Genomic DNA, 72,089 nt, shown 5'->3' on the forward strand with positions numbered 1-72,089 from the left:
TAGAAAATAAAACTAAACCAATCAAAAAGATGAGATTGTGGGTTGTTCATTGTTGTGTGATGCATGTTGAATGTGCGTGAAATGCATGTGCGTGGGATTTTTTTTTTTTTCCTTGTGGGGATATGGTTGGCTACGTAATTAAAGAAAAAAATCTTTACATTTAAGTTTCTATAAAAATAAAAATCATCAGTCCTTGTCAATCTGGTCCTTAAGAGTATGTTTTCAGAACCAGACTGGATATTGAACCGAAAAAGTCAGCGGTTTATGGTTCACACGGTTCAACCAGTTGGACCAACCAACTGGTGACGTAATAATTAAATTTAAAAAATTATATATGTATATAATAATTTAAATATAAGAAATACATATGAAATTGCTATTTAACTTAAAAAAAATCAAATATTTTAAGTTTATCATGACTTAACAAACTACATGATACAACATAATATCAAATGATTAAAAAATTAGTCATTTTTTTAAAAAAATTTGATAAAAAATTTAAAAAAGTTTTTTTGGAATAGCCCGGTTTTTGAAAATCGGATCCGATTCCCAGCTTGATTCCGCTTCCCAGTCCGACTGCTGGTTTGAAACGGCTCAACTCAGCTCAACTCCTAAAATAATTTTTTCCCATGAACTAGACCGAAAACGTGGCCGGTCGACGATCCGACTGTCTGGTTTAGTTTTCAAAACAGTGCCTAAGATCCTAAAAGGTCTATTAACGGAAATCAGGCCTAAAAACCAGAGATTTTAAAGGAGTTTTTTTCAGCAGAAGATTTTAAAGAAGTTTTAATTGTGGGTTTGAATGGAGGATGAATTTTGTAACATCCCAATTTAAATTTTAATAGTTAATTTAGATTAATAGAAATTTTAAAAAATATTTAGAGGTGAGCAAATTAGTAGGAGATGATTATTAAATTTAAATATAATTCTAATTAAAATTAAAAAAAATTAATTAATTAATTAAAAAATATTAAATTATTATTATTATTATTATTATTATTAAAAAGAAAAGGTATGAGAAAAAAAAAGAAAGAAGAGAAGAGATGCTTTCGACTGCCATGATTACATATATATAAAAAAAAATAGGGAGGAGGACGCTTTCGTGTAATGTGTGTACATATATATAAAAAAAAGAAGAGAGAGAAAGAGGAAACAATAAAAAAAATATGTGGGACCTGCAGTATTTTTTTTATAAAACCACCCTCTTTTCTTCGTTTCTTTATTTCTTCCCTGTACGCGAGCTGAGACAGAGAGAGAGCGAGAGAGCGAGTGACGCTGATGGAGAGGCTGACTGATTTAGAAGGTGAAGTTCCATAATAGGATACTTTATATGAGATTTTAAGTATTTTAAAATTAGGTAAGTGTTCTAAACATTTTTCTTAGTCATCTTTTCTCTTTGGTTTCTGATTTGTAGTGGTAGAAAATTTAGGATTTGGAAGAGGGATGAATTTATGTTGAATAAATATGGTTTTGAGATTGTTAGTAGTGTAATAAATATTCTAGAGTATTATTTTATTGATAGAATTGGAATTTGAGGCATTTAAATTTATCCCTAAATTTCTATGGGTAGATTTTTGGTTAAATCTGAAAATATAAATTGATTTGTTGATATTTAGATGATTATTTGAGATGAGAAATAAATTATTATGGCTATAGAATAATAATTCTAGGCTTGAAATCAAGTTTATAATTTTTGGGTATTTTTATGTGTGAATTTTTGGAATAAAAAAAATTTTGATATTAAAAAATTATTGGATGAAATTATTGTGAAGGAGACTATTGAACCAAGTAGATAGGTTCAAATATATGAAATTAAATTTTAGAATTCAAGAGATTAAGACTAAATTCTTAAAAAAATGAAATAAAATAAAATAAATACTTAGGTATTAGAGTATGAGTGAAAATTGTGTTAATAATATTATTGACACATTGGGATATGATCAATTGTAGATTAATTTCTTTTTGACACCATTCAAGCTTTGGAAAGTTTTGGAAGTGTTGTAATTTGAGGGGTAACCTTTGACCTCTCAAAGGTTGAGGTAACCAGGAAAAATCTATTCTATACATTTATAGGTTAATTAAGTAATTATGTTAGTGAAACAAAAGAATATATATATATATATATATATCTAAATTTGAAATAGTTGTTTGTAATGCATGTGACTTTGTTGAAACTCTATGACTTGTGAGTAATGAGATTGATGGTTGATGATTATGTGTACACTCTTGGTTATAAGTTGTGCATTATGCACAGTGATGAAAGTTGATGAGCATGTGGGATAATTTTGAAATATATATATGAGTTTTTGAAATGTATTTTCTCATGAGCATGATCATATAACAGGAGTTTGCCTTAGTAAAGGAGTTAGCGGTTATGCAAAATCCATATGGTACTTGGCTATTAACCAATAATCCTAGGGGTTATAGCCGCTACTTACTTTGTAAGGTATTGTAGCATTATTTCTATTAAGGGACTTGACCCTATTGGCCTACCTGAAGTTTTAGGTAGAGCTAGTTTTGGATATGACACCCCATAATGTGTGATTTGGGGGAAACTGTGTTCATAAGTGAGTAAGGTAACCCTGGCTTGGTAGCCCCTCATGATATGATTAAGGCCTTGGGTAGTCTCACCACATGGACGATCCCTTTCGGTTGTTGGCTTACGGATTTCATGTCAGAGGAATAAAGGGGGATATAAGAAAGAGATCGATCATGCATATTATTATTATCATGCCATTTGAGTGATTAATGGCTATATTGAGAATATGATTATAATTGTAGAAATGAGAACATGTAGAAATTATGCGAATAATGTATATGTGGTTATTTGTACAAATTTTGTACTTGACTTTATTCTTGAAATTATTCACATGAGTTAAATGTTAATGTGATTAACATGTTATTAATGTGATTGTTTGAATGGTCACCTTAATTAATTTATTGGCCACTTGCATTCATGATTAATTATCATGCATTTGTATAACTTAGATGTACCTTGGTTATTGAGTGGTTGTACTCATCCCTCTCTTTCAACATATTACAGGAGCTAGCTCATCTGAGAAGAACAGAGGAAAGGAGCATTAGGCCAAGTGATAATAATCACTTCTGTAGGCCTCTCTCCTTTTATGTTGATATGTGTATTTAGTTTATGATATTGCCAATTAGGATAATATATTCTTGATCCACTTGCACTATGGGTTTTGTGTTGGATAGAAAGACATTTTGGGCTCTTGAGAATGTGTTTTGATGTTTGTGTTATAGTAATGGGCCAAAATATTTGTGCAAGTAAAAAGAGTTATTATCATGCTTCTGCATATGTTTAATTAAATGATATGAGTTCTTAAAATATTTTAAAGACTTAGGATCCCTTTATATTAAATAGTTTGTGAAAAATACATGTTAAGAATTCATTTAGGTTAATCTCGTAATGGACAATCCATTTGGGTTAGTTCTTGATTAACTATAGTTAGTATGATGATTAAGTCATAATTTAAGACGCCCTTTACAAATTGGTATCAGGTTCTTGAGTTTTGAGAACTGGACTGTGGTTTGTGTGTGACTTGTTATATGATTATGTACTATGTTGTACTTGCATTTGCATATAGAATTGGCAATTATCATTATACACATATTCTTTTCCTCTGTGAGCTAGCACTAACTGTTTTTCATTTGTGGTATTACTTCCATCCTTAGAAGGGGAGAATATGGTGCTAACTAGGAACACTGCCGCTAATAATTCGACAATTCCGCCAAGACTAGAGGATCAAATGGTGGTGGAAGATGAAACAGTATTGGCTTAAGTCCAACAAGGATAGGTAGTGCCAGAGTTACTAAACCCGACTGAGCAAGTTCAAGTCTTGACTCAAGCAGGACCTTTTACACAAGCTCCAGTTCAAGCTATTCCTGCGACTGGTAATAACAACAATGTAGCCCTCCTTACTTCAATATTGATGGACATCCAGAAGAGGATGGATGTTTATGACCAAGTTATATTAGGGAAGGCTGCTGAGGGAAATAGCAAAGTCATTGTGAACGCTACTGGTAACCCTGAGGAGAAGCAAGGGGAAGTGAATTTAGAAGCCAACAATCAACAAGAAGAGTCATTTAAAGTGACTCAACGGTACCAAATTCAGCCTGAACTACGCTAAGGTGGTAGTGGTTGCGGGATCAAATCTGAGAAGGTTCCAAAAGACCTCTTGAGTGAGGTGAGGAATAGGCACTGTACCACCAGTACTGAATGCCGGTTTGGGCCTCGTGAGGGGAACTGGCCCAGCATGGACAACAGACCTCGGGAAGGCGGGGTGAGTCTAGTCCAAAAGACCTCCGGTGGGGTGGGGTGAGGACGCAGTGCTGTTACAAATTTGCTACTGTTATTATTATTATTATCTTGGTGCCAAAAGTTTCTACGGCGTAGAGAAAATATTATTTGAATATTTGTTGGATTTAGGTTGGAATTTATCTATTTAAGTAATTATATAAGAATTTGAGTAATTTTAATCATCCATAAAAAAAATGTTAAGGTTTTTTCATTAGGAAGAATGATAAATAAATCTCTCTAAAATAAAAAAAACAATAAGATGGTCCTACAAAATATGAAAATGCCTTTCAAGTTTTAAAAAATTTAATTGCCGTTAAAATTTTTGATCAAATGATAAAAATACTTCTTAATTTAAAAAAGTAAAAAATGGTGAGAGAAAATCATGAATGCCACAATCAAAAAATCATTTATTAAACCAATCTTGTGAATTCCAAAACTAAAATTTTGAATGAAAAAAATTGTTGCAATTTTCTGATTGAAGAAAAATAATAAAAGAAAATTGTAAATACATAAATCACCTTAATCATTTATTAAACTAGAGTTGTGAATCCAAAGCAAAAGTTAGAAAAAAAAATTATTGCACTTTTTTAAATTAAGGGATATTTTTATCATTTGATCAAAAATTTTAATGACAAAGGTCCCTTGAGCCTTAAGAGGTATTATCATATTTTACTAGATTAAATTTTCATTTCTCTAATTTGGAGAGATTTATTCGCCCTCCTCCCTTTCTATTAAAAAGATAGCACTATAATAAAACGTATAAATTATTTTATTTTCATAAAATATATTGATTATTATTATCTTTTTAATTATTTGACACCGGTTTACATCCAAAATTCATTGACTGCCGCATGTGAAAAATAAAATTTAGCACCTTTTTTTTTTTTATACATAAGCAAAGAATAGGTTGAACGAGGCTCTGGTGACCATAAAAAATATTTTTCTTAAAATATTGAGAATAAAAAATAGATTTCTCTTATCTAAATTACTATGCATAGTAACTATAATTTGACAAATAAATTGGCACATTCTATCACGAGTCTTAAAAAGAATCAAATAATAATATAATATAATAAAATGAATGAAAATAATACTAAAATTTTAAATATAAAATATGATGCGATAATTGGGGTTTGGGACCACATCTTTTGATTGTTGGACCATTCTGTAATCTAACAATTTAGTTTTTGGTTTCTAAAGGCTAGCTAAGATTCACGACAAATCATTTAAGTCCCATATAAGTTGAATTAGATTTTTTTACATTTATGCACGTGAAAAAAGTGATAAAAAATTTAAAAGAGAGATTTCAGATGGAATTTATTTTTATTTTAATTATATAATTAATTAGTGAAAATTTCAACACATGATTCATTGAAGATAATGTAGAAAATGCAAAGAAAGATAAAGCACAATATTGTATACATTATTGAAAACCAAGATTGGAAAAATAACGTTGAAAGTTGATACCACGTGTTGAATCTGATATCTCAATTCACATATATAATAATAATATGATAGAATAAAGTAATTCATGTGTACCTGAAGAATTCATGAGTGCTAGAGAAATCTCGATTACCTCGAGTGCAGGCAGGTACACAACCCTCAAGTCCCCAGAGCCTTCAGAGAGTTCAGAGATAATGGAAGTAGAAGAAAATGAGTCGTGTGTTTGTGGTTACCGACTAATCGTCTTATATAGATCAGATCGGTAACCGTCTTATTAAAAAATTTAATAATTATATTATCTATTATCTCTGACTCAGTCAGTTAAGAGATAAGAAATAACTGACGGCTATTGGGTTGTGGGTTGGGCCTCTGCCCATTGGGCTCACTTGTGTGGTCCACCTATCACGGTCCACATAAGATTATAAGGACCAATTTATTGGGCTTATTAATTAATGCTAATTCATAAATAATATTCTAACACAAACTACTTGGCATACTTTAAGTTAACTGAAAAAAAAAAAATGAATGCCAATGGCAAGTTGTCTCAACAGTAATGCCACCTTATCTCCCTACGAGTGTGAGGACCTTCAAGCCCTGCTTTGACGTCTAGTATGAGTTGTGTGTATTTAATTTGATCCCTTCAAAAAAAAAAAAACATGCATTTGTAATGCTTCTTAATAGTATTGTGACAATCGAATGGGGCCAGTCAATTTGATCTATATGAGAATCAAACTACTTACCATATGAGTTGGTCCACATAAATTAGAAATAAAATAAGTTAGATTAAATTCAACCCATTTTCACAAGTTAAGAAAATTCCAATCTAACTCAAATTATGTGGATTAATAGGTTAAATGAGTCAACTTACTAATCCAATATAATTAAATTTTTCCTTTTGAAAAATTCAAAAAAAATTACACTTAAAAATATATGTCAATATTTCATACAATTTAAAATTCACATCATAACATAGTTATTTATGTTATAAGACAAAAATCAAAATATAACATAAACATGATTCTCAATTTGTCATCATAATTCATGATCCACTACATTATTCCCTCTAAAAAAAGCACACGAGTCATGTCATGCCTATAAAAATTGATAAGTTAGAGGTAAGTCATGGGGTCATTACTATCTCTCCAAAAAGCTAGAATGATATCAAAGCTGGACCTAAATTCACTCAATTATTGGGCCCTTTTGGTTGGCCATCCATGATTGGAAGTGTCATGGATTGATCATAAGAACTGTTACATCCCACATTAGAAGAATTTGAAGAAGGTCCTGAATATATAAATAGATGCATTGCACATATAATGAAGTTAGCTTTTTGAAAAGAAAGTAATGTCATATGATATCAAGTTGTCTTACATCAAGTTGTCTTATACTCTTATTAGAGGAAAAGAGAGCACAAAAGTCAAACACAAAAAGGATGAGGAGGTTGGATACAACTTAGAGATCTAGGTTGGGTTCTATTTTTGTATTCTTATTTTTCAATTTTTCTTTTTTAGTAAGTAATGTTAGAAACTTAAAATCTTTCCTCCTTCTCTATATAATTTTTTTAATATGGGTTAAGTAAGTCACTTCTAATTCACAATAGCTATCACATTTGGTTTTTAAAAAAATATTTTTAGTTGGGTCAATGTTTTTTCAACTCAACTCTAATTAACATACCAAGTTATTTAAGCGATGTCATATGACCTACTCATATACATTGTTCTACCTTCACCTTACTTACAGCTGTGAGGAATTCCCAAATTGAAAAGTATATATATAATTTCTAGAGTGATCTTAATTTGAAGAAGTAGAATGAATCTAATGACCATATATAAAATTTGAAGGAAAACACCTGATATATATATTGATCATGACAGGAGAATATTAAGGATCCACAGTAAAGATAAACTTAGAAACACACCCACAACACACAAGCCATACATGCATGTACTAGCACAGATCACTTATAAGCATGTGGCAACAACCTAGGGCTAACCATAGCAGAAAGAGGCACAGCCTTATGAACAGTAATACCAAAGACCTCTTCCATGTTCAACCCATCTTCTTCTTCATCAGGCAATTTCCAATCAAAAGAGTGAACCAGAGTTCCCAGAATCAGCTGAACCACCACCATAGCCATTCTATACCCAGCACACACCCTCCTGCCTCCTCCAAAAGGAATCAACTCAAAATCAACTGTACCACTTAGGCTCATTTTCATCTTTTCATTAATCTTCCCATCAGAACTCATCATAAACCTCTCTGGTTTGAATTCCAATGGATCGTCCCACACATTAGGGTCTCGTCCTATAGCATATATGTTCACACTGAGCCATGTGTTCTTGGGGATGTAATAGCCATTGATCTCACAGGCTTGAGTTGAGATTCTAGGAATACTTAGTGGTGTTGATGGGTGTAATCTGTATGTTTCCTTGCAAATTGCTTGCAGGTATGGAAGGTTTTGAAGGTCAGATTCAAGAACAAGTCTTTCCTTGCCTACCACTTGGTCAATCTCTCTCTGTGCCTTCTTGAGGATGTTAGGGTTTTTCAACATTTCTGTTAGCGCCCAAATTATTGTACTTGATGATGAATGTGTCCCTGCAGTGAAAAAATTCTGGAAAACATATACACACACTTGTGGTTAGATTAGGATTTAGGTAAAATTGCTTTGAATATAAAATTTTGATGATAATGATGATGATAAAGTTGAACATCGACATTTTGTTTAATTCGAGTCCATATAGAATTTCGAACATAAGTATATAGGCCTAAGCCACTACTATGCTCCTGTGCATAGTTATTATCTATCATATTAATCTTAACGACATTGATGTGGAAGTTAATTTAGTTAATTCAATTCTAATATTAAAAAAGGCAAGTGAGCAAATTATGCTTTGGATTTTAGGTTTAATAACATTATGGACCTTAAACTCGTTTATTGTGCAAATTGTTTCATCAACTTTTAAAAAAGATATAATATGACTCATACTATTAACAAAAATTGATTTTGACCATTAATTGATAAAAAAGGATCAATTTTTTTTTATTCTTTAATTTTTCTGTAATTTTGTGGGATCCTTAGTTGTCTGTAATTTATGGGTCTTTTATTGTAATTTTTTGTCATTTTCTATCATTTTTAAGATCTTTTTTTATCATTTTTTATTTAACTAAATTAAAGTTAAATTTTGTTAATGACTATATTACATTATTTTTAAAAGTTGAGAATAATTTATACAATAAATGAATTTAGGATCTATAGTGTTATTGGACCTAAAGTTCAAGAAGTAATTTATTCATATACTCTATTAGAAATCAAGTTAATTTAATTAGTTTTAATCATAACTCAGTCCAAGAAAAATTATATTGGTCAAGAGTTATAAATTAAACAAATACATCAAGACAAATTAAATCGACAAACTTGACATTTCTCTCACGTGAAGCCGTGTAGAATACTGCCTCCGATTCTAAATATAAGAACTTGTGCAGAGATTTGTTTTAATCATAAAAATAATATCTCAATCTACTTTATATTTTAAATTTATATTCTTTCTCCAAACATTAACAGTACATACTTCTTTACAAATAATTGAAGTAACTAATTTTTTTTATGAGAAAATATAACTTTAAATTCCTACACTTTACTTGCGTTTTGTCATAGGTCCCCATATTTTTTTTTTGATATTTTAAGTCCCTACATTTTAATTTTTTGCTGTTTTAGGTCTCTAAATGAACAAAATGTAGGGACCATAGAGGGACCTAGGACACCAAAAAATAAAAGTATAGAAATTTAAAATACTGAAAAAAGTGTATGGACCTATAGAAAAATGTAAATAAAGTGCAAAAATTCAAAGCAAAATGCAAGTAAAGTATATAGGGATCCAAAATTATATTTTCCCCTTTTTTATTAGTCTTGTAATTTAATTATCTATCTCTTATGTTATACCTCCCTTCGTTTTTTATTGTTAGAGAAACTACCACTTTTAACCTGTATTTTTTTATAAACAAAATCACTCATTTCAATAAGTATTTATTACACATTTTTTAAATCACCCCTCATAATTTACATTAGTAAAAAATAATTAATGTATACTTATATTGATTAACACAAGGTATTTTAGTCCACTTGTTATTTTATTTTCAGACATAATTATTATAGTTAACTGATTTTTTTAAACTATGTGATATAATTTTTTTTATATATAAAAATGAAGGAAGTACTTAAGACTAGAGAGAGCAACGTACAGAAACACAAGTCTAGCCTTCCTAAATCATTTTGGGGCTATAAGTTATCTGAGAAAACTTGACGTAATTAGGAATGAATTCCAATAGCAATCAATTTGGCATTGACTAATTATTGAGTCATTATATCTTTTACTGACCAATTAGTTTGTTAGATTATTCAAATGTTTTAGTGACTAGTGTGAGAGGCTTGAACCTGAGTGCATCAAAGAAGTTTGCCACCCCACCAGTTATGTGATTAAAATTAACCTGCACGCAACTCATTCCTATTGCTTGTTTCTACCATCACTTTTGAAATTCATGGAATGCATCAAATTAAAGCTATTCATCTAGTTTTTTATATGATATCTACCTAAACAAACAAAATATTGACCCGTAACATCTTTTCTAATATCAGCAATTAATAATAAAGACTCTGGATACAAAAAGAAATTAAATCTGAAATAATTCAATTTTGTACAACCCAAGTCCATTATTTTTCGGAAAAAGAGATGACAATGATTAATACATCTTCCTTTATTTTTATAAGACATCTTTTTAAAGTTATTATTACATATTTATGTGACAATACTTTGTAAAATCTAGGCAACAATTAATATTTTTTTCAAAATGCTCCTTAAAAATGATACTTTTAATTTAAGAGAGAAAGAGAGGGAATGAGAGGAAAAAATATATATGAAAAATATTTGTTCAAAGATGAAATAATTTTAGAGTTATAATTTAAAATATAGTAGTTAAATCTGTCTCATAAAAAAATCAAGGGAGCATCAATACTCCACATGATTTAGTTTTATATAAGTGGAATTGAAATAGCTATAAACATATATGACCCCATAAATGCAAGGTTTTAAATTCTTGTCAAAGTAAATAATGGTTAAAAAAAAAAAACAAGTGAGCGAGTATCTTTAAAGCAAGTCAAACATAACAAGTTGGGAATAGAAACGGATCATACCAAGAGTATAGCCTTGATATTGGTGAAGTTGAGCCCTCCTTCTTCATCAGAGGCCTCTTCTCTATTTGCCATCAAAATATCCAGAAAATCTGCTTTCTTATTACCTTCATAATCAAGCGTCGTTTCATGATCCTCCACCATCTTCTTCAATAAAGCATCAAACCTCTCATGCAAACGCTTCATCTTTCTCACCAAACCCTTCAAGTCGATCCAATTATTAACCCTCGGCATAAAATCTCCGATGTTCATCCCAGAAAGCACCATGAACTCCACCACCATGTCCTTAAACTCCTTACACTCCGAAACCTCGTTTTGAAACATACGACGGCTAAGTATTGCTTGACTCAGAATATTTGTGATCACATAACTCAACAATTCTCTCACTTTCACTGCCTCATTTTTTCTGCTAAACTCACACAACACACCTACCATGTGCTTCACCTCATTTCCCCTCACATCAGACCAATCATCAAGAGCCTTTTTCCCAAGTATGTGCAGATTGCTTAGCTTCCTCATCAGCTTCCATTTTGGTCCATATTCATGAAACACGAGGTCGTCTGTGTTGTACCGAAGGTAGGTTGACCCTGCAATTACAGGACGGTTTGAGAAGTTAAGGTCGAGGGTTTTGAGGAATGCCCTGGCAGCGTCTGAGGTTGAGGCAACCACTGTGTGACAGGGACCCATCTTAAGGTACATGATGGGACCATATTTCTTGGCCATGTTTGTGAAGGTTACATGAGGCTTGGGTCCTAGGAGAGGAATGGCGCCAAGAACTGGCCATCCTTTGGGACCTGGAGGCAGTTTCTTAGTGTCATGACGATGATGATGGTGGAGATTGAGAAGGAAGCGAATAGAGAAGCGTGTGATGATGAATATGAGAATGGCTACACCAAGTTCTCGGAGAAGAAGTGCATCGACAGTGATCGCCATCTTGTAAGATGAGTGATTTAGTGTACCTACTAAGAAAGTGAGAAGCTTGTTAGTGTATTGAGGAATGAGGAGCTTGTACTCTATTTATAGAGAGATATATGATTGATTAAGTTGAATATAGTTGGATTTGAATTTGATGAGTGACACAAATTCACTCATTCAATAGTATTGCACGTAATATGATAATAATCATTTAATTTCATGACATGATTGTGAGAAACTCAAAATTATATTAGAGGGGGCAATGTATGTGAGGAATGTTCTGATCGTAAAAATTAATTGATTTGATTTTTTTTTAAGAAAAATGAATTTTTATAATTTTTGAATATTGATAAAATTCAATTATTATAATTAGGATACTCATTATATGAGTAGATTTAGGAATTTATAGGATTCAAATCCGTTTGTTAGGTTTAGTCACGTGCACCAGCTACTCATCAAGTCATTTCTCTTTTTATTATAAACTTCACGGTATTTAATATCATGTATGACCATTAATTTAAATTTAAACATTGTTAGATTTACATGGATGACTTATTTTATTATTAAATTTACGGTAATTAATATTATATGATCCAACTCATTTCTAGAAGCATTGATTACTTGTTTCCCTTAATGCTCTTTAGCATGCATGTATAGAAAGACAATAATAAATCAAGTTCCCGTTTGGTTACTATAGATAAATAGAAAACAATGAAATAAATTAAAACATAAATTAAAAATAAAAATAAAATATGAAAATGTGAAGATGAATAAGTAAACTATATTCATAAGATAGAATAATAATTTAAAAATACTCAATAATAAGCACTACAGGATAAAGTGTTTTTTTTTTTAATATGCATAAAAGTTGCTGAATATCTCTTTTAAAATAGTAGACCGGAGGCTAAGAAATAATGCAAGTTGTCGTTTCTCAAAATCTCTTGATCTCGTTTTGCTTCTTTTTCTTCCGTGATGTTGAAATTATTGAAGCCTTGTTTGTCCTTTCCTAAATTTTCTTTCTTGGACCTTTCTTTTATTGGGTATGCTTTGTATTTAGTATTCAAGTAGTGATAATTGTGTGCAACTCTTTCAATGACTTTAGCACTCAATCATAGAACAATTACGTGTACTAATTTGGCTTTACCTTAGTTATTTTAATTATTTTCAGGTAAAAAAGTTACTTTATTTATACTAATTAGTACAAACTTAAACAATGAAGATCAGAGTAAGAATTTTCATTTACATATAATCAAATACAATTTTAAACTATAAAAAATAACAAACAAAATTGAATAAAATCATTTCTATATGATAAAACTATATTATCAAGCACGAACATCATATGAAAAGCGAGAGAGAGAGAGAGAGAGGGGGGGATACTAATGACTTGTACATTTTTTGTTTTTAAAAGTATTTTGTATTTTTGAAAACAGAAAAACTTTAAAACTTATTTGAATAAATATTTTTTATATAATTATTTTTAAAACTTTTTATTTTTTGTTTTTAAAAACAAGAATTAAAGCCAACTTTAAATTGTTTTCATTTTATTTTTTTATTTTTAAAATACACTATATTTAATTATTGAAAATTATAATTATCTTAATCAATTTTTATTATTACTTATCACTATTAACTGTCTACAACCATCACTATCACTCCATATTTTATTTTAAAACTATCTTTTAATTGACATAATCAAACGAGTTTTTATTTTATTTTGTTTTAAAAAACAATTTTAAAAACTGTACTACAAAATAATTTTTAAAACTAAAAAATGAGAATAAAAACTAAACCGTAATATACTCTAGTTTACAATTACTTTCACAGGGCACATGCTGATGCTTGTTCAACATGTCACATTCTTGCCCCCAAAAAAAAAAAAAAAAAAAAATCTCTCCTTGATTGTGCCTATAAAATTTGAATTGACAACTTTCAGATTACAAATTAATCATGCTTGATCTCATTACAAGTTCAGAAACTCAGTTACAAAATAAAATTCCCAAGTAACCCTAAGAATAACATCAATAATATTTTTCTATATTTACTGCAGAGAGAGGGCCCAACAGAGAACTGGAATTTGTGAGACTGTTCCCTGCAGAAGAGAAACATATAAAAGAACTACATTAAAGAGAACACATTAATTACAAGTAAAATCCAATATAGTACCATGAAAAGAAAGCAGATTTCACTTTACATACAAAAGTAAATGAAGCCAAAGGTTAAATCTGAAGATTGATGAGGTTGTTTTCTGAAGCACTTACTTTTGTAGCGATGAAAGTAAGCCACAGTATATCGCATTTTCAGGTGAAGAAGCTTCTTCCTTTTTCATCTCAGGGTCCACAATTTGAACATAAACTTCTTGGCCAAGATACCAAGAGTTGAGATTGTCGGCACGAAGGTTCCAAATTCCAGGATTGTCAAGATATACTAAAATGGCTGTCCAAGCCCCTGGAAAGACCTACAGACATGTTACGAACAAATTATTACACGCTACACTTAAGCCAAACAAGCCAAGTCAAATTCATCTCCCATTTTGCTTGACATTTCGGGTTAAAATCTTGTTTGGTATGCAGAAGAAAAATAGAATGGAATGAAATAAAATAGTTTTGTGAATGGGAAATGTCTATCATGTCTTTGAGAAAAATGCAACCAACGAGACATAATTATTTCTGAGATGGCTAACAGGAAAGCTGTTGCAGCAGCAAAAGGGAATAAAGAAAAGGAACAAAGTTCTCAAAACTCAGTTCAAAGCAATTTTTCAATTTTCATTGATCAAGGTTTAACAAGAAAACGGAAGCCAAAGCTCAAAAGGCTCTCTTTAAGCTCCTAGTTAATTCCTAGTTTATTCCAACTGTCTCAAATTTTGAATAATTAATTCCCAAATGAAAATTACCTTGTTACATAATAAAGCAGGTCAAAATACATAATATGAGGAAACAATCTAATATCATTTTGTTGACGGTTTAATGTTGAAGAGAAGAAAATAATGCCAAGTATATATCCACAACAAAGTGACTCTGCTATTACCGTATAATAGAATTTTTCTTCTTTCCCCCCTGTAACTGTCCTTTACTGGATTTTAAACAGTAGCCTAATTATAAGGATTATAGTTTCATAGGAAGTAGAGCAATAAATAAAGCAACACGATGATTTGATGGGAAATCTACAACCAACCTGTCGTTTTCTTGTCATCATACCATTTTCTTGTTAAAAAGGAAAGTGTTCAAGTTGTTCACAGCCGTGAGATAGTTTCCTAAACAAACAAGGAATACCTGTGTAGTGCAGCGAGCCACACCGTCCCACTTGTTATACGTGCTTCTGCTATTTTCTGTCCATATTCCAAAGTCCATACTGCAGTTGAAATAAGAAACTAACTCTTATTCCAATATTTAAACTCAGAGAAGATTTAGAACAAAAAAGGACAAAGCTGAGGTTCGGCTTTTAGCTGTTTGTTATCAGGTTCTTCAATTAACTTGACAGATTTATCTTTTTTCCAATCAAGGTTGAACCTTTTGAAAACTTTTCCCCCCATGCCATGTTTAGATTGAAGAACCGTGATAGGAAACACCTGAAGAACTTAACCTTAAGTCTTCTCCTAAAAACATGTTTCATGATAGATAGTTCTAAAGCCAAAAATCTCACCCAACAACAAAGAATGCATAGCCATCCAAATGATAGGTCTGGACTGTGGTGTCGTTGTTTTGGAAGATTATTTCAATAAAAGCTTTGTATGTAGCATTGATCAGAGAGGTATCAACTTTTGGAGGTCTGTTCATCAATTTATTTGGAAAATCAACCTTGTACACCCCAAGAATTTTAAATTGCTGGGCTAGTGTCAGAGGTGTTGAAGGTGGTAAATATGACAGACCATTGAGGGTAGTACGCCACTTCCCATTTATAAGCTCCGGAGGTCTGTTGAGAATAACATAAACATCTGTGACAGTAATATCACCATATCTGAAAGATCCCTGTGGGTTTGGGCGTGCAGCACCGGCTGATACGTTCCACCTAAAACATGCCAACATCAAATGGGAAACTGAATGGTCTGAATCCATATGAAAATAAAATACTCCAATACCTAAACTCAAACTGAAATGAACTAGCAATCCTAAAATGGGAAAAGAAGACAGGTCCGGAATAAAAACCTTATTGATCGAGCTTGATTCATTGAGAAAGAAGGATTATCTTGATCAGAAAGACTAGGAAGAGGACCTGAAGCAGGTCCCTGGGAATTAGAGTAATGCAAAATGGCAACTCCAGTAGCTCTAGCCCAAGAAGAATTAACAAATCGAGGACTTGCAACAATATAGTAATCAGTGCTGGCATTTTGATCCATTGTAACCAAGAATGAATATGACTGACCCACATGAATATCCATGTTATCATAGTTTTGCTGAACTGTATACGATCCCTCAGTCTCCACCAGAAGCAAGTTGTGATTTTGTATCCTAAAATTCAAGCTCGTTGAAATACCAACATTGTGCACTCGGAGCCGATATGTTTTCCCTGTTTCAGACAGAATGATAAACAACAAGCATGTTAAAAATGAATTGAATATGCATTTTGTCAGATTAATTCTAAATTTAAATGCATCATTAGATCACAGTTTAAATTACACATTCAAAATATTTTTTATTTTGCAGAACAAAATATAAATCCTCTTGCTTTCATATTAGCTGAAGAGATAGAGGTCAACATCTTTTTTTTTTTTCAAAAAAAAAAAGGACATGCCCCAGAAACATTTATTCTTTAAAGTAAATAAATGTGATGGAGATAAATAAACATCCGGCTGTTTTTAAAGGCAAAAGGCAATCTATGAACAAAACATTGACAACTATCTTAGACACTGTTTGACATAGAATGTGGGCAACCAGCAATGGACATTTATGATCCCCAAATATGAATATAAACACAAATCTAGTAAGAAATGAAAGTGACTAACAATTTATAGTAAAAAAGGCACGTGCCCATTTCTAGCCTCTCCAAGCTAAAATCTCAGCAGACAAAAGAAAAAGAATAATATTCCAATGAAATGAATTTAAACGGGCTTGTATGGGTATTTTGGACCCCACCCATAAAAGCCTAGCCAGTTATTCCTAGCAACTGCTAACACAAATTTCTCATCAGTTGCATCTTGCATAAGCTAAATACTTTCTTGAGCCCCAAATTTTCTGCTCCTAGTTGACAATGTTATAGGTGGCTGCCTTTGGCTGCACCAAATACGTTTGTATCTAGTTGATAAATGGTAGTCAGAATTTTCAGAACCATGTTCCATAATATATTTTGTGATTTTCTTGAAATCTCAACAGGGGGAAATGCCTTGAATTGACAGAACCATTTAGAAAATTCGCTTTGAATTTTATCTGAATTATTTTGCTTTGTACAGAAAAGGCTTTTTCCTAGCAAAGGCTGGAAACTATTCAGCAGTAACTCCTACGGTTTTGCGATAAGAGACCAATAATCACAAATATCACAAATATTCCAAGTGCTTTGACTCAGTTATGCCAACAAGGTGTCCTCCTTCTGTGATATGTGATTAGTGGTCTGCCATCCTTTTATCAGGTTCTGCAATGTATCTTTATCAGGTTCTGCAATCTATCTTTAATCAGTTTTGAATTCTGCTTGAATCGTTTATCTTTTCTTAAAAGGTTTTTCCTCAGAATTGTCCTAATTCATCCAAATAAAATATGGGTTGTTCCTTTCAAAGCATACGTAGGATAGGGATAAGGCTGCTACCTGCTGATCCTGTTTTTAAAAGCTTCAGAATTTCTTGAATCTCATACCAGATGAATCATTGAAGGGTAATGCTTTAATTGCTTCAGTGACAGGCAGAGGATTATAGGAAATAAAATACAAGGTCAAAGGCATATACAAGATGGGTGGGGAATTCAAACAAAGGGGTAAGGAAAGTGCAGAGTGTTATCATATAAACACATAAATGTTAAGTATGTCCTGAATTCTTACCTGGTTCAACATTTATTATCTGAAAAGTAATGCCACCTGGGACAAGTGTGTTATCATAGCGGTAAGGACCTAGACCATTAATAAGCACACCATCAGGGATTCCAAGGTCACGTCCGTCTTCCACATCTTTCCTGAGGTCCTGAATGACCACAAGCATTGTCAACACCTCTAAATGAACTGACATGATTACAAAAATTAAAAACAGAAAGCAGTGAGACCTCGTGACTCTTAGTGTACCAATCACTCAGAAGTATTGTAATATCACCATCCGGTAATCCAAAAGGAACAGGAATAACATCTCGGTTGTTTATGATAATTCCACCACATCCGCCTGCAGCTCTTTGAAAGTTTAGGGAAGGGAAGTAGAAAAAGCTCCCTATCTGATCTTTGACTTGAAACTCATAGGTCCAATTCCAACCAGCAGGGATTGGACAGTTAGTTCCAGAAACTCCATCTTGCCATGAGTTTTTCCTGTGTTGTAAGCCATTCCTGCATTTAACTATTCAACAGAATCATTATCATCATCTTTATTAATTATCATCATCATTCTTGACAACATAAATTTGTGCTACCATGTCATGAGTAATGGCTCATCAAGGTCATTCTTGACATTGACAACAACATTCCAGTTTGTGGTGACATTCACAATTGGTCCTGGAAACTGCCCATTGATCCCGATTACCTGAAATTATGATCTCACATTAGAACTAGAGAATTGACAGCTTACAACTTCTTGCGAGCAAAAAAAGCCCTCAAAATTCAAACCTTTTAAAGAACTCATAATAGCACTGCACAGAAGTGAATTATACAACTTGGAAACCCACAAAGCAATTGTGAGAGCTCCATGTAGTAAATCTTGTGACAATATCTCATTATACAACTTGGAAACCCCATAAGAGTGTTCCTTCAAGTCAGTTATGTAATACATTCCCATTATCAGACATGAATCTGTTGATTAAATCATTATAGAATCCAAGTAGTAGACTCAACACTATCTTCCATAATCACAACTAAAAGCAAATTGAACTGAGAAACTTGTAATTCATTACACTGAATTTGTCAGTTTGGTTAAAATACTGAGCTCGCCTAAACCGATTCGAATCAACCAAGCCAAAATTCAGCAAGCAGGAATAAGTGTCAATTTTGCTTAAAAGCATAGAATTTGAGGATCAAAAATAAAAGAGAAACTACACCATACTTGCAAGAGTAACTATGAGAATTGCCAAGAGACGCGGAATGAGAAGAAAATTAAAGATAGGAAAACAAACCTTTTGTTTAACTCCCAGTGGGGAGGCTGCAACGTAGGACACAGTCCAATCGTAGAAAACAAACGGGTCGCCAGCAAAAGCAACGTCTAATAAACACAGAAGGGTTGTGAAAAACCAAGAAGATTGTGATGATAATGGCATCGGATTTCTTGGTGAATATATGTCTGGTATCCTTTTCTCAAGTTTCTGTCCAGAGAGAGAGAGAGAGAGAGAGATCCCGAGTTGAAGCAAACAAATTTGGCAGTGTGAAAACTGAAGCGCACATGGGCTAGAGTGTTCTCTTCCTCGAATGGCTTCTGCTTCTCTGTTCAGTGATGGGCCCCTCTGATCTTCCACTCCCGCCGAGGATGGAGGGCCTCGTTTTGTCTTAACAATAATATTGCAGATTATTGCTAAAGCTCCTTGCTTTATTATCTCCGTCTTGTTTCGCCCATAAGTACACTAAATATATTAAACAATAATTATTCTAGATTATATATATTCAAACACAGACCCGGCTCACACACACAGGTGAAAGTTCAGGTGATAAAAGAGATGTCTTTTCCTAAATTACTACAGCAACATGTTCTTTAGACCAAGCTAAGTACGCTGTTACAATCACTAAGATGAAATAGAAATATAAAAATTCGTTACAAATCTTAAAATTTAATACTTACAACTGTTATTTGCATTTGTGTGTGTGTAAAATCTATGTTTTCTAGGATGAGATTACGAACGTTATCATCTGATCATTGACCACTTGTTCGTTTTGCAATTTTTTCTGGCGGGGGTGTCCCCACTCGTTTTCAGTGAACTGTTCAAAACTTTAATTGCTTCTTTAAAAGAACTCCGATTGCTTCCTTAGTCAAAAAAGAAACTTCAGGAGAGAAAAAAAGGGGGGGTGGTTTAAGGTAAAGTGGATATGTTCCGGCCATTCAACTCGCATCCAGCACATTCTTCAAATAAAGAATTGAGTGAATTATAAAGTCATGTATAAGCAATCTTCTAAATGTTTAAAACTTCAATTAGCAACTAATTATGGTTGGATACATTAAAAAAAAAGAAGAAGCTCTGAACCAATGCTCGAATGCCTATAAAAAAAACATGCCTTAGTTTAGTGTATGTTTGGTTTTTCATTAATAAAAAATTAATTTAGTAAAAATCAAGTAACAAAATTTATATTTTAATATGTTTTTTCAAAGTCAATTTAGTAAATTAAAAATTATTTAAATACACACTTATTTCTTGTAATTAATTATCTAACTTATATTCTCCATTTCAAAAGGCTTAGAGTTGCCAAAATTCATTTTTAGACGCTTGTTGAAAATTTAATTAGAGAATATTTTTACACCTCTTATAAGTATTCAAATAACATTTGAGATTTGAAAAGTGAAGAAACACTTTTGAAATGTCGGATATGAAAAATCTAAGCAAATCTCTTAATATCTAAGTATATTTTGAACATGATATCATCTAATAAGAGAATCTCTATGTCATTGAAAATAAAGCTTAAATTAGCATCCCAGCCCTAATACAAAATAAGCTTGTTAGTGCTTTTTGCATAATATAGGCCTCTTATTTCTTGCTGTGGTCCATTGACTCATTTCACATTTTCGATGGATAGAGAAAATATAACTCCGGTTAATAACCCTAAAGTTGAAATGGGGAGGGACTCCATTGCAACGAGATTGAGATATATGATGGCAAGAAAAGAATTAGTGATGGTTTGAACTTTGTAATCAAAACATGAATTTTAATTTTGATTGTGGACTACAAATTCTAAAATTTCAGGAAAGGATATCCTTATATAATTTGGTATTGATATTAACAAGAAATTCTAAAATTAAACATTAATATTTCAAATTTTGACAACAATATTCCAAAGTTATATATTATTATCAAAATTTGTAATATCAATGTCAAAATTTTAAAATATTTGTGTGAATTTATTTAATGACCTTTGATTTTTTATTGAAAATAATAATATCAAATTTTCACAAAAGCTTTTAGTGTGAAATTTTGGAATAGTAACTAGTAATGTCAAATTATGAAATATCAGACCATCAATGTCAAATTACTTAATGACTTTTACTCTCTTACTAAAATTTTAGAATCTTTTGATCTTGAACTGTAATTATTTATTTCCCATTGTTTGTAAGGCAACACTTTTTTTTTTTAAATGACTATTTGACAAGGTTAAATTTAAGCATTATTAGGTTCAATTGGGGGTAGCTTTTTTAAAACATTTTTCTAATTTTCATGATTTTGAATTTGAAATTTCATACTTATTGGTGAATCGTTATTTAGACTTAGTGGTTAGTGCTCTATGTGTGTGTGTATATATATATATATATATTTGTAGAGCAAGATCGCATGATCATTGGCTAACAAACAAGGGTGTTCATACTTGTGTATAATCAATTCGACTTTATTCTGATTATGTTGGGACTAATCTATTTTGACATGAAAAAATAAGACGAGACTTTATAAAATGAAAAAAAAATGATTCAGGATGGGTGGGACACAGGACTATCTTCGAAATGTCATGTCCTGTTCTGACTATAATATACAGATTATTACTTTTTTCCTTTTATTACTATGTAATAGTTTATTTATTTAATGTATATATTTTTTATTAAGAGGAATAATGCATTACTTCATTTGTGTTTGACTAATTTATTAAAGTTGAGAAACTCTAATTTTGTTGTCATTATATTTGTAGACTAGAGGTTATTTGTCATTGTCGTGTATTTGATTATTGTATCTTTTACTTTAAATTGTAATTTAATAATTAAATTTATATATTCATATTGTTTTGATTTTGGACTCAATGAATAATGTAATTTAATAAATGTTATTATTTATGCTTCTGTTCCACATCTCCTCTATTTACTGGAATGTCTCTTTTCAATCCCAAATGACATGTGACGATTTTCAAAATGAAACACGACATGAATCATAAATGCAGTCTCATTCATTTTTCCAAAAAGGATAGGAGTGTTTAAACTGCTTGCTTCAAAGATTGGAGTCATTTGAGCAATTGGATTGGGTTGAGCTGTGATCAAGTTTATAATATAAGTTTGGGCTCGATTTTCCTATTTTCCTACATGAAAAAAAAAAGAAAAATTATGTATAGATCTTATAGGGTGGACTTATTAACAAATAAATATCACAAAATTTAAAAATTAGAGCTAATTTTTTTGGAATCTGATGATAAATTGAAATTGAGCTACAAAGATAATAATATTCATTATTAAAAATATATTACATTAATTGAATAATTAATGACTACTTCATTAGTAAGTTACAACAATTTTAATTTTTTATAATTATAATTTTATATATTCAATATTTAAATTGATCATACATTATAATATAAGTTTAATACTAATTATATGTAACTATCTCATCAGTGATTTAAATTGTAATATAATTTCAAATTACACTTTAGTCTTAAGAAACTTAATTGTAATTTTTGAATTTTATGAAAATTATTTATAAATAAGTTTATTTCATTAGATCTATATTAAATTTAAAAAAAATATAATTTTAAATTCTTGCACTTTATTCACGTTTTGCTATTGATCCTTGAATTTTTTTAATATTTTAAATTCCTACATTTTTATTTTTTAATATTTTAAATTTCTTCAAAGTTTTTATACTTTGTTCATGAAGGATTTAAAATAATTAAAAATAAAAGTGCAGGAACTTTAAAGATTAAACAAATATAGTAATTAATAATAAAATGTGCGTAAAGTATAAGGATTTAAAATTATATTTTTTTTAATATTTTTTAAAAAGCAGAAAAAACAAAAACAAAAACTATCATCCTTCTGAGTTCGGCTTCAGCATCCCACCCCTTCTCAATTCTCACCTCTCTCCTTCGATTCTTGTTAAGTTCTAAACTGGCGTCCCAATTTTGCATTCCGCAGTTTGGCTCTTCGCAACTTCGCCTCCCTACATCAATTCTCTCTCCTTCTTCGTCTTTGTCTGTGGCAGCAATTACCAAAGGGGCTATCCAAACAGTACCGTGCTGTACGTTTCTTTATTCTCCTTTAACTTGAGATTTAATTTTTGATTTCTTATTCTGGAATTTTATAATTCTTCAAGTACAAGTTCGAACTTTGGTTAATACTTAATAGCAATCCCGTGCCCTGCTCTCCTACTAGGTTACTCGCACTATTTGTCCCCTCCATTCCCAATCTCTGTATTCCTAAGCTCAATGCAATTCTTTATAAGCATAATTTGAGCTTGTTTCCTCGCTCTTCTTGTTTGATCCGTATTAGGGAAACTGAAATTGCTTGATGTTAAGATTATTCTAAGCTGCATATAGCTTCTAAAATTTTCGTTGCCGTTCAATAGTTTTAAGACGTGATGATTTTGCATTTAGGAAGCAGCAAGCTGCTCCTTATATATACACGTTATTTATATATACAGTATACATATTGATATGAAAGAACATTTGGCCCAAAAGAACTTAATTAAAACAAGTGCAGCCTCACTGCCGGGGAAAAAATGCAGCTCTGCTCCACTTCTCGCACTGCCGTCAATCTTCACCGCCACCAGTCACCAGGAACCACCGCGGCGGCCAGATCGGTTTGTGTTTTTCCAAAAACCGGTTGGGTTTTTTACTATTTCGTTGCCTCTTGCGTAAGATTTGTTGCCCCCGAAGTGGAAGAGTTTCGTGGCTGCTACTTTCTCCGTTCTTCAACTCATTGATTTGAGATTTGTGGTTAATAGGATTTGTTCTAATCGATTATCTTAGATTAGTTAGAAGCCAGCATTTTATGCCTTTGTGATTGGGTGGGGATGCACAATAATTAGCTTCATTTTTTACGGGGATCAAAATAAATTACGTAGCTCTAAAGCCAAAATTACTTCCCTCTGTTTATTTGATAAAATGCCTGTACGAAATTTGAATTCTTTTTAATGGGCAGAACTTGTGTACATTTTTTTATAGGTTTATGAAAAAGGAAATATTTTTTCGAAGCTCTACGGAAATATATCATGATTGGATGTTTGAAAGAATTCTCTATGTCTTGTGCTTATTGAAGGACATCTAATACTTAAGAAATTGATCCTTCTTTTGTAGGAGGTAGCACTTAGCAGTAGAATTTTAGTGGCTTTGAAAGTATAGTTCACGGGTGCTTTATGAAAATATGTGAATTAGACATTCATCATCACTGTCGAATAATTGGAAAGTTGGTCTATGAGTGAGGAAAATGCAAGAACTATAGGCATGGACTAATCCTTCTGGCCAATGTTATGCTTTTCTGTCTTTTATTTTTGTTACCTTAAAATTTAACAGCCATGTAGCTCTTTAGCTAATCTTAATTTCATAATTGATTATCATCTTTAATTGAACTGTTCAGAAGCATTTATTGTGTGAATGGATTGAGGAGAATGAATGGGAAAGGAAGTATAGAATTTGTTTTATTGAAATATAAATCTGCAAAAACGTTTGAATAAAAATATGTTCTTTCCTTCCCTTATCATCTATTACCCTCCATCCAAACATAACTTACCCTCTCTCTGGGGTTTACAAGTTTATTGGTTAAAAGCCCAAACACAAAGGTTCTCTATTTCTTATTCTTGTCAAATCCCTGCTGCTAGGCTTAGTTCTGTTTCTGGTTTTCAGTTTTTGAAAGTAATTTCGTAGACCCATTTGCAGGATTTAAGGGGAGGTAGTAAAATGGCCAGCTATCTTTGGAGGAAATATGCAGACTATTTGTACACAAAGTGGGAGAGAACCATTCTCTGGGACATGATTGAACCGTACAGAAGACCCAAATCCTTCACTCCTTTGGTAACCATTTATATTGCTGCTTTCTACACTGGAGTCATTGGGGCTGCTATCACTGAGCAACGCTACAAGGTTCTGTTCTTTTTACATTATTATTTTGGCCAAAGGTTTTCTTCCCCTAATTTACTTCGTTTCTAGTTTAGTTTTTTGGCTCAGCAATGTTGTGGTTTTATTAATGTTTTGGTGATCACAAGCAAAATAATAGTAAAGTTTGGCTTGTACCAAGAATTATTTGAAATAACAAGTTTTAGTGTTTAAATATCCTGGTCATCAGAAGTTAAAGTCATTGTTAAAACCATCACTTCCATGGATTCTAACACCTTCAAGTCTTCAACAATCTTTCTTCTAGTGTAGATTGCTTTGAATTCCATTCTTATAGCATGAGCTGCATATTGCTTTGGTTTGCCTGTTATTATCAGTTTCTTTTTATCTTTACTCTTTGATGAAAAATATGTATGTTTTCAAAACCCTTGTATCCGTCTTCTCCATGGTTCTAGCTCAAGGGAAGATGGTTTGGTCTGTCTATTAGAAAGAAAATAAAGCTGTGACAGTGTGCTATTTTTGCTGGATTATGGTGTTTATCAGAACAGAATGTGAGAAAGTAAATAAAGCTGTGACAGTGCGCTATTTTTGCTGGATTATGGTGTTTATTAGAACAGAGTGCATGTTTTTCGTTTAAATCAGAATGCAAATTTTTATTAGAAGTTTCTTTTGCCACGTCTTTGGGAGAGCGTTGGTTTCTTTTCTTACTTTGGGCTTCCTCAAATGGCTTTTGTTTTTTTGTTTTTGGTTGGGGAAGGGAGGGGGGTTGTTATTTCCTTGTGGCTTATATGGGAATTGGCAAAGTTCTTTTGACCTGATGAGTTTAGAATTTTTCTGATTTGTGGTTGTCCTCTGATCTCCATTAATGTATTGATTTCCTTTATCATTAGTAAATTCTTGTGACAAAACCTGTTTTGTTGTATGGCCGCGGATAACATGTCTGGTGTTTTCACCTCTTTGCAAAATTCACTTATGCATTCACAAGAAAAATGAGGCAATAGCCAATAATTTACTGTGGATGAAAAATCATGATGCTTGGATTAGCCTTTGCATATTGTTTAATGATTGTTATTATGTCATGAGAACTTACTTTATTAACTTTGGAACTCTATTTAGAATCTATTTTTTAATTACTGAATTAAGAAGTGATGTTGCAATGTCACAGGAAAAATACTGGGAAGAGCACCCTGGGGAAGCTGTACCTCTCATGAAACCACAGTTTTATGGTGGTCCGTGGAGGATAATGAGAGGAGAGGTTCCTCCAACTGGCTGAAAAGCTCTGGAGGCTTATTTCTTACTTTCTTCCTATCTACCTCATGTTGCTACTGTTATACAAAATCAATCATGCTTTGCTGTTTTCTAGATATCGTTAAGGGAAAATTAATCTTTTAGTCCTCCAACTTTTAACTCACTTGTAACTCAGTCCCTCAACTATGACTCATTGCGACCCAGTCCTTCAACTATAACCCGTTGTAACTCAGTCTCTCAACTTTTGATTCCCTTATAATTCGGTCCTTATTTTTTAATATTTTTTTAAATTTCCTTATCAAATAAGAAAGATAAAATAAATGTTTATATATTATTCTAAAATACCTTCCTTTTGTTCTTTGATGTGAAAAAAAAGTGAAATAAAAAAAGTTGAGAGACTAAATTATAAGTGATTCAAAAGTTGAGGGACTGAGTCATAAGTGAGTCATAGTTGAGGGACTGAGTCACAGTGAGTCATAGTTGAGGGATTGAGTTATAAATGGATTAAAAGTTGAAGAACTAAAAGATTAATTTTCCCTATTGTTAAAAAGGACCCTTCAGAGTAGTATATCAAAATAAAGTTCATGAGCCATTTACTAGTTATTACTGGACCTTTGCAATAACAATGATGTATAACGTGACTTCTATGATAGAACCAACCATATATTATTGAAATATATTTTTTTAAAAAAGTTAATAGGTTTTGTTTTTATGAAGGAACTGATACGTGGGAAATGCCACAATTTTATATATTAATGTATTGATACTGATATATTGATCACTCACTCACATCTATTCTACAGCTTTCTTGCCCCTCATTTACATGCTGTCAGGGATGCACCTTAATTAAAAAACTTCTTGATTGTGTTTATTCACTAACAATTTGTGGAAGCAACTTTGCAAGGAGCCAATTAATCTAGCAAAATGTGACCAAGGAGATCCAATCTTTGATTTACAAGTACTCCTTCCGTCCTTATATATAAAATATCGTTTAAAATTTTTTTTTGGTCCTTAAATAGAAGAGATTGTTAGCATATTTGTTAATGAATGAACTATTATGTCCTGATTAAATTAGAAAGAGAAAAAGATAAGTGGTTTTATTAATTTATTTTGAAAAAAGAGATTTATTTTTTAGTTACAATAATTAAGGGAAAAATTGAAATGTTGCTTTATTTTTAATTATATAATTAATTTTTATTAATTTATATGATTTGATTAAAAATATTTTATATATAAAAATGGGGTTAGTAAGTGAGAAGATTTCCTGATTTCCAATAACACGGTTGCAGCAACTTATGCCCGTGCCTATATGAAAAGGACTAGTTGGAAATAAGAGCTCTTCTAGTACTGACATTTCCACATTAATACCGTTGTCTTACTTCCTTTTCTGCAACTTCAGCATTGCATCTTCTGATTCTGATCTGCAAGATTATCTGACTCTTAAGATGCATAACTAGACTCTGACGCCTTCATGGGTTTGCCATTCCACCCTGATATGAGGTTCTCTTGTAAGCGGAAATGCACTACAGCAACTGATAAAATCCTCAAATGACAAATCAGTAATTCTCAAACTTAAATTTGGAGCCTAATCAAGCAAGTAAAGAAAACATGGATGTGTTTGGTTTTGTTTTCTGTTTTTATATTCTCAAAACAATTAATAGTTTTTCAAAACAAGTTTTAGATATTAAAAAAGAAAAAAAAATAGTTTGAATCATTATTTTAAAATACATGTCTAAATTGGTGAATTAAACTGAGAAAGAATAATTTATTTTATTAACATAATTATTACTAATAAAAGTATGATATTTTTTACTTTTTGTTCTCCCTAAGTTTTGCAGAACAAAAAGTAACATTTAAAAAATATTCTAATTTTTTAGTTTTGCAGAATAATTTTTAAGATAAAAGTACAAATTTAATTAAGAATTATTTTTTAAGAATCATCAAATAATTTAAATTATGAGATGACGTAAAATAAACATCAAATATTAAAAATGTAACAATTATAACCTTTCGTCAATATTAAAAATAGGCCCAGATTTTCTAGTTATTTTTATCTTGGCAGAAGACAACTGTATCAATTCTCATTGTTGAGTTGTTTCAACACGATTGCTCATCTATTTGGGCAATTTTTGTTTAATTTTTGCTTTTATTTTCCTGATTAAATTCTTGTATTGCCCCCATTTTCTATCACGCTCTTTTTTTTTCCCCCAACAAGATTAGAAATAAAATTGAACCCGTAATCTCCTACTCATGAAATAATTTGCATACCACCAAGCTATAATTTTTAGACGCAGAGCACTGAGGGTAATCACCCCAACAGTTGCTGGGGTATGTTAATATGTAAAAAAGGTTATTTTATGTGCATTGAAATTATACTGTTCAAGCATTTTAAATAGTTTTCCGAACACCAGGAAGGAAGAATCTAATTCAAGATTTTGTTGAAGTGATTTGATATTATTTTGATTTAATAAACTCTATTTTTGTTAACTGTCGTCTGTCCCAGCATTGCGGGCACCATTCACAATCGAACAAAATTAAACCAATAACACAACTTTCAGAAATAAAAAATCAAAAGAATTTTAAACACAATGGAGACAGTTTATTTAGCAATATTTACAAAACTGCCATAAATGAAAGCATTTGCTCTTTGCAACAGCCTCTTCCCTTTTTGTTAAAAGATAAACAAAACTGAAAAAGTTGATTTGATTTTAAGAACACATATTTATCAACTTGTTTTTCAGAATAGATCACCAAAAACATATTATCAAACACTTGTTCTGAAAAATTATTGTCAAAACAAAAAATCAAGCAGGACCATTACTGAACCAAAAAGAAACAGAAAATACAAGAACATGACGACATCAAAAACGGGGGGAAAAAGGCTTATCAATTTGAAAGAGACACTCAGATGAAGGTGCTCAGAGAGCAGTTGAATGGAAGAGAAAGTTTATCCACACCATAAAGATCAGATTAACGAGATTATTTACTCTCATCATCATCGCACCTTCAACGACTTCAACAAGAACAACACATACTGCAGAGAAAGAACTTGAAGCAGAAGAAGATTGAAATAAAATCATAAATCCATCCTGATTAGGTTTCGGCTGCCTTCTGGCTTTGTTCTCAGACCCACATTTATAGCCATAGGATCCTTATTGGGCTTCATGGGCTTCTCAGGCTGCCTTCAACTTAAAAAAAATGCTAAACCAAAAAAAGTTGAAAGAAACTGTAGAAACTCGAAATAAAGAAATTACAGATTTTGTCAATAAAAAAAAAGAAATTACAGATTTTTTTATTTTTAAATTTTGAATAAAAAAATTTAATAAAATAAAATTATTTTATAATAGATTTAAATATTTTAATTAAAATAATATCAGATTTTTTATTTTTAATTTAACCAATATATACTTAAATCTATAAAAAAAAGGTTGAAACACTTCAAATAAAAAAATTGTAAGAACTTGTTCGAAATATTTATTTTATTCCATTTCATATTACACTGTCGAATAGGACCTAAATTTTATTTAATGTGCTATTTATTTATATATATATATATAGTATTATTGTAAAAAAATAATATAAAAATGCATAGCCATATTAAAATAATTTTATAATATGAAAATATTAATATAACAACTATTTATTTAAGAATATTAGCTGTGTTGTGTGACATTTCAAGGGTATATTTGTACTTTAACCCTATTTTATATTTAATATACTGGTTTTCAAGATAAATATAGAAAAAATAAAAAGTTTATATTTTTGGCATACTTTTATATTAAATAAAGTATTAATAATAATTGATGATTATATGTCTGTATTAATAATATTTGCCCAACTCCATGATGCTAGCTTGTGTGTCTCAAGTTAGGGCATGTTTAAAATATTGTTAATGTTAATGTTAATAATTGCTTAGTTGGTTAGTTATGTTGATGAGTTGAAAATATAAAAATATTAATATATTCTCTTCTTTTAATATTATAAGATATTTTTTAAAAATATAAGTTATTTTAAGTTTTTTAAAGTGTAATTAATAATTTTTAAATATATTAATTAGGGAATAATTAATAATATTTTTTTAACTGAGACACTATTAAATAAAAGTAAACATTAAAAAATATAAAATTTTAAATTTCATTAATTAATTTATTAAAATCATACATTAGTTAAAACTTAAAAGTATCTCATAATTTTAAGTAGAGATAATATATGATATAATATTTATATATTTATAAATAAATAAATAAATAATAAATAAATATATATATATATATATATATATATATTTATTTATTTATTTATTTATTTATTTATTTAAGTGTCTTTTGAGGCCAAAAATCTCACTTGAAATTCTGACCCCTAATCATGTGAACAAGAGCAACCAGGCTTGAGGGGTCAGAGCTCCAAAGGAAAACCTGACTCTACCTTAGTGCCATATGAAAATAAAATCATTTTTTATTAAACAAAAATAAAATTATTTTAATGATTCATTTATTACATATTTGTAAAGATAGATATTATTTTTATCATGTTTTTAGAGAAGATTTTTTTTGTCAACAATTTTTCAAAAATTAAATATCCTTGTACAGTTTTGCAAATATTAGGAAAAAAAAAATATACAAATAGATAAAGTGTGTGTTGTCCAATTCAACGTCACAATCAACATCACAATTTAGTTCTCATGCTCCCCCTCTTAAAAGTACAAGAAGTTTGATGATTTCTTTTTTTTCATATTATTGATGGTTGGTAAATTATAAAACTAACATCTTACAAATTTAAGAAAAAAATAATTTTTTAATCCTTCAACTTTTAACTCAATTCCTCAACTATAACTCGTTACTGCTCAATCCCTCAACTTTTGATTTACTTATAACTCGATCCTTATTTTTTAATTTTTTAAAATTTTTTATCAAATAAGAGGAATAAAAAAATGTTCATATGTTATTTTAAGATACTCTCTTTTTATTTATTAATGTGAGAGATAAGCTAACATGAAAAAAATTAACAAAGGTTAAGGGATTAATTTGTAACTGATTCAAAAGCTAAAAGATTGAATCATAAGTGAGTTATAGTTGAGGGATTAAATTACAGTAAGTTATAATTAAAAGACTGAGTTATAAATAATTGAAAGTTAAAGAATTAAAAAATTAATTTTTTTTAAATTTAATAAAATTTTGACTGTTAATCTTGTACTAGGGGTGTTCACGGGACGGGACGAGACTGGGACACCCCCGTCCCGTGTCCCGTCCCGAGAAAAAGATCGGGACTGAATTTTGGTCCCGTGTCCCGTCCCGTCCCGAAAGTCGTCCCGTCCCGTTAAGAGTCGGGACGGGACCGGGACAAGATCGGGACGTCCCGCCGTCCCGATAAATGGAATAATATCGAAAAAAGATTTGGATAATAACATTCATTAAAATTTTAAATCATATAATTTATTAAGTTTAAAATCAAAACAACACAAGTACATAAATAACAATAATTTAAAATTAATTATTGAATTATATTAATCATAACTACACATTATAATAATAAATACAAATAATCTTTATATTATAAGATTAGTAACAACAGACAAGTCAAACATAACATCAAATCATTGTTCTTCTACTTTAGTGAAGATGTACTAAGCTAATTACTCTTCTAAAAATAAGCAAAAAATACGTTGTAAATAAAAGTTATTAAATAGATATATATAAGAATAAATTATATTAATATAATTAATATATTATAAAGAAAGATATCGCCATGTTTACTCCATGCCATTAAAATTATCAATATAAAAAAACTTTAGTTTTAAATAAGAATTGTAAGTATTAAAATTATAATTGATATAATTAATATAAGTATAAATTATATTAATATAATTAATATATTTAAAATAAAAAATAATATATATAATATTCGGGACGGGACGGGACGTCCCGATGGTAATCCCGTGTCCCGTCCCGTCCCGAACCTCTTTCCTGTCCCGTCCCGTAAAGTCCCGTCCCGATTATTTTCGGGCCGGGACAAGACCCGTCCCGATATGATCGGGACGATACCGGGTCAATTGGGACGGGTCCGGACTGAACACCCTGTCTTGTACCATATCCCTACTGACCGGTTTGCGCGTTTGCAGCACCTGATTATTATTTATTTATTTAAATGAGTAAAGTTATAAATTTAGAATTGTTTGATTTGACCTCTTTTCCTTACCAGTCTTTTTGAATATGAAAACCGCCCAAAAAGCAATAAAGTAGCAGAAGCAAACAAAATCGGAAAGAAAAGCATCTTTCTCCTCAAGGAACCAACACAAAAACCCTTACAAGCAATAATTTTCTCTCTAGTTCAGCAACCCCGAAGCCCAATCGCCAAAAAATTCGGTTCCTCCATGGCAGAGTATATCTCTTCCTGAAATTTCTTGCTTTACAATCTGCATTTTTTGTTATATCAATTGTATTCACTTTTTATTTCACTCTTTGAACCATTTTTTCTGTGTAATCTCTTGCTTTCAGATCTGAGCAGTACCAAAAGGAGTATTACAACCCAGAAACCGTCCCTAGAGTCTCTTCTGATTCGTATTCTTCACCCACAACGAGTGTTCATGTCACAGCTCTCGATGGTCTTGTCAATGTTAATTCTCTCTTCACCATTGCTGTCTTCGTTGGTCTCTCTCTTACAACCCCAGGTCAGCGAAGTCTTGAGAACCGGTCTTCCTGCGACGCTGGAATCGACGTCGCCAAGAAGCTCCTTGTCTTCGAGGTTGTTTCTTTCAGCTTCTTCCTCTTCTCCTCGTTGGTCGCTCAGGGCTTGAAGCTCGCCATCAATTTGCTCAACAGCAAGGACGTCGATGAGGCTTTCAGAGTACACATTAATCTCAAGGTTTTGAGGTTCGGGATGATGGGCTCCGCCGTTGGATCCGTGATGGGTTGCTTGTTTCTCATGCTTTCGATGGTCAATGTGATTGAGATTCGGCTAGGGATGCTGTCCTGCGGTAGCAAATCTGCTGTTCATGCCGTTGCTGCTTTGGTTATACTGGTTTCTTCTGCTCTTTTGATTTATATTTCCACTGCTATATATGCTTTTACGCAGTAAATCAACTCATAAATGGTTAATTTTGGCCATCCAAGTCCATCAAATATTTTGGCTTTTGTTTGGTAATATTTATAAAATTAAAATAGTGCCGGCTTGTATTTCTATGGCCAATTCATGGTTCTTCTGCCTTAGACTTGTTGTATGCACTAGAGAGTGATATTGGCCAATTTTAGGTTGTCGAATTGCAAGAAGTAGCATAGTTTGTTCACTTCTCCGTGTTTTGGTTTCTTGGATATGGCACCGAAAATGATTGATTGCTTGAGTGGTTAACAATTAATTGTGATTGCGATACATCCAAAAGAGAAAGTAAAGGTTAAAGAGTAATAATCTTCTTATTACTACTACTACTATTATTTGATGCCTACAATCCTCTTATTACTTTTCTTGGTGAATAACATCAAACATGTTATTGTATAACCCATTCCACGAACTCGGTGAAATTCTTGGATGAGAGACCCCCGTCTGTTAAGTTATTCATGATAATCTTTTTCAGCTCCATTGACCTTGCCCTTATGCTTTCATCTTCAAGCAACATGTCCACTTTTCTCTTGATTTCATGGAGATCAGTCCTTTGTCGTCAAAGTCAAATCCCAGTCCCACCTTCCAAGCATTACAAATACAAGTCTTGTCAAAGAAATGGTCTGCAAAATATGGCCAGCACAGAAAAGGGACCCCATTGCTCAAACCTTCAATGACAGAAATCCAACCACAATGGCTAAAAAAGCAAGCTATTGCAGGGTGGCTCAACACATGCTGTTGAGGTGCCCAGTTCACTATTTTTCCGTTCTTGTAATGAAACTCATCTGGGTATGTCACTTTTGTGTCTTTACCTTTGTCATACTTTCCGAATAACCCAAAGAAAAGGCCTTTGGGTGAGCTCAAGTCCAAGAGCTAGCTCTTGGAACTGTTCTGCATCGAACACAGTGAAGCTACCGAAGGCAACATATAATACAGAATTGGGTGGCTGTTGGTCTAGCCATCTCAAGCAAGAGAGGTCCTCTTCCCAGAATTGTCCAAGTGATTGAGAAAATGGGCTCTCATAGCTCTTCATTAATGGTCCATTGGGGAGGATCTTGGGGTATAAAGAAAAAGCTCCTGGTTCAAGTTCAAAAATGGTATTGCAAAGCCACCAATCTGTCAAGTGTGAAACTCTTGTGATCTTTGTAATATAATCATATATAATCTTTTGGGAGGTTGACGAGTCTACTATACGGCACCATGGAATGTGAGCTGCGTTCATCTTGGGAATCTCTGGGGATAGCTCAAATTCCCCTTTTACAATTGGGATCCCTGCAGTACCAGGAGACATCAAGATAGGTCAATACATGTGCAAAACAACATACCCTAATTCCAAAGCAATGAAGATATGCATGTCAATAAATAACTAGTGTCATGAAAAAGACGAAAGGGAAAAATTATATGACCATCAGAATCCAAGAGTCCATCATGAATAAGCTTTGGCACATGAAGTTTCATGGCCGAAAGAGTTGCAGATGAAACATTGATGACAGCCGCTTTAATACCCAGCTTATATGCAACTTCCAAAGCCCATGCCATATTCACATCTGCAACTATGCAGGTGATTCTATCACTGCCTTGAACCAAGTGCTTTTCTATGAGCTTCTCAAGCTCAGATGGCATGGTGCTCAACATTGCCAAACATAACTTGGCAATGTCATTCCTGTCATCTTCAGGTCCCATACCATCTGGGATGGACACTAATTTGAAAGGCAAGCTCTCATCAGTCTCATCCAAGTACATTGCCTTCACCATTCTCTGGTGGTTGTAATCTGAGTTGACGAAGGTGATTTTAAGGCCATTTTGGGCTAGTTTATGAGAGAAGCTCATCAGACAATTGACATGTCCTTGAGCAGGAATGGGTAAAACCAGAACATGAGGGCGACTCATTCTGTGTGTTGCTTAGTGCAGTGGCTATGTAAAGTGGGTGTGTTGAGACTTGAGAAATGCTCTGTTCTGGTTTATTTTATAGACAGGAGGGTGATGGTGGAGGCTTGCGCCATTAATGCCAGGAACACTAAATTTCTTTGACTTCACGTTAATTTTGCTTACTTTTGACAGGATTTTAATTCTCTTTTACTTCCTACACAAAACAGAAATGATACTCCTAATTACTAACAAATGTCCAAGAAACTTTAATAAAAGCATTTATAAGATTCAACGTCTGAGTCAGAATTTGTTGAGTTATCATAAGTATTAATCATATTATTTTCAGCTATCCAAAAAAATTACTAACTGGACGAGTTCTAATGTAGTAATATTAACAGGTACTCTTTCTATAAGATATTTTTAATTGAATTATGTATATTAATAAAAGTTTTTAATTTAATTGAAATCAAATAAAATTATAATGATTTTTTAGTTGTGCTTCTAATAATATTATAATTAATATCATGACTGTAATGGGTAAAATATACACTTAATACTTTTTCTATTTTTCAAGACAATCATAAAATTATGTAATTATTTTAAAATATTTTGATATTTTTTATATTTAGAAATAAATTTTTGAAACAAAGTATTTTATATATAAAAACAGATGAAATATATATCTAGAAACATGTGATTGATGAATTAAATAGATGATAATGTAGGCCAACATAGGGTTGGCCTACCACGAGCCACGTGTCATGCGGTGCGGGTTAGAGTAACATTGGTGCGCGTAAGACTTGGTTTTGATGCTCATCACACATCACTCTATAGTGAGATATGAATCATTCAGATTTTGTTTTAGATGATCTAAATTTCAAACATTATTATATATTATATTTATTAAAATAAAAATTTAAAAAATTATAAAATAATTTTAATAAATTTTTTATATCTAGATGTTCAATATTTAAAATATAATTATATATTAGATTTATTAAAATATAAATTTAAAAAATTATAAAAAAATTTTAATAATTTTTTATATCTGAATAGTCCATAGTTAAAGCATTATCATATATTAATTTATTAAATAAAAATTGAAAATAATTTAAAAAAATTTAATGATTTTTTTATTTTTAATATGATTTAGATTTAATTTGGAAAATACAATTTAATGTTTATAATTGATATATATTGACTATTCAAACATACTCTATATAAGTTAAATCTGGACTGTGCAGAGTGCGTCTAGATAGTCAAGATGTAACAATTATAAAAAAATTTTAATATTAAATTGGACTTTCTAAATTAAATTTAAATTAGATTAAAAATAAAAAAATTATTAAAATTATTTTATAATTTTTATTTTAATAAATACAAATTAAAAATATATAATAATATTTTAAATCTGCACCATCTAAATTAAAATTTGAATAGTCTAGATTTTATTACAATGATAAATATCATTGTGATTGTAAGGTTTTTCTTACTTATCCACAATTAACTCCACAAAATTAAGATAATCACGGGAATAACCCAAATAAATTATCAAGTTTGTAAAATTTTTATAAATGGAATTTCAAGTTTTTAAAACTTAAAATGCTATAAAATCAGAGCAAAACGTGTATACGGAAGCATGGGTATCATACAAGGTAAGATAATATCAAATTAGGGTCAAAATAATAAAAAAACTAATTCTGGCACAATTATGCTGTAGCATAAAATTTTATGCTATGACATAAACAACAAAACAAGCTGTCATGGCAGACTTCCTACCCAAACTTTTGATGCGCACTAAATTTCTATCCGACATTTGATTAAGTTGATTTAGGTATTCATAAAAAGCTCATTTAGTGAGTTAGCTAATGGCACTAGTCTCATTTACAAATTCTATCATATCAAAAAGTTGAACACTCAAAATCAAAACTACTACTTTCTCACATTTCTAACTTTCAAAGTGTCTAAAACCCAACCCAAGTGCCATTAGCCTACACAACCACCTAGACCATACTTAAGTGATTTAAAATGACCTGTGCAACATACCACAATATACATATATACCACATATCATACTTTCACTTCTTAATGCCAAATTCATCAAAAACAAAGAGGGAGGTCATCATCATTCAAATTATCCAATTACACCTTTACACCCTCAAAATAGCCTTATACATACTAGCACATTTTAGTCTTGAAGAAGCATATTTAACTCAAACAAACTTACCAAGGGCATCAAAACACCAACTAATAATCACATATTAATGAAATGGTGCAAGTAGGCAACATAATTATTCTAGTTAGCAATATCATGATAATTACATATTAGTCAAAAGTATTTGAAGTATTACAGTAGAAAATCCAATATCTAAACCTCATATGCCTTTCCCTTATTCTAATAAGAGCTAGCCTTGTAAAATGTTAAATAGAGGAGTGAGTATAATAACAACTCAGTAATTAAGTTTCACATAATCTATACAATTGCATATCAATCGAAAATGAATGTAATTGGCAATAAACACATATATAAAGCATGTATGACAATGTATAGCCTCGGCCACAATAATAACAACCATGTGACCAGGCTTCAAACACATAATTATATATATATATATATATGTATGTATGTATGTATATATATATATATATGTATGTATGTATGTATGTATTAATAATGCACAACCTGGGATCACAATAATACCAACCATGCACCCTTAAGGAATTGTTTGGTTGGAAGGAAAGGAATGGAGGGGAGCCCCTCCCCTCCCCTCCCCTTGTTTGGTTAGGTGGAGGGGAGGGGAGATTTTTAAAATTTTCCCTTCCCTCCTCTCCCCTTGAAAACCTCCCCCCCCAAATTGAGGGGGAGCCCCCTCCCCCTCCCTCCTCTCACCTCCCCTCCCCTTCCCTCTCCTTGAACCAAATAGAGCCTAAATCGTACCGGACCACAATACTAACAATCATATGGTTGGGACTAAATGCATAATCATATGCCAACTTTATATCCTCCTGTTACCTTCAACATGAAACTGATGGCTATTCGATGGCTACGTCCTTCACGGATTAACCCAACCTTTCATTTGTGAGAAACTATTGGGCCAAGGTCACTCACTCACTTGTGTAATCTAATTTTTTCTAATACTAATAACATGGGGTGTCGTACCCTTAATCTATCCTGCTCATGAACTAGTACAAACTAGTTAGGTTCGAGTCATTTATAGAACAAGTGGGAAAATCCCAAATCAATCATGAGACAAGGGTTACCTCTCAATTCCAATGGTCAGCGTTGAGACAAGCTCCCGATTCTAATAATCACTGCCAATACTATGTGGATTTAATTAACTACTCCTCTCTATAGACAAACTCTCACCAATGATCATGCTATACATGTATATCATATATGTATGTGCATTCGAATCAACTATTCATATCATGAATCCACATATCCATACTCACACCCAACTCACTCTACACACCAACTAGTAGATAATCACATTTTCTCATTCATCATCACTATTTACATATATATGAACACACATATAATTTGTAGCAATAATTCATTACCAACCATGTCAAATTTGCATTATGAGTTTAAAAATATTAAACATGTTTCAAATTAACCATTTCAACAAATAATCAATTAATATTTAATTATGTAAACTAGGTTTTTCTTAATTATCTTAAACCTTTGAGAGGTCAAAGGTTATTCCTCAATCATAACTTACTTTCTGAGCTAAATTTAAGCTCACTGGTCCTTTATGAGGTTAATTTACAATTACATTAATACCTATGACTAATAATCATTAAAATCACCACTTTCAATATTTAATTTCATATTTTAATAACTAAATTTCTCAACTACAAAATCAACCTCACATCCAATGAGTTTCTTAACTCCCATTAATTTCATTTAGCTCTCAACAAATTAAATAATCACTAATATATCATCCAACAATCCAAAATCATTATTAATGTCATAAATTACTCACTTCCAACTCTCAAATTTAAACATTTTAATCAACCAAAACTCTTAACTCTTGAGTTTAATCACCACATTAGGTTTATTAACTCCCATTAACTCCAACTAATATTAACACAATCCTTAATCAACATCAATGATAGCCACTTACCTCAAGCACCACCATTTATGGCATTTAAATGCACAAATTCATCCATAATTTAGAGCCACTCTCATGGACGCATAAAAGCTCTATTTCTAGGCTTAGATAACTCAAAAAACTCTTATTAACTCTATTTATATCAATGGATTTGGACCCAAAGCTCCTATGGTCCGAAAATCATCCTCCAATTACAAACCCTAACTTAAAAATGGCATAGAAAGGAAGAAGAATGGTAGGGGAGGCTTATCTTAGTGATTAATAGCTTTAAATCTTCCTAAAACACCAACAAAATCATGCCCTAGCAAAGAAGATCATGAGCCCCTTCATTCTCCTCTTTTTCCTTTGTTTTTCGCACACACAAGTTCCCTTTTTAAGTCAAATTCACAATATTATGCTACAACGTAAATGCATTATGCTGTAGCATAACATATAGTTGGCCAAATTCTGATTTTCTTTCTTCAATTTAAGCCCAGGTAGCCTAATTCATTTTTGAACCCAATCTAATAACTAAAACCAAACTCAATAGGCCTATTAGCCATATCTAACTATTCTCAAACTCATTTATACTTAAATTTATAATTTTATCCTTCATTAGCTTAATTTGTTAAGGGATAATTTTTGGGTTGTTATAGTGATGAGCATCAAAACTAAGTCTAGTGGGCTTCATATTTATCAACATGAGAAAATATCTTTTTTTTTTTTTTTAATTTTTCCCTTGCTTTTGACCACGATAGTTTCCCTTTATGAATCATCCCACATGTCCTATATTAACAAGATAATATTTAGAAAAAATAATAATAAAATCTCTTTGAATTATATAAATAAAAATTTGATTCCTTAAAATGTCATAATTTCATTGAAGTCCGTAAGAACTTTGCTGCTATTAATAAATCTATTTAAATGATCAAATTGCTCTTATTGAAAATAAAACGATTCACAAATTTCATTTAAATAATCATAATTTTTCTTTTTATATTCGCAACAGTGTAACAACAAATTACAATTTCGCATGTCAAATTCTTGATTTGTTACTGTATTGTTGCGAATATAAAAAAAAAAGTTATGATTATTTAAACAAAATTTATGAATCATTTTATTTTTAATAGGAAAAATTTCATCATTTACATAAATTTACTAATGATAGAAATGTTTTTAGGAATTTCAGTGGAATTATGACATTTTGAGGGACTAAATTATTATATATATGTTTCAGAAGAATTTTATTATTATTTTTTCTAATATTTATACTTTTTAATATAAAATCCCGTTGTCTTAAAAGGAACTTCTAACATTCCAAGCAATTAATATCTTCTACCTTTACAATTTGAAGATATATAACACATACCTTAAAATTTTCACATCCCAAAATCTAGCTATCTTGACACAAGCCACTCAACTCTTTAATATATCCTCAATGAATATATATTTTCAATTTTTTAATACCTAATTAATGAATTTTTTTAAATATATTTAATAAATAAATTACTTAATTTTTTATCTTTAATTGCAACATCCTATTAAATAAAAATAACCATTGCAAGTTGAATCTAATAGAAAGGACTAATTATTTATAATGTGATGAATCAAGATTTGAGTCTTGACTAGTAGAAGTGTCTATATTTAATATCTAACTGTGCATTAAACATAATTTTTTCAAATAAAAAAAATAAGTGTAAACAATAAAAAAAAATAAAGACAACCATAAAAATATGATGTTAAATTAAAAATAATTAACTAATGTATTTAAGAATGTAATTTAATAAAAAATGTTTTATAATAAATAAGAGAAATTGCACTAATATAAATTAGATGAGGGGGTTGGAAATTGTGATTTGTTAGTTCCAAAGTGATGAAATTAATTAACATTGGATGTAGTGAACAAGCGTTTGTGAACCCGCGCATCATCCTCAGAAGTCAGAGCTTCAATGCAGAGCGGCCAAATGGCGGGGCGGCTCTTCATGACTTCCTCCCATTCAAATTATAATATATTTTATTCATTTAAAAATATAAAATATTTTTAATTAAATTTTATTTTTAATAAAGTAATTAATTATTTTTAAATTAATCTTATTTTTTTATATTTATCTATTAAACATTATATAATAAATATAAAATACACTTTTAAAAAAAAATAATGATTATATCTTAAAAGATTAAAAATACTTTACATATTTTAATATTCAATTTCTTAAAAAATGCCTTACATTTTTTAACAGAGTAAATATTTTTTTAACTCATCTTGATTTAAAATATAAAACATTTGGTAGGTTTTAAAGTTTTTTTTCTATTTTACTCTTAGATTTATTAACTTAGTTTGTTGTATAGTATTTATTATATTTTTCTCACTCTTTATGATAATTAAAACTTTATTAATTTGTACGGAGGATCACACTTTCTTATATTACAAAATACTTCATTAAAAAAATATTATCTCTCTCATCCAATTTATTATTGACAATTGAAAACAAGGGTAAAAAAAACTTATAATATTGTTAACTAAAAATAAGGATATAATTAAATTTTATTGGTATTCAAATTATAATTAAAAATATCTTATATTTTAAATCGAAGGTAGTATATTTAAGTATTTTTAATCAAATTTCACATATTAGTTGGCCCAAAAAAAAATCTGACATATTAATAAAGATTTATTATTTAATTGAAATCATATAAAATTACAATAATTTTTAATTTTGTTTTTAGTAATATCATAATTAATACTATAGTGGTAGTGGGAAAAACACATATTTAATATCTCTTCTATTTTTTAAGGCAATGATAAAATTACTTAATTGCTCAAAAGTATCATGACACTCCTCATATTTAAAGATAAAATAAATTTTTAAAAAATATCTTAATATAAGGTTGGAAAAGAGTAATCTATATGGGCATAGATTCAAAAGCCACGTTATCTTAATTCTTAAAATCAATTATTTTTTAAGCTCCGCTCTTATTGGTGGAGTTTAAGATTAGGTCATAAGCTTGTTTCTTATATTTTTTATTTTTACCTTTTATTTATTAAAATTTAATTTTTAAATTATAAGATTACATTTTTTTTAAAATATAAATTATAATTTTTAAAAATTAAAAAGATTGCAATTTTAAGAAGTAAAATTAAATATAAGCCTTAGCTTAAAACTTGAGCCTGAACCTTATTTTTTAGTACTTAAACAAATCGGGCTTAGAATTTTTTTAATAAAATATCTCAATTTTCAAAGCTCTTTTTAGTTCTTCATTAGGATAATGAAAATGGAGATAGGAAATGAAAATGAAGCATATATAAGTTTTGAGAAAACATAACTATTAGTGGAGATAGGAAATGGGCAAGCTTAACTTATATGGATTTGACTTTTATGAGCTCAATCCTTAAAGGTTCAAATGTATAAACCCAATTTTTATCAAAATTAATAATTTTTTTAAAAGCTTAACCCTTATTCAAAGGGCTCAAGCAAGGCCCGTAAGCTTGTTTTTATTATTTTAATTTTTTTAAAATTTAAAATTTTTAATTATAATATTTCAATTTTTTTAAAATACATGTTATAATCTTTAAAAGTGTAAAATAAATAATAGAAATTACAATGTTAAAATATAAATATATATTTTAAAGTTTCAATTCAATTTAAAAATTAAAAAATATTTTATTTTTAGGAGTAAAAATAAAATAGGCTTAAAAAAGTCACCTGAGCCTGAGCCCATTTTTTCAAAGCTTATTCGAGTTGGGTCTCAAAACTTAATTTCTTTAAAAAATGTCATTTTTAAGCTCGCACTTTTATAAAATGAGCTTAAATAGGTGGCCTATCAGGTTCGGTCATTATTCTCAACTTTACTTATTAATGCTTATAATTTTAACATGTTTTAAGTATAGGCCTTTATACTTTTCTTTCACCGCTTCAAATCCTTCTAGTTTGTTCTATATGTAACGTTAGTCACTATTTTTTAAATAAATCCATAAAAACGATGAGATGGCACTATGTTAAATATGATTCACACCATTCATTTGTGTTGGGATAGAATTATGATTTAACAAATTAACAGTGGTGCCATCCCATTCTTTTTCGTGTTTCAGATTGCAATCTATTGAATCATAATTTTATCTCACCATAAAAATTAATAACGATAGTCACTTGTCAGCATATTTAATATCCTTAGTGTCACCTTATTATTTTTTTGGGCATATTAAAAAGTAGAGAGATTAACATTGTAGTTGCAAACAAAATAAACTAAAGAGACATGAAGTAATGAAAATAACTATAGAAATATATACCAAAGCACGTTAAAATTATATGGACCAATAATTATATTTTTTCATAAATTTATTTGTTTTCATACTTTCATTCTAATTATATATTCTCTCTATGTTTCTAATTATAGAACAAATTTTTAAAGCCTCAATTAATCCTAAATATAAGGCAAAGATGTGACAGTGGCCAAACTTTTTTTTCAATCTTATTCATCCTTTATTGCGATAAGTTCTTAACATGCTTTAAATTTCTACACGACACACTTTATTATGATGATTAATTTCAATAAAGTAAAATTGGAAAATCATACATTTCTTTTTTTACAAGTTTAAGATATCAAGTGCTACTCTTTAAAAACCATGAAATTAATTAAATTTATTTTATAATTACGATCAGAGGGAAAGTATTGAATATTTATTTGTCAGAAATAGGAAATGAGACGAAGAGGCTTTTGGAAAGTGTGTTTTGTTATTTTCTAACTTATTAACTTAAATTTCTGTATATTCCTCGCATATTTATGCAGTACATGCTTCAACAAAAGAGACTTCTTTTTGGCGACTAGTATATTCCTTTTCACTTTTTATTTCTATTTTATGTGAATTTTTTTTAGTGAAAACTTATCCATAATCATAAAAGCAATTACAAGCTAAGCACTAGTAGCAAATAACCTCCTCTTATCATCCACCATCTTAGCACAAAAAGTTGGGGTTGATATATCAAATGTAGTGTAACAAACAAAATCGTTAAGGGTCTATGTAGCCAATAAATGGGTATAGGTATTGGCTTCTCTAAACATGAAGTTCAATCAGATGTTCCAATTCCTAAAGAAAAATTCCTAGCCTGAATAATAATTTCTCAAAAAAGATGATAAATAATATCACTTCTAATTATCAAATCAATCGCTTCTGCATAATCCGTGTAGATTTGAACATTTGCATTAAATTTTATTTTCTTCAATCCTATTCAAAGGTCACTTTTAGTATTTTTCATTGAAACTAAGAAAAATATTAAAATTCATTAACATTATCTACAAATTTAAAAAGTTAAGTACATTATTCATATTAAGTACATCCTCAAAAAGTTTCCTACTTTCTTGTAGTAACATTGAATAGTTTAAAAGCGAAAAATTGTAATAAATAATTAAAATAAAAGACTTAAATGCTTAACTTTATATATTTAATATGTATTTATCCAATGAAATCAAGAAATGTGGATTTTCATTGATAATAATATTAATAAAGATTTGTTATAGGATAAAAGATTAAAGGAAAAATTTGCTCTAGAAGTTTTTGGCCATGAGTAATTAGTATTTTTAACTTTTAATTGGAGCATTGTTATTCTAGAGGTTTTAAAATTGGTGCAATGTTGCTCTATAGTAGTGGTTGACTAACGTTAATTGTTAGTTGAAAATTTTGAGTGGATCTAAGGAGCAATTTTGTCCCAAAAGGTTTTTTTTTTTTGATAGAGCAACTAGTATCCCAAAACTTTTTATTAGTGCAATTTTTGGGCTTATCAATATTCAAATTAAAAAAAAAAATCTAACAGCTTATTATCATTGTTAAAAATATTTCATATTTTTGAATTTTGACAAAAAGTCTCATTTGAGAGTATTTTGACACAAAATCAACTCTATCCCAAGCATTTCACATATTTTCTTTTAAAGTTTGAACTTGTCCTTATTTTGCTCATGAGTATTTCTCAACTTGCAAAGGCTCATACATAGACTTTTCATGCCTATGGGCAACATAGATTAAGTTGGATTTTGATTTGGAGGCATTCAATACAGTTCGAACTAAAGTTTTCTCTTACTTTTGGATTATAACAAATTATGTTAAATCCTTTTTTTGATTTGAAAGTTAATAACTCAAAAATATTATATCATTTAAAAGTGTCGGATACCAATTACTCCTTCAAACAAACTTTTGAGGGCCAAATTGCCCTTTAACATTGAAAATAATTATCAACATTGATCCATTGTTATTGTAAGGCAACATTACATCATTTTTGAAACTTCCTATATGATTAGAAGGAAAAACCTGAAATATATAAAATTGAATATATATGTATGTATATATATATATATATATAAGTTTTTCTACAATCAAATGTGAAGATGCTCTGTAAAAAATCATCACAAAAGCCTTTTTTCAACTGCCTTTTACAAGGAAATATTCCTTTCAATTTGCAATATAGGACAAAGGTAATTACTTTATGATTTTAAAAACAATTAGTTGAAATCTTAACTTTTTTAAAAAGTACATATTCTAATTATATACTATCATGAAATATCTCATAAAAGTATCTTAATAATGACAATTGAAATTTCAATGAAATATTTCAATAATAATAATAAATAAATAAAGTAGGGATGTAATTGAAAAAAAAATTACAAGCACCATCTTTTTTTATATATAAAAAATTTTATGTGAGTTAAATCTAGGAACTCACTATGACCAGAACATGCCTTTGGATCCAAAAAGTGTCGAGGTACTTATAAATCAGCTACTAACAACATCACATCAAATTCCACAATTTTATGAGTTATGGGCCATATTCCCTATCAAATAAATCAATTTAATACCTTATATTTTAGATCAGGGTGAGTTCTTATAAAAGAAATGCCCTATACCCAAAGGGAGCGACATAGAATGGATCTTGAAAACCAGCATTTTAAAAGAAATTTAAGCATTTTGATCGACGTGTTCATTGGCTTGCAACGATGGTGTACTTAATACGGTTCACTTCTAAACAAGCGTGATTTAGCGTATTGGGAACAAAAGAACGATCACGTTCGTAATCAAGAATTGAATAGGTAACATAAATCTAGTCACCTTACATTACGAGCCTATAAATGTCACATGATTGAGTTGTTTTTGGATTATCTTGAACTGAACTGTGTGCGCGCGTGTGAGTGAGAGAGAGAGAGATGGAGTGAAAAGCTTTAGAGAAAGAAACGAGCCACTACAAGTTGACATTGGAAGAGAAAGATCGAGAGCTTAATAACTGCAAATTAGAGCTGATAAAGAACGAAGCAGAACTGAGGAGTTACGAGAATCTTTTGAGAGATATCGGAGACAAGACGAGAATATTTAAGACTGAAAAGCTAGAGTAGAGACGAACAGCTCAGAAATGCGTTCAATCTCTCTGACGACAAGGCATAGCAGGAAGTCACTGAAGCAGTTATAAACCATTATATTCTGATGTTCGAAGATGATTATAATTATAAACTTATGTGAAAGATAAATTCATCAACAGTCGCTTATATTCAAGACTATGAGGGACTGTTCGATGAAGAACTGGAGGGAGTAGTTCTATCACAGCTGAAAGATTTGGAATCTAAATTGCAGTTTAAGTAAACTAGAGTTCATAAGAATGAAAGCTGGCATTAGTGAATATCTCAAATTTGGTTAGAAGTTTAAGAACTCGAAATAATAATGATCAAGGATTTTTTTTTTTTCTGAGCGTATTTCAAGGTGGTGGTCAATTTTAGATTGAATTATCAAATTGACACAACGAAATATTCTCAAGAAACTACCATGTTACAAATTTCAAGAAACATTTATTACATATTTTTCACAAGATAAATTTATTTAATTAATTACAGGGATAATTTAATTCAAAATTTTCAATTTCAAATATAATTATTATACTTAACAAATTTTCTTAAATTGTATGAATTAATTATTTTCTCCCATGCATAAAATAAACTATCCTTAACGAACTATCAACAGGAAATTAAGTATGGATTATACAATATGGATGCGTTTATTGTTTTAAGTGTGTTAGTGCTTTCTAGGATGCATTAATTGTCTTGTGTGTAAGTGCCTTCTAGATTAGAAGTTTTCCAAAATTTTGGGAGATGCTAATGTAATAAAAGAAATAAAGTTGCATTTGGATCAACAGATAAGAGTGAATACCAAAGGTCTTGAGTTCGAAGTCAAGGACATGTAATAGTAATTAAATTCTCGTTGGGAAGCTTGCCTTCTAAAGAGGTGCCCTCAAAACTGTTGCCTAATTACTCTAAATCAACTACCTCCCACCCCCCCCCCAAAAAAAAAAAAAAAAAAAACCAAAAGAAGGAATACAGTTTCAACCAGACGAACTCAATATTTCCATTTCATTCTCATTAAAGGTCCACTCATTCTTATAAACACAAACTTTGTCTCCATCTCTGGCTAGTTTAGAGAATTCATCACAGAACATCAAGCTGTGATCCTATATATTGATTATTGACACAATGCTACCTCCTTGATGGAATCTTTGGTCATTATAAATTTGTGATGGCACAGCGTTCGAAGTTACCAGGAGATGCTGCATAGGAGAAAAAGCTAGTCGTCGTCCTCTGGGGGATCAAAATCTTTAACCTTTACGTCTGCATCTTCTCCATACTGAATACAATTATCAATTTGGGCTAACACATATTGGATGCTGCAAATGAAAAAACAAGCAATCATTAAGACAACCATTCTGCTTTTAAATTCAATTTCACACCAGGAAACCCAGCATTCTGCTTTCAGAATAAATCACAATTCATATTTATGTACAAAAACATTTAGTCCGTTCGTGGAGATAATAAAATAAATTATATTTTCTTAGGTTGTGCTTTGTATCAGATCAAGAAATTACATTTAAGAAATGCCAAGGTAAAACACCAAAGGGAAGCTACAGTATATTTCATTTTCTCAAGCTGTTAGACTTTAGTTCTTCCCAAAGTATATGTATTACGTAATCATAAAAAAATCCTGCTGTTTTATGCAGTAACCCACTAATCAATTGAAAGCCAATTTCTTTTGTGAGACCGACCAAAGTAGAGTGGATTTTACAAGAGCATATTCTGCACCTGCATCAAACTGTTAAACACTTGGACCAACTTCAATCCCTACTCAACACCCAATTTTAAAGATTCAGCATCATTTCTGTTATTCAAAGACCCCATGCTTGTAGCCATGATGTTCAATGCCATTTACTAACCAACACGAATGTATGCTACAAAGTCATAAGGGAAAAACAGATTATTTAAATCAAGAGCAGTCTGAGACATGAAGCAAACCTTCTTTCCTTCCTCAAGTCCAGTGGTATAAAACTCACCATGCTATAGTCATTCACCTGTAAGAAAAACCAAGATAAAGAAATACGTTGAAAAAAGGAGTTTAAATCAAACTTTGAAGCCAGCCTCAAATTTGAGGGTGCGTTCAGGAATGAAAGTCACAAAACGGGAAGGCAATGGAATGGCTTCATGAAATCTTTGATTCCTTGCTGAGGTCTAAAAGTTTTTAGGAATCAAATCATCATTCCAATCTCACAATTAAATAAAATACATAGCAAATTTGTCCATTAAACAAGACGCATAGTAAACTTAATCAAAGACCACTGAACCTATAAACTGAAATCATCCGTTATAACCGGAATTTTGAAAAATTTTTACAAGGACAAACAAACTAGAAATTGTTAGGCTAAGCATAATGGCAGTTGACAACAACACTGATCATGAGCAATGACTGGCTTGCAACACATATTTAGCATAAGCACATAGGATTTAATAATTGGGAAAAAATTACAGATTTTTCTAAGAACATAATTTACCCACCAATTCAATCAAAGCTTTATTCAGCTTCGCATACTGAGGAGCCATCCGTTGATTCAATTCAGACAACAAGAAGTGGGGCTCTGGATCCAAAAATCTATAAATAATACAGATACAGAATATATTAGGATTTATATGTATAAGGATGGTCTGAACAAATTTGATAAACGAACTTTAATAACAGAACTTACTCTTCTATATCCTTTTTGTCAGTCACAAGGTCCATCTTAGAGAGAATATTAACATGGGGTAATTCCAATTGAACCATTGCTGAAAGGCAAGCCATGCATCCACTTATGAATTTGGTGACATCTGTCATGAACTATCAAATAGAAAATTATAAAGTTAAGCAAACCATGATAGAAAGTACACAGCATGTATTTAAAAAAAGGGACAAAATATAACACCTGTGAGTCAAGCAAGTACACTGCACAAACATTGAAATTTTTACGCTTCAAATGTTCAACAAAATTCCGAAGCACTGGCACATGTGAATAAAGCTCTATCTGACCTGAAAAACATTACAATTTCAAGAACGTGTTGAAGTAACCCTTTTTCCTAGTCATTTTTAACCTGAACATTTTATAAACAATTTAACTATAGAAAAGAGAAATCTTGAACAGGAAAAAAAAAAGTGGACATGCATTAGTTTTGCCATCGCACCAAACATATGATTGGTTCAAGAAAACCTGATTTTGACATATGCATTGGATGTGGTATCTTACCTATTTTGATCTCACTCTCGTGAAATTATTACACTATATTTACCTTAATTAGTGAACTACATCATCATGGTAATATGTCAAATGTCAAAAGGTTAATGACAATGGCGTGAATACCAGGGCAGTCAAAAACCAAGTAATCATCATCTAAGTAATTGTCCAGTTCTTCTGTCAACCACTCATCCAGATTTTCTTCAAGGTGTCTAAATATGATTATTAAGGCCACAAAATTGCCAAATATAATATTTAAAATAGTTAACAAGAACATATAGAAGGATAAATATACAAGTAGACAACAATAGAGATAATTCATAATCACATTCTCTAGCTCAGTGACCTGTCATAAAAATATATGCAGAATCCTGCTTCAGGCAAGACTGTAAAGAACTCTGCCAAATGAAAAATAAGCAAATGAACTAAGCAGGAAAAAGCAACAAAGAAATAAGAAACCATGGATTTTGCTGATAGACATAGAAAAGGATACTCCATACAGTACATAAGACCACCATTAGGCCCTAACCCAAGTTCCTCCATAACATCATCCAAAGAAATGAGTTCCCTTATATCTGCAAATATCCCAATGTAAAGTTAAACTCTTGCAACTATAATCGTTAACTCAAAAAAAGAAATAATCACATCCCGCATTGTATTTACCCATTGCCACAGGATAGTCAAAATTTTCAGCAGCAGGGTCCAAGTTCACAACATGCATTGTCCGACGTACAGCTTCACAATGTTGGTACAAACTTGAACAATATGTGGACTAATACACAAGGTAAAGTGCACACACTAATCAGGACCTAAGTACACACAAACATAGCATACAGAGGAAAGGGCTTATCCTGTTTAACAAATAACAGGACAGAGGAAATGAATAATATAAATTACCTTGCCACTACCAGCTGGACCTATCACAAGCTGAGCATAACCCATGATTGTTTAATCAACTTTCAATCAGATTTCCTCAGAATCAAAATGAAGAGAGAAAAGCGACAGGTCAAGCAGTAGCAAGTACTCCAGCAGTTATATAAGAAGTACACTGAACCCCAACAGAAAAAAACAAATTCAGATCAGAGCAGGCCATAAAGGACAGGTACCCAAGATAGGAATAGAGAAACAGCATAAGAAAACCTTAATATATGAAAATAAATCCATGAAAAACTTGGTTTGAATGTAGAATACCTCCCTAAACTTTGCATCATATGCAGATAATCCCCTAAAACATAATAAGTAATCCCTAGCCTTTAAAACTAGATAATGGACCAACCGAAAACATGATATCCATGTAACGTCTTGGTGTTAGTCCATTATTTTACTAAGAGAAACATGACAGAAGTTGCATATGACCCAAAATTCATGAAAAATATCTTCACAACATAATTAAAACTCAAGGGAGTTATCTGTACACAAATTAAAGTTTAGAATATCATTTATTCTAACATGTAAATTAACATATCCAAGATTATGACTCAGTTTGTGATTGTGTGCTTGTGATCCAACAAAACTATCATATTATTCCAAACACAATATGGCAATCTCTTGATTAACAAAAACAAAATGAAGCATGAATAGTGCAAAATTAATCACAAAATAAGAAAAACTAGTGGGCCTTTCCCATGAATTTGCTTATAACCACCATGCTTTCATCCACCAAATAATTTATCTCAAATGGCATAAAAACAAAAGGAATATTAGCTTCTAAAACAAATCAAGTACCTATATACTCCTTTCAGTCCTTAATATAAGACAAACTTAACCAATTTCCCCCTTATTAAGAAACGGTAGTTATATCTTAAAATTGTTAAAAAAAATATATATGTAAGTTGCCAATTTTGCCCTTTTTTGTAATTAATACAACAACAACCACCCTTATCCCAGGTGGGATTAGCTACATGGATTGCACGACACCATTAAATTCTATCATTTACCAAGCTTTTAAAAATATTTTTAACCATAATAAATTATTGTCTAGGAATTCATATGATGATAAAGGGTAAAATTGGGGGAAAATATTAATTACTCCAACTTTACATTATATTAAGAACCAAAAAAAGCTTTCAAAGTTTGCATTACATTAAGGACCAAAGGGAGTTTATATAAACACCAAAAGGATGAAACCATAACCATTGTTTTATTCAAGCAAATACCAATTTCAGGCTATACAAGATTGAACCAATAAAAGTGGTGTGTATTATATATACACATAGATACATACGACAATGATTACCAACGCCAAGAATATGATTTTGTTTAAGAAAAAAGGCATTTTATACAGGCCTTCATATGTATAAAACTATCGTAACCCACTAAATGTATCAATCCCAAGATGCATCTACTTAATGCTTCAGGCCATGCATTCTTAAATCATCGCCCAAGAAGTGTCAAGCAATAATAATCAAAAGCACAGCCGCATTGGAAAAACTAAACCATTGGTAACCTGCCCAACTCAATTTAAATCATGAGAAAACATATAATGCACCTTTAAACCTTTTACAGCTTAATACCAGCAATCTCATATTAACAATGGTTTCATCACCAAAACAAATCCAAGTTGACATAATTGGTTTCAGAAAGTGCCGTGTGATCAAAATAACAAAGTAGGATAGACCCCAAAACCGGGTTAAAACTCAAAGTTGAAAATAAACTCCAAAACAGCGTAATTATTCTCGTAAATACATGAAGCAGGAAAGGCATAAAAAAAAAAAAAAAACGCCAAGCACAAACCATCTCACATTACGGATCGCTCACAACTCTCAAGAACACCAGAAGCATATTCACAATTCAAACTAGCAACCTTGAACAAGGTTCGGCATCAACAATAAACTCGAACACCATGCTCATTCAAGATAGTATCATCTAACAATGTCAAACCAATAAACCATCAACAAAGCACCCAAAACAATATCCTTGCCAGGGTCCAACACAGTGAGCAAAAAAATGTAAATTGCAAGCATGAGACATTCTTTGAATAAGCAACCTGGAGTATCTTCCACACACTGAACTGCAAAAGGGAAAGATATAAAAAAGGAGCTTCTAAAAGAAAATGAAATATTTCAACCACTCAACAAAGCAAGGAACCCAGAAAATCAAACAACGTTTAGAACGTAAGGGGTTACAGAAAATGTTGCAAATTGCAGGATTACCTCTATGAATCAAGGCAGCTTCCTCTCCCCTAACTCACCGAAAGTCAACAAACAACCTTCTCACTTTCCCAAATATAAGAGTTGTGACCCACAAAATAAATTCGAAATAGAGGCCCGTATAAGCTTAATAATAAAGGGACCGTTCCTCTCCGTTTGCAACCTCGCCCTCTGCTTCTCGCTCCCTCTCCCTCTCGCTCCGCTGGGCTTTGCTGATCGAACTCCCACCTGCTTGAAGGAGTGGTGTTCACCTTCCTTCTCACAGCAGCCCTACCTCGTCCGAGCTCTGAAGACGCTATAAGGTGGGTTAAACGCGGAACTTCCAGCGTTTCTGGTCCTATTATGTGTGTTTATCTGTTTGCAAAAATTCAGTTTAATGAAACTCAATTATTCTAGCAAAATTTATATTTAAATATATTTTTTTAAAAATCTGATAAATTAAAATTTATTTAAATTAATAAAAATTTATGTTTTTGAAATATACTTTTAAATATACAATGATCAAAAATGACATTTATTTATAATAATTTATAATTTAACACATTTTATTAAAATTAAATGTTTTTAATTTGGAATTTGAATTTTTTGGCACATTTTATTACTTGGGCAATTTTTATTCTTATTTTTAAGACTTTAGTTGATTCAATTGTATTAGATTAATTTAACTTTAATTACTTTATGTTTTCAAGAAATTAGAGGGCTAATTTGGTAATTTGCTTATTTTTATTTTAAATTATGTTTTTGACTTATTAGAAGAAGGAAACAGAGAACTGAAAAATGAAGGAAAAAGAAAAAAAGAGAGAAGAAATTGCAGATGAAGGGAGATCATCTTGTACAAAAATCACTCATCTTCTTCATCACTTTCTCTCGATCAGAGCTTGGTGGCATGGGTTTGTTGTGGAGGATTTGCTATAGCCACCTGAATTTAGGTAGACGGCAATAGTGCTTTGTGATGTGCTTCTCTGGAATGGCGAGCGATGAAGCTCAAGAGGACGACGAAACAAGAAACCAAAGTCGAGGAAGGAAGAAATGGAGGGACTTAAGTTCGATCTATGACCAAACGATGGAAGAGACGAGGAGGAGAGATGGTGGAGAGACAGACGAGATGAGAGAGATGAGTGAGCTCTCAGCCAGAAGAGATGGAGTGACAGAACACGAGCTCGTGCACGACAAAGAATGAAAAAAATAATGGAGGGTTTCATGGTCAAATATAAGTACAAAAAATCAGATGATCCACATTCACATTTGAAAAGCAACTGGATGGAGCTTTAGGAAATCCACATTTAGCGCATCTTCAAATGTTCTTTTCCAAAGTGCTTTTGTCTAGAAAAAATTCCTCCAAACACCATTTCATATCTTAAAAGTAAAAAGTCCTTTTGGAATGTAAAATGTAGTTTTTCCAAACGATCCCTAATATTTTCAACTTTTTAATTTTTTGAATTTTTTCTATAATTTTATTTTTTTTCTTGAAAATCATCAATATATCAATATATGTTAGTAAAGTCTATCAACTTATTACTATTGAACCACAATAATTATAACTGTTGAACTACAGTATCGGGCTAGTAATTTACCATGTCCATTTTTTTAAAAAAAAGAAACTTTTGACAAAGAGTTTAAAGGTCCACTAGATTCACGTGGGTCTCACATTGCAGATGTTAATTAAATAAATAAATTTAGATGATTATTGCTCGTGTGAGTGGGCCTGATCGTATTTGTGCGTCCAATAAGATTTCTTTTTGTTTCCTTTGCCATATTTTCCCATGCTTTCTGCTGGAAAAAAATATTTTTCATATTCTGCACCTTTTTACATAGTGCATTTGAGAATGTTCATTCCTTACTTCACGTCATAATTCATTTAAAGTTGATGGTGTAATGTCCGCCTTGACATTATCATGACAACACTCACACATCATTGTGGTAACTATGATTAAATAAAATTCCCTATCGAAGCTACCATAACTCAAGGGTTTGAAGATAATTAGTTTAAAACATTGAGATCCTAAGAAAACCTTTTTTAAAATATTATTTGAGGTTAAACCATGGTTAAAAATTAATTAAGAGCAAATATGGAAGCATGGGCAACAAACCACGTCAAAATTAGGCTAAAAAAGCCATTTTTCTATAAATTCTACTCCGTCCACCGTGGCGTAACCCGTGCCCGCCATGGCAGATGGCATAGAGGGACAAGTCCCTTAAAAGTCTCTTGCACCGCAGCGTGTACTCACTGTCATGACAGCAAATTGCTGTCATAATATTCCTCTGAACTTTCAGAGTGGGCCGTTTTGCCATCTGACGTCTGATTTAGGTGATTCAAGTGTCCACATGAGGCTCTTTAAGCCTTCTAGCTAATGGCACCAATTTTACACTCAGATAAACATCCGTTTAAAAGATGGACACTTGAACTCAAAATGGTTCGTTTTCACTTCAAAACACACATCAAGGGTGTCCAACTCACAATACCAAATGCCATTAGCCCCAGAGACACTTTCACCACCTTAAATGGACCACACACAACAAGATAATTCATTTATATCACACAATTAAATAATCACATTTAAAATGACCACCAAACCTCCATTTGACAATAACACAACGGGGCGGATAAAATTCAATGCACAAATCAATTGGTCATTTTGGCACATAAAACACTTGAAATATATATCACATATAAGTATAACTTGGCCAAGCACACATACACTTAATCCACAATATCAATCTTGGACCAAGATACGCACACTTATTACAAATTCAAACAAGTGATATCCAAAATAATGTCATGTTTCTAAGTTGGCAATATATAATGACAATATCCATTACAAACCCAAAAGAGAAAGGTAAGAGCTATACTACAATGCTCTTCACTCTTCAATTGCTCCTTCCTTTCCCTTGCCCCTACTAGAGCCCTCACCTATAAAATATAACCACGGGGTGAGATGAACATTTTAATAACAGAATAATTCACTACTATTCATTAACATGCACAACCTTAAGGGAGTAAGACTATGAAACTTCTAAAATATATATTTAGCATATCACCACATACTCTTTTCATCAATACAAATCTTTTACTACTAACATGATCATTCTACCATCCGAGCCTCTATATCACCCTGACCGAAACCATAGGCTCTTGGACCAAGTGCACATTCACAATGATCCAAGCTCACCTTTAGTGGTAGGATCACTCGGCTAAAGGTGTCCTATCTCACTTTTGGACTATGGTTTCTCCCTATTGTACACGAATTGAGGTGTCGTTACTCTAACACCGCATCATTGATGACAAGGAGCGTTATTCTCTAACGCCATATCCCGCATGGATACTAAGGAGAAAATCTCTAACACCGTGCCTCACTAGACACTAAGGAGATACATGCCATATGGACCTCTACTACTCTTTCCTACGAGTGAACTCCTACCCCCTAATATGATCATGCCTACACTCAACATATATATCACATGAACATTTCCAATTTCTCAACTTATTTATACATAACTTTCATCATACTCATCATTTGCAAAAAAAAATAGGTTTTCATGTACAAAACCACATTTCTCAATATGCAAGGTTATCAAATCTCATGTTCAAATTCACATATCTACTCACAGACAGTTAAGCAATATAATCAATCAATATAAATCATTCCGTTACCTCAACCCTTTATCACATACAAAAGGGTTACCGTGGTTCAATGTAAGCTCCACACACTCTATACGCACAATATAGCTCGAGCAATGCTCAATCTACACAATCAAGTGACAATCATCAATTATCACTCTGGATAACTTCAAATTCTCTAGGTTCTAAATGTCTAAAATACCCAAATTCCTTTTGTAAGAACATTAACCATTTCCAAACATTCTAACCATCCTATTAAATATCCTAACACATTAAATTTGCTAACCAATGTCCCACATTATCTCAAAATTCTTAAATTATACTTAAGGTTCATCCAAACCCTTACCAAAAATTCTCAACCACCACAAAACTCATAAACTTAGGGTTAGAGGCTTGATTCAACTCCCCAAGACCTTAAATAAATCAATGGGTTTGGTCTAATCTCAAAGGAACCGAAATCAAAGCCCCCATTGCCCCATCAATCTAGATTTTCGCATAAAAGAGGGAGAGAGAGAAGAAAGGAAGGCTTATCCAATGTATATAACGCTTGAAAGGCCTCCAAAATCACGTAGGAAGCAAGCCTTAGCAGCCATAAGTCTCTCTTTGTCACTGCCCTCAAGTTCCTTCTTTCTCTCTTTTGTTTTTCGAGTCTGATTCGTGATCTGATAAGTGCAGATTTTGCACATACGCCACGGTTCATGGCACAGAAAATCCCACAAAATTTTTAAACTTCCTTTCGTGTCATGGCCCGCTTAAACATCAACTTAGTCCTCTTCTAAGGTTGTCTAAGGATAAAAAAACATATTAGTCTCCCATAATCCTCGCTAAATTAATAATTTATCTAAATTAACCAAATTATCCCTTCGAAAACACTGATAATTATTAATGAAGAAACTTAGGATGTTACAGATGGCATGTTTCTATTGTTTGAATGAGCTTTATAAGACCCATAATTTCTAGTCTTCTTGCTGATTCCTCTATTTGAACAACATTGTGTCTATCACCCGTAGCATACAGGTTCACATTTATCTTTGTATCGAAGAAATCAATCTATTTATGTTCTTCATTTTTGTGAAATCACTGCTTGATATCGTGGACTAGTAGAGAGCTGTGTAAGTTGATTCCTCTGTTTGAAGAAAATTGTGTCTGTCACCCACAACATACAAGTTTGCATTTATCTTTGTATCAGAGAAATCAATCTATTTGTGTTCTTCATTTTGGTGAAATCACTACTTGATATCATTTACTAGTGGAGAACTGTGTCAGTTTGTTGTCTTCTCAAGTAATTAGCGTTCGAACTCACTAGCGACTAACTAACTATAGAGGTCATCAAGCTGATATGGGAGAATCATCTTCTTCGCCTATTGATAGAGTCTTTTTTATGAGGCACACAAGGTAGGGGGCTAGGGAACATTTGGTTGCTCTTTGATCAATTCATGATTTTTCATTGCATAACACACTGGTACATGGATTTTTCATTACAGAATAAGGAGGCTTGTTCAAGTTTTTGGTGATTATTTATCTTATACAGATGTAGTTGGTCATAGGTTAGCCTTTGATAAAGAGAACCAATATTCTTCAAGTGATGAGTTCAATGCATTACTAAGGTGTGTCTTGGTTCAATTTTTTGTGTTTGTTCTATTCAAACTTTAGTCAATTTTCTATATGTTTGTTCCATTTAACTTAAATTATTGAGTAATGAAGTTTGTGTTGGCACTATATGACAGGAAGAGAAAAGTGAGGGGTATAGAAGATTCATTACTAGGTGTGTGTGACTTATAATAATATTTCATTTCTTTATTACTGTTAATGGAAAGTCCTAATTGTTTTGTTGTATCTGAATATAGGGTGTATGGTTCACCAAAAGTGTAGATATAAGGATATGGTTATGGGCAGTAAACATACACCCCGACATTTGCAAGACATAACTAATATAAGGTACTGAATATATAATAACTCAGTGATGATAATGTCATCTGTTATTTGTTAGTGCTATTGGTAGGAGGTATGACTCTTTTATTTTTTTTCTTTTGCAACCACTGACTCATATATACATATCTGATTCAAAATAGCAACGAAAAGAATATTGTTGGAGCATCCTCTCAATCTAGATGGTGTATAGATCCAAGTCAACAGCGCTCACATGATGAATTTATGAGTCCTCCCAATAATGACCGAGGTCAGTTTGACTGTTACGTGATTTGTTATATTTATGTCAAGTGGTAGTGAAATACGTTAGCATTCTCTTCTTTGTGAGTAATGTAGATGACATATTAATTAATTCAATGTTTTCAATTTGTTACACAATAATAAATAGTGACAGGTGGGCATGATAATGTCATAAGACTGTTAGGACATGATAATTAATCCATTGATGCTTTCCCTGCCATTAACATTTATGCTAAAGAGAATCAATATCATTTTGCTAAGTCCAATATGACATTACTGAGGTGTGTCTTAGTTAACCTTTTTTTTTGTGTTATGCTTATATGAAATTCATGAGTACTTAGATAGAACCGTCTAATACTATCTGCGTGGCAACCTAATACACCAAAGTATATTACCTTTTGTCACTTGTATAACTTATTATTGTACTTTTAATGCATTGCCACTTAGTAATATTGTTTTATGTGACAGAAAAAGAAAGATAAGAAGTGTAGAAGATTTTTCATCAAGTATGTATGGTTGATAGTAATATTTTGTTTCTTTATTTCGACTAATGGAAAAGTAGTGATGGGTTTATTGTGTGTGAATGTAAGGTGTTTGTCTATTCAAACAAAGAGATTTAGAATTGATAAGAACATAGATCAAGACAATACACATACTGAATTTCAAGCTCCTTTTGCTAATGAACAAGGTTGTAATAGTTGTTATTTCTTATATTCATGTTTAGTAACTAGGTAAATGAGGAATTAAAATTAAAAGAAGTTATATATTACATAAGTATTTAAAGTAATAAAAAAAACTAAGATTTTGTGGGGAAAAAATGAACCGTTAAGTAACATGAATTTACATTACACGGTAAAGAATCAAGCTATAATATAAATATAGAACTTCTGTAGCTATTTTTGGATGGTTGATATGATTTCTTATATTTGGAGGAGAACCTATAAATAGAAATCAACTTTACATAAAATAAAATTTATAAACTATGCATACGTAAGATTATATATATATCTATATTTTTAATTATATAAATGTTTAAATGCTTTAACCTCGTACACGGTTCCATCATTATATGATTATTGTGCATTAATGAATTTAAGAGAAAGATATAATAGGCTGATGTTCTCTTCTTTATGAAAGTGATGGGTGATAATATGATGGATGTAATGTCTCCTATTTAATTTATTGGGTTACAATTTACAAGAATTGATGTGCACGATAATGTCATAACACATGATGATAAACTCATTGATGATTTCCTCACCATTAACACTGATGGTATCTAATTCTTGTTTCACCTATGATAATTACTGATTTTCCATTCACTAAAATTATGTTTATCTTGGAAAGAATACTTGTCATGTAATAAATTGAAATTCTTTTGGTCCAAATTTGATTTGTGTAGGTTATATTGATGAACGAGATGCCATTTTTGAGTATGATAAATGTGGTGCTTTGATGTGGTTCAATGAGTAAGTAAAACATGGATCCATAAATTTTTATTTATGTTGTTTGCATGGGAAGATCAAGTTAGCACCTGTTGAACTGCCACCACCATACTTGCATCATTTATTTTTTTTATTCTAATACAATTGAACAAAAAATTTCTTGGAGAATATTCACTCATATGATAGTATGTTTTCATTTCCTTCAATGGGTGGGAAGATACAATCATTCATTGGTCGTGGGCCATACTCTTTTACACTAAATGGTCAAAATTATCATAGAATTAGGAGCCTATTGCCTGACGATAGTTCACGACCAGTTTATTCACAACTATATGTTTATGGTACAAAGCATGAAGTTTCTAATAAAATGTCAATTATCAGGTATGAGTTCCGTTTCAAGCTTCTTCATAATCCTATGAAATTATATTGGGGATTTTAGCACTAAATGTGTTCTTTTTTCTCTACAGTAGCAATGATCGAGAAAACAATGTGGATGCAAGAATTGTAACAAATCTCATGGCATTGCTCAATTGTGTTAATTGCCTCGTCAAAAGTTATCGCATGGCATCCTCTATGATTAGACATGGTAATGTGAAAGATGTCCAAATGTGACTAATAAATAAAAGAAGTCATGAAAATAGGAACTACACTTTGCCAAGCTCTTTAGAGATAATAGTAGTTGGTGATTTTGATTGCTCTTATCATCCTAGAGACATAATTGTTCAAAGTCAATAAGGTGAATTACAGTGAATTCATGAATTACACATGTCATACCTACCATTACAATATCCTACATTATTCCCATATGGACGAGGTGGATATGAAGACAATATTCCCCACAATGTTGAGGTAGTTAAACAAAATAGCAAGACTAAATTTGTTTGTGTAAGGGAGTTTTTGGCATTTCAATTAATGAACCGTAATTATAAGATTTAAACTCTATTCCATTCTAGAAATTATTACAACAGTCCATTGTAGATGGATATACAATGATGGAAGCTGATGGACTACGATTCATTAAATCTAATCAAACAAAATTAAGAGTTGAGAAATATAATCACCTATCAGATGCTATTCTTAGAGGAGAAGTTAATGCTGCTTTAATTAGGAAAATAATAATATTACCATCTTTTGTTGGAGGAGCAAGGTACCTTATTGAAAATTATCAAGATGTAATGGCTATCTATAGGTAGAAAGGATATCCTGATCTTTTTATAACATTTACTTGCAATCCTGCTTGGCCAGAGATCAAGAGATTTTGTGCACAAAAATCTTTGTTAGCTTCAAACCGACCAAACATCATTGCAAGGGTATTCCAATTAAAATTGCAAAGCTTAAAGTTATCAAAAAGGAGAAAGTGTTTTTATTACTGTAGGTTTGTTTTACATTATGTCAATAGAGCTACTAACTCTAATTTTCTTTGGCCATTTTTCCCATTATTATATATTGAAAGTGTAATCTTTTATTATTTTTTTTATAGTTGTGTACACAATTGAATTTCAAAAATGAGGATTGCCTCATGTGCATATTTTGCTATTTTTAGATCAATAGAGTAAGATTGATACACCAAAGTTAGTTGATAAATACATATCTGCTGAAACACTAGAAAAGGAAGAAGATCCATAATTGCATGAATTAGTTAAAACTCATATGATTCATGGACCTTATGGATTGAATAATCCAAATTCACCTTACACGAAGGACAATAAATGCAAAAAACACTTTCTAAAAAAATTTTATATGAAAACTATTGTTGATGATGAAGGTTATCTAATATATAGGAGAAGAGATGATGGGAGAGTGGTTGCAAAAAATGGTATTCACTTGGATAATAGATTTGTTGTGCCATACAATTCATATTTATTAAAAAGATTTCAATGCCATGTCAATGTTGAGAAAACAAATCATTCTCAATCTATCAAATATTTGTTCAAATATGTTAGTAAGGGAAATAATAGAGTCATTGCATCATTTCACAATAAAGATGGTTCTTCATCATCAAATACTTTACATGATGAAATTAAGCAATATTATGATTGTCGATATATATTTTCTTGTGAAGGTGCTTGGAGGATTTTTGCTTTTAAAATTCAACATAAATATCCTCTTGTAGAATGTCTAGCATTTCACTTTCCTAATGAACAATCTATTTTGTATTCGGATTGTGATTAACTTGATAAGATGATAAATAAAGCTACGATAAATGAATCAATGATGCTCTCATGGATGCAATATAATGCAGATAATACTGATGAGCGTCATCTAACATATGCTGAAATTTCTACAAGATTTGTGTATGATCAAAGAAAAAGGGAGTGGCATCCTCGAAAGAGAGGAATAAAGATAGGTCAATTGAGTCACGCATATCCTAGCACAGGTGAATTGTACTTTCTTTATGTTTTATTAAACAAGGTGAAAGGTGCTACATCATTTAAAGCTATTAGAATAGTAAACAATGTTGTGCACCTAATTTTACAACAGCTGGCTATGCAATGGGTTTCTTAGATGATGAGCAAGAATTCATAGATGCAATTAAAAAAGAAATAGTTTGAGCATCGGGACATTATCTATGTTGTTTATTTGCTTAAATATTGATATCTCAAACATTATCAAGACCTAATCTTGTGTGGGATCAAATAAAGGAAATTATTTTAGAAGACATGTTATACATACCACATGGCAATGAACATTTATTTGGTAATTGTTCTACTTTGGAAATTTACATCATTATCAATGGAAAGCATAAAAATTTTCAGCCTATGTAATTAGTATATTACTTACTATTTTTATTTCCTTCTTTGTTTTTTCTTATTGTTGTCTTTTCTATAGACATCAATTTCTCACTTGTAGATAGAGAGATGGTGGCATTATAAGAAATTCAGCAATTATTGAAAAAAATGATTAGAGTTTACATGACTTTCTTCAAGTATCATCCACTGCAGTTGTAGGTACTAATCATTTGATGGATAGTTTAATCTTAGAGCACCTTAATGTTAATAGAATAGAATTGCACCGAAAAGCAGATGAGCTCATTAAATCTTTGAAAATCGAACCGAAGAACATATTTGATGAAACCATTAATTGCTTATCATCAGACTAATCAAAATTTTTCTTTATTTATAGATATGGTGGCATTGGGAAAACTTTCCTCTAGAATACATTGAGTTGTTTTACACAAGCAAAAGGGCACATTGTTATAAACTTAGCATCTAGTGGTATTGCTACTACTCTACTCACAAATAGCAAAACTGCTTGTTCAAGATTTAGAATACCAATTGAAATTAATGAAGATTCTACATGTAATATCAAGCAAAATTCACCTACTGCAATGCTTATTCATAAAGCAACATTAATAATATGGGATGAAGCACTCATGGTCAAAAGACATTGTATTAAAGATGTTGAGATACCATTGGAACTTTTGATTCATCAATTTGACAATCCAATCATAGCAATAGTGAATGTTATTTATATAGATTTGCTCCAAAAATATACTAATAGTTCTTATTTAACATGCAGGGCTATTTTAGGACCAACCAATGATGTGGTCAATAAGATAAACAAATGTATATGCTATATTTTTCTTGGAGATGCAATTGATTATTTGAGCTCAGACTCAATTGCACCTTGCTCATATGAGAATGATTCTTTTGATCAATTATAAGCTTATGAGTTTCTTAACAGTATAGATTGTTCTGGATTTCCTCCCCACAAGTTAACTTTAAAAATTGGGATGCCTGTCATGCTTATTAGAAATATTGACCAATCCGTAGGATTATGTAATGGCACTCGACTGATCATTAAGCATCTAGGTGATCGAGTCATTAAAGGAAGAATTATAAATAGGTCCAATGTAGGTGATAAAGCTCTAATTCATAGAATGGATATGAATTTATTAGAATCAAATTTACCATTTAAAATGAACAAGAGATAGTTTCCTTTAATTGTCTCTTTTGCAATGACTATAAATAAGAGTCAAGGTCAATCAATTGACCATGCTGGTTTGTATTTGCCTGCTCCTATTTTTACTCTTGGGCAGTTATATGTTGCTTTCTCTAGAGTGAAGAAGATGGAAGGGTTGAAAGTTTTGATACATGATTCAGAAGACCAACCATTGACAATGACTAAAAATGTTGTGTTGAAGGAAGTTTTTGATAATGTTACAGGATCATGACACAACTTTAATAAGTATATTGTTGCCCTTTAACATGGTATTGGCATCTAACCTTTTTCTTTTTTCTCTATTTCTTCATTTTTTTCTATTGGTTATATGCTTCATAACAATTATATGTGGTCACTAATTGAATTCATTTTCTGTTACAAGTGTACAAGATGGATAGTTATCTGGCATGGAAATATAATTTTTTGTCAAGTCATAGTTTGTAATTCCTTTTAAGAATGAATTATAGGAGATTGGGAAAATTTAATTTAGCTAATTTAAGTAATTTCAAGATGTTTCGAAGATTATTATATACCTAAGGATGAAATTCTTGAAACCTACATCTACTTTGACTCACCATTCCTCCTTTACATTTAGCCCTACTTATTACACTTATTTAATGTAAAAATAGACCCTCAAAAACAATTCTTACTGTAAAATCAAATTATCCTAGGCACAATATTTATTTCCATTTTTCAAACTTTGATTTAAAATCATTCAAATAAACTATTGCAATATCAACCCTAATGTATGTAGTAATTTAATTGAAAGAGGTCTACCATTTATGTTTTGTATTTCAAGGAGATAATTTCTACTATTGACAAGATATAATTCTTATCCTATAAACAAAACTATCACAATCTAAAAAGAAAAAATAAAAAAAATAAAAATAAGGACCTGGTAAAATTGATAATTACAAGATCAGAAATTTATAAAAGTAAATTTAAGAACCATGTTTCATGCAATTACAAAAAATAGCTTTTGACTAAAATACTCCTCTAACTAATATAAAAGACATTGTTAGTTAAAGTTATTTTTCAACTAAATACTAAGATATTTCAAACTCAATTTCAATGTTTTCAATAGTATTTACTTGAAAATTAAGAAAAAAAATTAGAACACTCAGATTAAATCACAAGTCTGCAAGCTAAATATTTTTTAAGTGAGTTTGTAGTTATTTCATAGCCAAGTCAAGAGTGGAAATAGGTGTATGTCAAGGGGGCCACTGTTCACTCCTTAGTAATTTAAAAAAGAAAAAAAAAAACCTCTTCACAATCATCCACAATATCACATAGCACACATGTAAATATTGATGCCTACACCCAAATATATAATGCACAGATATATTTATAATAATGTTTTAGTATGTTAAATACAAGTGAAATGTATATTTCAAAAGTTCATTATGATTAATATTAACTATTCATCTTGAAAACTGTTTTGTAGATATAGTTTTCAAAATTGTTTTTCAAACAAAATAAAATGAAAATTTGTTTAGTTTTATCAATTTAAAAACAGTTTTAGAATTAAAAAATGAATTGATAATGTTGGTTATAGTCATTTAATGGTAATAATTAATAATAAAAATTAATTAAGATAATTATAATTTTTAATAATCAAATGTAATATATTTTAAAAACAAGAAAAATAAAAAAAAATTAAAGTTGTTTCTATTTTTTGTTTTTAAAAACAAAAAATGAAAACTGTTTTGAAAATAACTAAATGAAAAGCAGCTATCCAAATAAATTTTTAAATTTTTTTGTTTTTAATTTTTTTTAAACAGAAAACAAATAGGCCCTTAATTTTTGTATTCTATATGTTAAGTTTTTTCACTAAATTTGAAAATCACACATCAATCAATCAATTATAATTTTTAAAAGTTCTATTATATATAAAAACTTTAAACTTAAACCATTCAAATTTAATCTATACCAAATTCGGACGGTTCAAATTTTATTTTAGAGTAGTGGAAAAAAAATGAAGAGAAAAGGTAATAGAGATAAGCCAACTCCACTCAAATCAATATGAAAACCTGAATTTCATGAAATGAAATCATTTACTGGATCATCTTATTTGGTCAAACATATACTCCTCTTGGCAGATTATATGACAAAGTGACTAGATCAGTCTCTAGAGACAACCAAAATTCTCTTTGGTTATCACCAAGCCATAAATCCATCTGCCAAGACAAAAGTACCAATCAGACCAAGAGTTATTAGGGGGAATGAAGTCTCAACAATAATTAACAACAGTAAACAATAGAATAAAAAAGCCAGGAACAAGAATGAAGAATTCAGAATTGAAATGGCAGCATGAATATATCTTCAACCAAACGACATGATGAAATTTTTAGCTTTTTAGACTTCAATAAGCAAAGACAACAGGAAAAGACAAGAAGACTCAGCCAATTATCAATTGAATTGAGACACCAAGTGGATCGTATAATTATTATTATTTTTTAAAAAAGGCTAAATAATACTTGCCTGTGCATGACTTGGAGGAATTTAGGATCTCAATAGCTTGGCACAAAGCCGCATACATGCCTGCACTGGTCGTATTGAAACTTGTATGAAATTTGATGCTAAAAAATATTCTTTAGCCAAACTAAAAAAAAAAAGCAAATGAAACACACACACACACACAATTTTTTCCCCTGCTTTCCTTGCTGTGATTTGAACACTAGATCAATTTTTTATATCTTTATTTATTTTTTAATAATTTCACATTTTACTAATAATTTTGGAAAATATTGAAGAGAAATTAGGTCCATTTTTGGCCATCCCCAAAAATACAGCGGTCCAACTGGGCATTGTGGACAAGAGCCTGTAATCTCTTTTACTTAGAGTCAGTAATTTAGGCGAACTGGGTATATTTATATCAAGTTTAATTCAGACCAAAATTATTTGAATCGGACTTAAAATATTCTACCCTATTTAAAAACCCATATAGCTAAATCTAACCCCAGTACCTTCAAGCTAGCATGAATATCTAAAACTTTTTTAAAATATTTTTTCTTTATTTTTTAAACTAATTTTAATTTTTAAATAATTTTGTTAAGTATAAAATATTATTTTGACTTTAAAAGAATAAAAGAAAAAATAATAACTTATCAACTTTATATTTAAGTAACTCTATTATTGTTTTATTATATTATGTATAATTTATTCATAAATGTTTCCTTTACTTGTAAATTCATGTCTTAATTGTTTAAATATTACTTTTATTATGGTCATATACAATTATTTTATATATTTAATTAAATTATATTATTTTAATTATGATTAAGTTAATCTTAATTCGGATTAAACCACTAACTTAAAATTATTATCCTTCAAAGTTTTTAATAACTTTTAGATAAATTGTACTTTTAGTTTTTAAAAATATGAAAAAAATAATCATCATTATATTATATAAAACAAATAATTTAATTGTGAGTAAAATAACATTTTTTAGATTTTTTTAACTATTTATATTGTTTAATCCCTTGCATATAAATGATATTCACTCTAATTTATTATTAATTTTTAACCAAGCCTAGCGTGAACGATAATCAAATAATTATTCAAAAATATTATTCTCTTTATTATGTTTATCTAATAGTAGAGCTGAGAATTTGTATATACCCAAATTTTATTTTTAAAATTATATTTAATTTAATTTTTACTTTAAAATTAATTATCTTATTTTATGAAAAATATAAAAATTTTTTTGTATACTCAAATAATGTATAGGACTCAAAACTTTTTTTTAAATAATTGGGTCTTAAAATATAAAAATCAATATTAAAATATATTTTAAATATTATTTTAAGATATTTTATTAATTAAAAATAATAAAAATATGAAAATATAAATATTTTTAATTTTTTTAAAAATAACTATGATAATGCGCTCAAATATATGGTATTTTAGTATAAAATGACATAAAATTTAAAGAATTAATTAATATGTATTATATTTTATATATTTTTTTACAAATAATTATTATTTATTTAGTATTTGAGTCCCAAAAAAAGCTGCCTCGAGTAAGTCTGAATAGTAAAAAAAAATTACTTTTTCAAACCTAGTCCTAAACTTTTCGAGTCTTGAGAGTCGAACAACTCAAGACCTTTCTCAAAATGTGCCCACCTTTTCCATTGAGAATGATGTATGATAAAACCATGCAGTACCAAACATGTGTGTGATGAAACATCCGCAATATTTTTCTTGTTTCAGACTTATAATTAACATTAAAAATTTGTGATATAGGATTGCTGTAAAGTGATTTGGTTTTTGATATGTCTAGCACCTTCCTCTGCTGAGAAGAAACCAAACCGCACAAGCTGTACTTTCTTCATTCTTGGAACATAAATCTGAGTTCTATAATGCAAATTAGAATCGTCTTTGCACCCATTAAGTTCTCCTTCTGATTATCCTCCTTATTTTGGTTGGAATATCTTTTGCAACCACCTCAGATTTAAATGCACAAACATTTAAATCTGTTTCAAATTATCCTACACTAGCAAACTCTGGATTAAAAATAATTGATGGAATCGTTTTTTTTTTTTTTTGGAGAGGGGAAGGGGGAGAATGTTACCTCAATTCTCCAAAGATGATTTTCCAACATTAGGGCATCCAACTATTCCAGCTCGTACCTGTTAATTTCAGAAGCAAGAATGTCAACCACAATGAATTTGCCATTAACATGACACATCCATGACTGCAAAATACATTTATATAGTAAAATATGATTTGCACTGAGAGTTTGAAAAATAAAAATTGGGCTAGAAAAATGAACAGAATGACAAAGTGACATGAACTGTAAAGAGCCATATAAACATCAGGGAAACTTTTGTAAAATAAGAAACAGAACAATGCACATGGAGATGAAGCTGCTCAAATCAATCAGAAAATATGAATTTCATGAAATGAAATCATTTACTGGATCATCTTATTCGGTCAAACATATGCTCCTCTTGCCAGATTATATGACAAATAAAGTGATTGGATCAGTCTCTAGAGAAAATTATATAAGATAAAAGGAATTGGAATTGGTTTTCAATTGGTAGGAGTAACATACCGGTCAAGAGAGTAGACCTTTGGCTCTACGTTTGACGTTTACATCAGCTGCCAATGTCTTTGCTAACCTGCCTAGCTTCATTGTGCCCTGTAATTACAACATTGTGCTAAACAAACCACATCACAAACTTTCAAACCAAGGAAAGATGGAAAACACACACACACCCCATTCCAAGTTGTCCATTGAAGAAAAAAACCTTGATGCCTTGCTTAGCAAAATATGTGGCCCAAGCATTGCGGTCTGCTGCTGATATCATGTCTTCTCTATTTAAATCCAGAATTCTCTTTGTTTATTACCAAGCCATAAATGCTTCTGCCAAGACAAAAGTAGCAATCAGACCAAGAATTATTAGGGGGAATGGAGTCTCAACGATAATTAACAACAGTAAACAATAGAATAAAAAAGCCAGGAACAAGAATGGAGGATTGAAATGGCAGCATGAATACCTTCTACCAAACCACATGATGAAAAATTCAGCTTTTTGGGCTTCAATAAGCAAAGACAACAGCAAAAGACAAGAAGGCTCAACCAATTACTAATTAAACTGAGACATGAAGTGGAACAAGTAATTTTTTTTTTATGAAAAAAAGCTATATAATACTTGTTCGTGGATAAAGATGAGAAAATGGGCGGACCCAATCTTTGAGAGCCTAGACCTTAAAACCAGATTTTTTAAATTTAGAGCAAATCTTGAGGTTTGGCCCTTACTAAATGGGATTAGGGTTGGGCCCAAAAGCTCGGTCTACAAAAAAATTTAAAAAAATTAATATTATAATTTAATTTTGCTCTTCTAGAAAATAAATTTAATTCAACATCATAATATTTAACATTTTAATTTAATTCTAAAATTTAACATAAACTAAATTAAAGTCTCACATCATCTAGAAAATAAATAAATATTTTAAAGTCTAAATATATATTAGTTAATGTCATCAAAATTCACAACAAAGTTCCATAAATAAAATATGTGAGGCATATTAATACAATCCTCATAGAATGAGATGCGGGATCAGAATTTCTAAATCAAATTGAAATATTAAAAGAGAGCATCAAATTGAATCTTAGACATCTATGGCCTTAATAAAAAGGTCTATGTTAGAAGAGGAATTACCTAAGAGTAAGAGAGCTGAAAAAACAAAGCGATGGAACGCTAAGAGGGAGACACTGAGTCAAGAAACTCCGAGTCAAGAGACAAGAGAGAGAGGTGAATCGAGAGATGGAGAGAGCTAGAGTGGCAAGAGGGAGAGGTAAGACAGCTAAAGGAAATGAAAGGGCGAGAGGGAGAAGTTGAGTATCTAAAGATGAGAGCTAGAAAATTTGAAATGGTCGAACGTTTAAGGTTTTTCCCCATTTGCTAAACAGTGCATTCCAAGGTATAAGAGAAAAAAAAAATAGAATAAGGTTTGGAGGGTCGCCCGTATTCAAGCCTTTTGTTTAGCGCTTATCAGAGCCAACCTATAAGCTCTTTTATTCTAATTCTCTCATTTTTTTTAAGCTTGAATCCTTATTTAAATAGGGCCTTTAAGCCTTACTCTCCAAATTCGGTCCTTATTCTCGACTCTACCTACAGATGACTTGTGGACATAGAAATTCGAGCATCCTGCACTTCTATTCTATTGCAACATCCATTAATTTGAGCTGCTCCTTAAGTTTTTTTTTTTTAAGTTTTTGCATTATGACCAGGAAACCACTGCCAATAACCAAGAAGAATCAGCATATTAAGTAGGACCTCAATAGGTTGGCACAAAGCCACAAGCATACATGCACTGGTCATATTAAAACTTGAATGAAATTAGAGGACAAAAAATATTCTTTAACCAAAATAATAAAGCAAATGAAATATATTTACACACACATAATTTTTTCCCCTGCTTTAGATTAATTTTTTATACCCTAAGTTTATTTACTTTGTTTTTATAATTTTACATTTTACTATTTAATTTTTGGAAAATATTGAAAGGTAATCGGTCCATTTTTGGGCCATTTCCAAAAAACAGTGGTCCAACTGGGCATTGTGGACCAGAAGAGCCTCGGCCTGTAATCCCTTCACTGAAGAGAGCCAGAGGTGGTTCGCTGCTCTGTAAAGCCAGACGTATCCCACCTTTTTAAAATGTTATCCCTCATATATTATTTTTAAAAACTACTCAAAGTTAAAGATGTTCAAAACCGATCCAAACCGAAAGGACCGATCCAAACCAATCCAAACTGACAAAAACCGATCAAAACCGAACAACAATCAGGTCTGCTTCGGTTTTTATGATATAAAAACCGATTGGTTCGGTTCAAGTTCGGTTTTGAGTATTAGAAACCAAACTAAACCGAACCAAACTTGATTAAAAAAATTCTATTTATTTATTTGTTAAATATATAACCATTTATCTACAAGAAGCATTTTGTTTTGAATTTTTTATAGTAATAAATAAACATTTTTAAAATACTTGAATGAAAATGCATAATATTAAGTAATTATAATAATCATGCTATGATCATCATTTAATTATTTACAACTTAAAAGCCTCAGCATTCAATTTATCTACAAGAAACATTTTGTTTTGAATTTTGTATAATAAGTTTTTCATTATTTATTAAAATATAGATACATAGATAAACATTTTCAAAGGATTTTAATGAAAATACATAATATTAAATAATTTTAATCTTAAAAACTTATATCAATTTTTATGATTAATTATTGTTATCACATTGAAATTTCATTATATTTTTATACCTCTATTTATGAAAAAAAGGAGTCAAAAAGAATTAAATTTAATTTTAGTACATAGCACCATTATGAAGATGGAGAAAAAAAAAATTAAACAAGTGCATTAAAACTTGATCAAGACCTTAACCAAACCGAACTAAATCGAAAATAAAACCAAACCAAACCGAATTTCATAAGAACCGATCAGGTCTCAATTATCAGTAAA

General features: G+C 30.8%; 5 protein-coding genes, 1 non-coding gene and 1 pseudogene across 7 annotated transcripts; 2 read left to right on the forward strand and 5 right to left on the reverse strand.

Moving 5' to 3' along the window:
- Positions 1-7,590: 7,590 nt before the first annotated feature.
- On the reverse strand, positions 7,591-11,940 carry LOC129288592 (flavonoid 3',5'-hydroxylase 1-like). The gene is made up of 2 exons (XM_054925239.1): positions 10,950-11,940; positions 7,591-8,372 (listed from the first exon to the last, which is right to left on the reverse strand). The coding sequence occupies exons 1-2, from the start codon at positions 11,877-11,879 to the stop codon at positions 7,719-7,721; spliced, it is 1,584 nt and encodes a 527-aa protein (XP_054781214.1). The 5' UTR covers positions 11,880-11,940; the 3' UTR covers positions 7,591-7,718.
- Positions 11,941-13,744: 1,804 nt separating this feature from the next.
- Positions 13,745-19,534, reverse strand: LOC129287875 (monocopper oxidase-like protein SKU5). The gene is made up of 9 exons (XM_054924139.1): positions 19,094-19,534; positions 18,398-18,507; positions 18,044-18,314; positions 17,826-17,964; positions 16,007-16,367; positions 15,504-15,869; positions 15,134-15,212; positions 14,123-14,319; positions 13,745-13,953 (listed from the first exon to the last, which is right to left on the reverse strand). The coding sequence occupies exons 1-9, from the start codon at positions 19,232-19,234 to the stop codon at positions 13,845-13,847; spliced, it is 1,773 nt and encodes a 590-aa protein (XP_054780114.1). The 5' UTR covers positions 19,235-19,534; the 3' UTR covers positions 13,745-13,844.
- Positions 19,535-22,921: 3,387 nt separating this feature from the next.
- On the forward strand, positions 22,922-26,950 carry LOC129288009 (uncharacterized protein At4g29660). 2 transcript variants are annotated; one of them, XM_054924315.1, is made up of 3 exons: positions 22,922-23,107; positions 24,744-24,947; positions 26,083-26,950. In XM_054924315.1, the coding sequence occupies exons 2-3, from the start codon at positions 24,765-24,767 to the stop codon at positions 26,188-26,190; spliced, it is 291 nt and encodes a 96-aa protein (XP_054780290.1). In that variant the 5' UTR covers positions 22,922-23,107; positions 24,744-24,764; the 3' UTR covers positions 26,191-26,950. The 2 variants fall into 2 exon arrangements, with proteins under 2 accessions (XP_054780290.1, XP_054780291.1); XM_054924316.1 differs by lacking the exon at positions 22,922-23,107 and adding an exon at positions 23,333-23,668.
- A 2,131-nt stretch (positions 26,951-29,081) lies between these two features.
- On the reverse strand, positions 29,082-29,168 carry LOC129289733 (small nucleolar RNA U30). The gene has a single exon (XR_008588222.1). It is a non-coding gene; the product is annotated as a small nucleolar RNA U30 (small nucleolar RNA).
- A 3,219-nt stretch (positions 29,169-32,387) lies between these two features.
- LOC129287962 (uncharacterized) lies at positions 32,388-33,447 on the forward strand. The gene is made up of 2 exons (XM_054924260.1): positions 32,388-32,543; positions 32,660-33,447. Exons 1-2 carry the CDS (start codon positions 32,536-32,538, stop codon positions 33,237-33,239), a joined length of 588 nt encoding a protein of 195 aa, XP_054780235.1. The 5' UTR covers positions 32,388-32,535; the 3' UTR covers positions 33,240-33,447.
- A 148-nt stretch (positions 33,448-33,595) lies between these two features.
- Positions 33,596-35,147, reverse strand: LOC129288338 (UDP-glycosyltransferase 83A1-like; annotated as a pseudogene).
- A 12,420-nt stretch (positions 35,148-47,567) lies between these two features.
- LOC129289670 (uncharacterized) lies at positions 47,568-53,255 on the reverse strand. The gene is made up of 10 exons (XM_054926481.1): positions 52,935-53,255; positions 50,680-50,830; positions 50,446-50,554; positions 50,276-50,357; positions 49,909-49,994; positions 49,477-49,580; positions 49,261-49,391; positions 49,073-49,166; positions 48,536-48,591; positions 47,568-47,913 (listed from the first exon to the last, which is right to left on the reverse strand). Exons 2-10 carry the CDS (start codon positions 50,722-50,724, stop codon positions 47,814-47,816), a joined length of 807 nt encoding a protein of 268 aa, XP_054782456.1. The 5' UTR covers positions 50,725-50,830; positions 52,935-53,255; the 3' UTR covers positions 47,568-47,813.
- Between the last annotated feature and the right edge of the window lie 18,834 nt (positions 53,256-72,089).

The sequence above is a fragment of the Prosopis cineraria genome, unplaced genomic scaffold (assembly GCF_029017545.1).
Source record: "Prosopis cineraria cultivar Desert tree isolate PC_DT_omini unplaced genomic scaffold, ASM2901754v1 PC12, whole genome shotgun sequence".
NCBI lineage: Eukaryota > Viridiplantae > Streptophyta > Magnoliopsida > Fabales > Fabaceae > Prosopis > Prosopis cineraria.

Bases quoted from the DNA above. Each gene is read 5' to 3' on its own strand.
- LOC129289670 (XM_054926481.1), bottom strand. From the start codon at position 50,724: ATGGGTTATGCTCAGCTTGTGATAGGTCCAGCTGGTAGTGGCAAG. The intron at 50,358-50,445 runs GTAAATACAATG...GGATATTTGCAG, and splicing joins TGACTATCCTGTGGCAATGG to ATATAAGGGAACTCATTTCT. The intron at 49,581-49,908 runs GTATTCACGCCA...AATGTTTTTCAG, and splicing joins CTTGGTTTTTGACTGCCCTG to GTCAGATAGAGCTTTATTCA.
- LOC129288009 (XM_054924316.1), top strand. From the start codon at position 23,588: ATGCAGCTCTGCTCCACTTCTCGCACTGCCGTCAATCTTCACCGCCAC. The intron at 23,669-24,743 runs GTTTGTGTTTTT...ACCCATTTGCAG, and splicing joins CCACCGCGGCGGCCAGATCG to GATTTAAGGGGAGGTAGTAA. The intron at 24,948-26,082 runs GTTCTGTTCTTT...GCAATGTCACAG, and splicing joins TCACTGAGCAACGCTACAAG to GAAAAATACTGGGAAGAGCA.
- LOC129288592 (XM_054925239.1), bottom strand. From the start codon at position 11,879: ATGGCGATCACTGTCGATGCACTTCTTCTCCGAGAACTTGGTGTAGCC. The intron at 8,373-10,949 runs GTATGATCCGTT...TATGTTTTCCAG, and splicing joins ATATCAAGGCTATACTCTTG to AATTTTTTCACTGCAGGGAC.
- LOC129287875 (XM_054924139.1), bottom strand. From the start codon at position 19,234: ATGCCATTATCATCACAATCTTCTTGGTTTTTCACAACCCTTCTGTGT. The intron at 18,315-18,397 runs GTAGCACAAATT...AGTTAAATGCAG, and splicing joins GAGCCATTACTCATGACATG to GAATGGCTTACAACACAGGA. The intron at 14,320-15,133 runs GTATTCCTTGTT...ACATGTCTGTAG, and splicing joins TGGCTCGCTGCACTACACAG to GTCTTTCCAGGGGCTTGGAC.